This window comes from Aythya marila, assembly GCF_965140915.1.
Source record: "Aythya marila genome assembly, chromosome: 7".
NCBI classification, from domain to species: domain Eukaryota; kingdom Metazoa; phylum Chordata; class Aves; order Anseriformes; family Anatidae; genus Aythya; species Aythya marila.
The window spans coordinates 19,664,748-19,734,312 of NC_139048.1; the positions used below are offsets into that span (position 1 = coordinate 19,664,748).

General features: G+C 46.9%; 4 protein-coding genes across 7 annotated transcripts in view; 2 read left to right on the forward strand and 2 right to left on the reverse strand.

Annotated features, from left to right (window-relative positions):
• Nucleotides 1–7,897, forward strand: part of WNT8B (Wnt family member 8B) — an 11,658-nt gene extending 3,761 nt beyond the window's left edge. The window contains exons 2-6 of the mRNA XM_082764739.1: nt 3,036–3,069; nt 3,977–4,115; nt 5,145–5,270; nt 6,749–6,891; nt 7,317–7,897. Coding sequence (XP_082620865.1) covers nt 3,036–3,069; nt 3,977–4,115; nt 5,145–5,270; nt 6,749–6,891; nt 7,317–7,874 — 1,000 coding nt within the window. The 3' untranslated portion in view covers nt 7,875–7,897. The remainder of the gene's footprint in view (nt 1–3,035; nt 3,070–3,976; nt 4,116–5,144; nt 5,271–6,748; nt 6,892–7,316) is intronic.
• Nucleotides 7,898–12,360: 4,463 nt separating this feature from the next.
• On the reverse strand, nt 12,361–43,518 carry SEC31B (SEC31 homolog B, COPII coat complex component). Of its 4 annotated transcripts, XM_082764737.1 has the most exons (28): nt 43,445–43,471; nt 39,592–39,680; nt 38,924–39,023; nt 37,845–37,968; nt 37,404–37,599; nt 36,520–36,615; nt 35,768–35,908; nt 35,113–35,255; nt 34,762–34,861; nt 32,581–32,742; nt 31,563–31,715; nt 30,570–30,800; nt 29,017–29,091; nt 28,326–28,409; nt 27,272–27,380; nt 26,682–26,860; nt 25,897–26,023; nt 24,630–24,775; nt 23,825–23,998; nt 23,036–23,224; nt 21,984–22,197; nt 21,283–21,609; nt 20,579–20,617; nt 18,648–18,700; nt 17,261–17,407; nt 16,716–16,832; nt 15,311–15,382; nt 12,362–14,553 (listed from the first exon to the last, which is right to left on the reverse strand). In XM_082764737.1, exons 4-28 carry the CDS (start codon nt 37,877–37,879, stop codon nt 14,374–14,376), a joined length of 3,489 nt encoding a protein of 1,162 aa, XP_082620863.1. In that variant the 5' UTR covers nt 37,880–37,968; nt 38,924–39,023; nt 39,592–39,680; nt 43,445–43,471; the 3' UTR covers nt 12,362–14,373. The 4 variants fall into 4 exon arrangements, with proteins under 4 accessions (XP_082620864.1, XP_082620863.1, XP_082620861.1 ...); XM_082764735.1 differs by lacking the exon at nt 38,924–39,023 and having other exon boundaries at nt 43,445–43,518; XM_082764736.1 differs by lacking the exons at nt 20,579–20,617; nt 38,924–39,023 and having other exon boundaries at nt 43,445–43,511.
• An 816-nt stretch (nt 43,519–44,334) lies between these two features.
• NDUFB8 (NADH:ubiquinone oxidoreductase subunit B8) lies at nt 44,335–48,410 on the reverse strand. Its single transcript, XM_082765166.1, has 5 exons — nt 48,146–48,410; nt 47,881–48,007; nt 47,221–47,320; nt 45,221–45,376; nt 44,335–44,557 (listed from the first exon to the last, which is right to left on the reverse strand). The coding sequence occupies exons 1-5, from the start codon at nt 48,393–48,395 to the stop codon at nt 44,465–44,467; spliced, it is 726 nt and encodes a 241-aa protein (XP_082621292.1). The 5' UTR covers nt 48,396–48,410; the 3' UTR covers nt 44,335–44,464.
• Nucleotides 48,411–48,454: 44 nt separating this feature from the next.
• HIF1AN (hypoxia inducible factor 1 subunit alpha inhibitor) lies at nt 48,455–57,515 on the forward strand. The gene is made up of 8 exons (XM_082765167.1): nt 48,455–48,674; nt 49,547–49,797; nt 50,552–50,700; nt 52,414–52,559; nt 53,056–53,162; nt 53,553–53,616; nt 53,842–53,952; nt 55,093–57,515. The coding sequence occupies exons 1-8, from the start codon at nt 48,489–48,491 to the stop codon at nt 55,135–55,137; spliced, it is 1,059 nt and encodes a 352-aa protein (XP_082621293.1). The 5' UTR covers nt 48,455–48,488; the 3' UTR covers nt 55,138–57,515.
• The last annotated feature ends 12,050 nt before the right edge of the window (nt 57,516–69,565 follow it).

Below are 69,565 nucleotides of genomic sequence, written 5' to 3' on the forward strand. Positions count from 1 at the left end.
CAGACCCACTGCTTCAATGCAGCTATGTCAACTGACGCCTGCTAGCAGACTGGTTTTCTGTAAACCCTGAACCCGTGGATTACTGTCCTCCTCCTAAAGCCACCCTTACAACTTCTCAGATGTTCCTAGTCCAAGATGAGGCCCGCAAAGGTTTGAGACAAATGCTTCTTGCACACTGTGAATTTGCCTTTCCCTACCAAAGAAGTAGGAAGCCGTGCAGATGGGATGTCTCTCGTTTCACAAAGGCCAGATAAGAGAGGAATTGTAATTCCCTAGATCTTGCCTACACGAGGGCATTTTAGCAGAATTTTCTCACAGCTGCTACCAGGGGCTCAGATTCATACCAACACCATCATAAGCAAGCTAGTGTGGTCCCTACGGCAAAGCTCTTAAGGAAAAGGCAAAGGACAGGAGGGAAAACAGACGGAAAATAACTTGTTCATGCTGCTACCCAGTTGCGCGAGGATGGGGACCCACAGAGCTTACACAGCCTGAAAAGCCCCAGGTTCATGCCCCTGTGTGATTCAGGTCACCCGATGCTCTAATCACCCGGCTACAGATGCCGTCTCTCCAAGTCCCAGGAAATATTTAATTAGCTGTACAATGCAGAAGCGGCTCCCAGAGGAAAATTCCTCTGCAAAATAGCCATCAGCTTCATGCCGAAGCACCCACCGGGCCTGAAGAACAGCTGGGGCTGAATCCTGGGCCTGAAACAAAGGAAAGGGCCTGCTGCTCTCACACTGTGCCTTGGCCGCGGCCCCCTCCCACCTTGACCCGGGGGAGCCTTTCCCATATCTTCATCCATATGGATACATTTCCAAAAAAAAAAAAAAAAAAGGAAAATAGAAAAGTAGACTTGCCAAACGAAACTTTGCAAGCTAGCTCTTTAAACCCCTGAACTGTGAGTAATAGCAATGATCGGGTTTCTTGTGGTTTTGACTGAGCTAAAGCAGCTAGCCCTCCTTAGCCCTCCTTTTTGTGGTGTACCTCTGAGATCTCCGTCAGGGCAGCTCCAGCTGAGGGGACTGCCACATGGCTGCACTTCTTCCCCCAGCTTGGGGTGGTAGTGTCTGTTTTCGCCTGCACTGCTGGGATGCCCAAGCCAGCCCTGGGGTTCTCAGTGCTAAGGCTCTGTAAGAGCCCAATTTCTCTCAATTTATGCTCCAGCTTTTTGCTCTGTTACTCAATGCAAGGTCTCAATCAGCTCACATCACCTCTCCAGCCTCAGTGTCCTCCCCTGGGGTACAGCATGCACCCATCTCCTCAGAGCCATAGCGTGCCTGCAGGACAGGCTCTCTGCAGTCACCAGAAATAGTCATGAGGGTTATTTTGCAAACCTGAAGATTTGGAATGAGTTGATCGTAGGATAAGCCTCCCTCCTCTTGCTTCATTTCTGGCTAGGGATTGTTGGGGTTGGCTGTTGGTCCTTTCTGCCAGGCATAGCTGAGCTGCATCCTCCAGATCTCTCGTGGTGGTCACAGCACCACACATGCTCTTGATACTGACAGACCACTTGCATCCAAACAGCCTTTCTTGCTAGAGAAAGAGACTATGATGGTTTCAGTGACCATGATTTCCAGCACAGTCCTACAAATCGTTGTGCTGGTGCAGGGAAAGGAGCTCAAGGCTGCAGGGAACAGGGGAGGCCAGCGGGGATTTTTTTCCAGTGGAGAAATACTCAATGAATGCTGGCCTGTGAGCAAGCCTGGCTTAACAAGCCTGCAGCCTGGCAGCGACCTGGCTGAGGAGCTGGTGATCCTACACCAACCTGCTGAAAGCTTTCATTCAGCTTCAGCAGCCCCCAGCTGCCACCCAGCAACACCAGAAGCTCAGGACACTCTCAGTCCCTGCTGAGGACAGTGTCACATCCCACCACTGCCTGAGGAAAGGGGGAAACTGCTCTCAGCTCAGGCTCTGCAGTCACCCTGGCAGGCAGCAGATCTCATGGGGCACGGTGTGGCCTTTTGGGCAGGGCAGTCTCAGGTGGGAGCAATGAGAAGAGATTGCTGTTTTGCTTTTTCCTCCCCTCCCACCTGGAGGCAGGAGGAACCGGTTAAAAATGTTGTGTCACGGCAAGCAAAAACCACATGCCAGAAGAGCGTGAAATTGGTTACAAAAAACTTGTGATTCAAAAAACAAATATGAGAGATGCTTTCCTTTATTTTGCAATATCCTTAGGAAGAGAGCCCACATTTTAATTTTTTTTCCCCTCTGTAAAAGGAGTAGAATTTGCTGATCTACAGAGCAAAGCAGGGGGATCATGAGGCTCACAGAACTGAAGATTTTCGGAGCCCCAAATTTAAGATTACTGAAGCAGACCTCACATATTTTCAGTAGAAAAATTAATTTATATGAATAGTGGCAGTTTTCCATGAACAGTAGCAGAAATAAAATTTTCACAGGAATACTTACAAGAGGGCAGCTCTGGAAACTGTTCATCTCATTTTTTCACATTTCACTTGGAAAACATCAAAGTTTAATTTGGGCTAAGCAAGAGGAGAGCATGGGCTGCCAAAGCTGGCTTCACAGGAATGCAGGAGGCCGTGGGGAATGGCCCATCTCCTGGGGCTGGGCGCACACTACCCTGAGTTAAGCTGAGCAGCGTTTGGTTATGGCAAAAAGCAAGGGCAGGGGAGCAGGGAAGCGCTAAAAAGATGGGGGAATTGGTATGAAGGGCAGCTGTGAGAAGGAGAGCGAAAGGAAGGAGTGGTGATAGAGGACAGGGGACTGCAGCAGTGGGGAGGGAAAGGGGTGCAGACAGCAGGGCTGAAGAGTTGCTCTGGAGAGGAGGACAGAGGAGAGTGCAGCCATGGGGACCAGGGGAAGAGGAGGTCCCTGGGGCTGTGCAGGCAGAGAGGGTCCAACCTGGAGGGGGGAGCAGGCAGGGGGAAGGAGGAGGCACCAAGAGACCAGAGGTGCCTGCAGCCAGGAGCCAGGCAGGCTGCGGGGCTGAGAGGAGAGCCCTGGGATGCCAGGCATTCCCCAGGCCCCTCCGCCGTCACCCCCTCCCTGCTGACACTGTCTCTGTCTTCCAGGTCAGTGAATAATTTCCTGATGACGGGCCCCAAGGTAAGAGAAATCCCTTTGATCTCTGTCCCTGATTCCACTAAACCCAGGGGAGGGGGTGGGGGGTGGCTCCTCCTTCCCACTCCTCTCCATCCAGCCTCAGCCAGAGCTCCCCTCACCCCAGGACTCCAGCAACAAGGCATGGGAGGGCCAGGGATACCCTCCTAAGAGCCGCAGCTCTCAGCAAAGGAGCCTGGGATCCTAAGCTGCTTGGGGTCAGAATTTGGACATAGATCTATTGACATCAGGTGAGGATTTCACCTGCCATCTATTGCTTCCCGCTGATCAAGTCAGCATCAGGACCCATGGTTATCCAGCTGGAAGGACACTTTCTGTGGCCCTACAAAACACGCTTCCCCAATGAGCACTGCTGGAATTGCCAGGAACTTGTTTGGTGTTTTTGACTCCCCTCCTCCTTGGATCCCTCTTTTAGAGTCTTATTTTTCCCTAACCAGGACCAGCTGTAAAATTCACCCCCAGATTTTTGTTCCTCCTGATAAACCCATCTTTAGAAGCCATCTCCTTTCACACTGGAGAGGGAAGGGTTTTCCCATTGCCAGGGCTGGCCAGCACATTGCTCCTAACATGGCTACTAGCCAACAGCTCCATTTGGCCTTCTCCCTGCCAGGAGGCTCAGCCTCTGACCCAGCACAGCAGAAAATGCATTTCCTGCGGCTGCTGGCAACTGCCAGACCCCAGGGGAACCAAACCCAGGACAGCCCTTCAGCTCAGTACATCTTGTCTCAATAAGATGGCACACAGGTCTTTTGCAGTTGAATGCCAGCCTCCTAGGGAGTTTGGTGCTCTGCACCATACATCTCCATCCATCGAGACCCCACAGCAGCAGGACCCACAATATGCAGTGCCAGGGTGATGCCGTCCCCCTCCTGACCTGCTGCTCTGCCCCTAGGCCTATCTCATCTACTCCAGCAGCGTGGCGGCCGGGGCGCAGAGCGGCATCGAGGAGTGCAAGTTCCAGTTCGCCTGGGACCGCTGGAACTGCCCCGAGAGGGCACTGCAGCTCTCCAGCCACGGCGGGCTGCGCAGCGGTAAGGAAAGCATTGGACACCACTACCGGGACCCCCTTGCCACAGGTTAGAGCCCAGCAGCCCCTCCTCTCTTCCCATGTGCCTCCTTTCCTGCTCCATTCCCATCTGGGCTGTCCCTCTCCTGGGAAAGCTCAGGAGGGATCTTCCAGGAGGCCCCTTCACCCATCAGGCATGTGCTGGGACTTAGCTTCAAGGCAAGGCAGCCTTGCAACTCCAGTGCTGCCTCTGGACCAGCCAAGACCCAGATGGTGCAGGAGTGCCCTACCTGTCCCCTGTGTGGGCTGCTGGACACACCATGCCCAAGGGGGGCCTCTTGCCTTCAGGGCTGGGAATCAGCATGGGGCAATGAACAGAGGGATGGGAGTGAAGTGAGCAGACAGAGCTCTGTGGAGGCTGTGTTCTGGCCAAGGAGCAGGAGAAGGAGGAAAATCTCCCCACAGCTTCCAGGAGGCTGTGACGTCAGAGATACCTGGTGCAGAAATCCAGTGTTAGCTGGGATGGGGAGAGGGTCCCAGAACCATTCCTGTCTAGGTTATCTGCTCAGACACAGCCCATGCTGATGTTAAATGAAAGCCAAAGGCCCAGTGACATTAGCTGATGAACACCACACAGATGTTGCTGGGCAGGTATGGGCTCCACACTGAGCCCCTGTCAGTCTGGGCTGGTGTCTAGCAGAAGAAAAGGCTTGAGGGAGAAGGCCCCTTCCTCCCTGGGGTGTATCAGTGAGATGAAGGGGACATTTAGTTGTCTGTGCTGTATACCCTCTGGTGAGCTCCCACGACAGCCAAGTGATGAACTCATCCACAGCCTTGGAAATAGCACAAGTCATTTTGGATTTAGACTGGCAGCTTTCATCTTCATGTGGTTCAAGCCAAGACAAAGCTAATCTAACATATAGGGTATCCTTTCTTCCCTGTTCATTGCAAATCTCACCCAACCCAGTCTCCTGCATGGCAAGAGTCATTTCTAACACTGGTCTTGCCATGAAATCTTTAGCACATTTGCTCTCCTTGTCTTCCCACTTGACAGCAAACCGAGAAACCGCCTTTGTCCATGCCATCAGCTCTGCAGGCGTCATGTACACACTGACCCGGAACTGCAGCCTGGGGGATTTTGACAACTGCGGCTGTGATGACTCCCGCAATGGGCAGCTCGGTAAGGACAGACAAGCTGGGGTCCCCCTGTCATGCCCCAGACTGCAGGAGGAAGCTCTCCTCTCCTCCACAATTCCACCAGAATTACTGTTGGGGAATGCAGGATGGCATTTATAGGCCTCAGGAGCTTTCATCAGTGCGGCAGATACATGAGATCACAGTCAGGAGAAACACTGGCAGTGCCCAGCCTTCATCTCATCCCCATCCCTGCTGTCCCCAGCCTCTAGCTGCTGCACAGCCCTTGGTGTGGAACCCCAGGGCTTCACCACTTTGTCTCTCCCCTCAGCTCTCACACAAAACAGTGAAATTTGGGCATTTTGTTTTGAAAAGAAAAAAGTGAGATTTTTAAATTATCAAGATCTTTTAAAAGCCTTTTTTTTCTTAACTGTACTGGGCAGTTGGTGTGCGTCAGTTTGTGACAAACTCCACTGGAGTGCCCAGTATTGAGTAATTTGCTTTATTGGCTAATACTTTTTAAAACAGTCACCATTTCATAGGTGTCAGAGGCCTGGGATGGCCCATCTCTAGCAGAGCAAGACTTTTGGGCAACGACACAACAAATTTTATCTTCTCTGGAAAATTGAGCTAGTCATGCTACACTTCCTTTCCCCAAAACACGTCTGTTTTTCATGAAATTTTTCCATTGCGAACTTAAAAACTTGGCAGGCAAAGGAAATTTTTGGGTTTGTCCAAAACATTACAGTTCAATTCCACGTGCTGCCACACTGACTCTGGGTTGCTGTTTCTGCGCTGGTTAAATGTTTCCATTCTCCCTTCGGCCCCAGCTCTTGATTTGGACTTCATCATCCACTGCAATCATCCACCTCCCATGAGACACCACCGCCTTTCCCTGCAAGAGGGCACCCAGGCAAGGGCCAGGCCTTTCAGGGACAAGAGGCACAAGGCCATTAAACCACAACGCCCACAATGTACCACTGAGGCACACAAGGGTCAGAATATTCCAGATTTCAAACCTTCCCAGAGAATCTGGTATTTTTCTCTAGGAGGAAAAGAAGAAACCGCACAATGTGTTTCCAGGCAGCTGAGCTAAATTATCAAGCCCACACTAGGTTAGCAAAAGTACCCGCCGCGTCTTGCTGTATGGTTTCAGACTGGTCTGGTTAAAGTCATGTTTAGAGGGAAGGTGATTAAAGACCCAAAGCCTCATCTATTTAAGATTTCTAATATACGATAATTAACAGCTTCTGAATCCTGTTCTATAGAAAGCCTGGAAATCCTTGGGTTTCTCACATGTGCCTTCACTTCCTGCATGAGCCACATACTGCCCAGGTCTCAGCAGAAATGGCAGAAACACAGGGGGAAGGAAACTGGAAATACCACTGGGCAAATGGCTGGCTTTGTCCCCCAGCCTCCATTCCCCATCCCATTGCTTCTGGTGATCGCCCTTTCTCATCCCTGGGGCCACAGCACGGTGAGGGGCTGGTTCCCTGGCAGTGCACATCTCATCTCCTTTCCTAGGTGGGCAAGGCTGGCTGTGGGGAGGCTGCAGTGATAACGTGGGCTTCGGGGAAGCCATCTCCAAGCAGTTTGTGGATGCCCTGGAGACTGGACAAGATGCCAGAGCTGCTATGAACCTGCATAACAATGAGGCGGGTAGAAAGGTGAGCCCCCTCCCTCCCTCCAGACCTGGAAGCACATCCTTGATGTGCTCTGGTCATTCGCTATGGAGACTCACTGTTTGCTGTGGCTAAAAGCCCAGGAGAAATAATTACCTTGCTGAGGAGAGGGGAAGGCGGGGTAGCAGTACTGACATGAGTGTTTGTTCTAACATAGCAAACCTTCCGTGATTACCCTGCTAACTCCTTCTTGCTGTCCTTTCTCACTCTTCAAGTGGTAAAGTACTGTGGAGAAGCAAACCTGAACTTTTAACCAACCATCCCTGGGCAGGGCTATTGTACAAGGAGGGGCCATGGCAGACCTCTCCACAAGCTTGGAGCCAGACCTGTCCATGAGCTGCAGCACAGAAATGACCCCCGTGAGCCCTCTGGGCATTTTCCTGCATCTTCTTTCTCTCCTCATCTTGCAGGCCGTCAAAGGGACCATGAAGCGGACTTGCAAATGCCACGGCGTGTCGGGGAGCTGCACCACCCAGACCTGCTGGCTGCAGCTGCCTGAGTTTCGGGAGGTGGGCACTTACCTCAAGGAGAGGTACCACAAGGCCCTGAAGGTGGACTTGCTGCAGGGGGCAGGGAACAGCGCTGCCAGCCGGGGTGCCATTGCCGAGACCTTCAGCTCCATCTCCAAGAAGGAGCTGGTCCACTTGGAAGACTCCCCTGACTACTGCCTGGAGAACAAGACGCTGGGGCTGCTGGGCACAGAGGGGAGGGAGTGCCTGAAGAGAGGCAAGGCGCTCAGCAAGTGGGAGAAGCGGAGCTGCCGGCGGCTGTGTGGGGACTGTGGGCTAGCAGTGGAGGAGAGGCGGGCTGAGATGGTGTCCAGCTGTAACTGCAAGTTCCACTGGTGCTGTGCTGTGAGATGCGAGCAGTGCCGCAAAAGGGTCACCAAGTACTTCTGCGTCCGCAAGGAGAAGCGGGAGCGGAGCGGGGGTGGTGGGGCCAGCCGCAAGCTCAAGAGAAAGCTCTAACTGCCCCCTGCTCCTCCACGGTCCTCTCTGCCCCTCCTCTCCTTCCCTCCCCACCTCCCCAGCAGCCCCTGGCACCATTTTCTTTGGGGTTAGCTTTGTCTCATTCTCAAGCAAGGCCTGTTCACCCAGCATCACCTTACTGGGGCTTGGACAAAGCAGAAGAGCTCCCCTGGGCCTTGGCCATACAGGGCATTTCCTGCTAGTGCAGGGGCTGATGACCTCTGGGACACTTGTGTTGACAAAACCAGGTGAGATTTGGGCCCTTCAACACAAGTTTACTCTATCCAGTGACTCTTTTTATTGCTGAAAACGCAGCTGGTCTCTGTGGCTCCTGCTCCTTTCAGCTTTTCCGTTCCCCAAGCAAGTACTGCTCACGCTGCTCTGGGCTTTTAAGCAAACAAGATCAATACTCATGAAAACACGAGGAAGCTAAGATGGCACCACTAAACGTGGGCCACTCAGAGTGGTATACCCTAAAACAGAAGAGGCTTATAGTAACAAAAAAAAAAAAAGCCTTAAAATAAAATCGTTACTGCTTTTTATTAAGCCCTGCACTGTGAGGAAAGAGAAAAGGTGTGCAACTCTTTCCTGTAGTGAGCCAGCCTCTGTGAGGCCCACAGCATTACCTCCCATCCCTTCACAGCTCTGCTAAACTCTCCAATGCTTCACTTTGCAACTGAGACAGCAGCAGCAAAATTCAAGCTGCTGCTTGACCTGCCCATTAAACATTTGTCCTAAGAAGGGGTCACATCACTTGCTTTTTTATGTGCTTCCTCTGTATCTTCAAAGCCTCCAGGTCTGGCCTCCCTTTTCACCCCAGCCCTTGACTGGTGCCATAATGATGCCCTCATACTTCTCCAGTCCCTTTTCCCTCCCAAATCTCTCCCAGAGAGGAGCTGCCAGCTGAGCCCCTTCCCCAGTTCCTGGTGTACTTGCTGAGCACTCTTACCCTGCCAGCTAACTAACTAAATACTTCCTCCTAGTCTGAGAAAATGTCAGTTTCTATTTAATGGTGTTGTAAATAGGAAAGTGAAGCACTTTGAAGTTTAATTTATTGCACAGTTACTGTGATGTATACATAACATTTTTTCCTCCACGGCATATTGTATATACTCTATAGGCTAAGCAAGCAGCAGGAAGATTTGCTTGATTCATCTCTGTTCCCTTGCCATGGCTGAGGTAGGCAGGGAAGAGGCTAGAAGAAGCAGGACCTGAGGAGACTTACTGCATCATCACACTGATCTTCCTCAGGCTATGAATTTATACTTGACTTTGCTGTTTGAAGTGTCCTTCAGACAGATGAGAAGCCAGCAGAGCTAAGTTACTGGCCATCAGATCTGTCTTGTAGTCAATATTTGTAAACCAATAGCCAATGCAATAAATCAGTAGCTAAGTGCTTGCAAAATGCTGTTGTGTTGGGTGTTTTGTTTGTCCAATTGCATGTGCAGATGTATGTAGTTAAAGTTCTGGAGACTACAACACAGCCACTTACTCATCTGTTTAGCACAAGGACAGCTCACCAGTTCCCTCCACCTCCACCCCTACCATGATAGGAAAGGGTTTGCTCTTTTGGATGCAGCCTCAGGCGAGCTCAAACTGCAGTGCAGCTGTGAGAAGAAAAGGAGGTGAGAGGGGGCAAATAGAGGCCCAAGTGCCCATTTCAGAGGTGACACACTGAAGACACTCCACAGTCTGTATGTGTGTCTCAGTTATAAAATATCCCCTTCATCTCAGGGCTATTTTGATGGGGCTGGGAATTCAGACCTAGGGCAAGCTGAGGTCCCACCAGAGCAAGAGTATTCACATGAAGCAAGAATCTGGCAGTTCAAAAACTGAAGAAAAAAAAATCTTGGCCTATTCTCAGGGAAAGCTGAAACACTTCTGCTCCAGACACAAGCCACCAGCTGTGTGCACAAAGTTCCTATTAACACAAGGACCTTGCCCCAGGTCTCCCTTGCATCTCTGGCACCACCTCGTTCTGCTCCCCAGGGTGGGGATGCATCCTTAGGCAGGAAAGTAGAGAGCTGTAGAGAGCCTGTCACCTAGCAGAGAAAAGCTTCAGAACAGGCTAGCTCAGGGGCAACCGCAAGGCAGAGAGGACAGCTTCCACCCCTTGTCCCTCTGTGCTCCCCCATTCCACAGCCAGCTTCAAAAAAGAAGAAAAGGGGAAGCCGTGGAAGCTGTTTCCTTCCCCCCCCGCCTGTGCCACTGCCCCACACAAGTGCCCTGTGAAGACTGTGGCACAGGCCAGGATGCGCCCACCGGGCAGGGTGACGCCAGTTGGCGAAGGGGAACAGCGTCCCCATCCCTCCCCAGGCCTGCTGGGGCGAGGGGGCACACAGGGTGCGTTGGGAGCATTGGGAGCAGGGGCCCCACCGCCGCATGCTTCTTTCTCTGGGACAAAATGGCGACACCGCAGCTGCAAAATGTGCTGACCTCAGCAGCGGGTCGGGGCCCGGAGGGGTCCCCCTCCCCAGCAAAAGCAGCCCTAGGCAGTAAAGGCACTGCTGCCATTGTGTGGCAGGATTGGATGCTTCCATGTATTCATTTCGCTTTAATGAAGGCGCATTCCTCAGAGGAGAAATATTTACATTCAGCTTCCCAGGTGGTCACCTTCGCCCAGATGACACACAAACAGGCAGCCCCCCGCTCCCTTTTCCAATCCAAACCTCTTTAGAGGGCTCAAGGAGGAGGGGAGCAAGGGGAGGGGGGCTGCTGGGGGCGCAGAAAAGAGAAGGGAACAAAATGCTAATAAATCAGCCAGCCAGCCCTTTTCCCCTCCCCTCTGTGGAGTCAATGGAAAGTGTCATTTCACATGCTAATCCCCCTCCGCTCTCTTCACAACACCTTTTCCGAAAAGTGTTTGGGAAAAGTCCTTGTGGCCCGTTTACAGCTCCCTGCCGCTTCGGATTCCTTCTTGTCTAAGGCCGCGGCCCCCGTGTGGGTCTCTCCCTCCAGCAGGGCTCCTTACAAAAAAAAATCTCAACAAAGACTTTGGAGTTCATCAGCCTCCCACTGAAATTCACAGCTGCTGAACAAACTAATCCCCTCTCTTGGCCTTTCTTCCTTTCAATGGGTTCTTGGCTTCAAAGACACTTTGGGAAAGGACTTTGTGGGGACTCACACTGCTCCCTCAATAGAAGTTAGTGCAAGCATTATCTTCAGAGCAAGTGGCTTTACAAACAAATACTGCCTAACAATCTCTGCCCCTCCAGTTCCCCCAAACACACACAAGCCTAGCCTACAGACATGATGTTATCTGCAACGGAATTAGAGCTCTGTTCTCCATGCCCAGGGATCCCTTCCTCCTGCCCCTCCAATTCTTTGTCAAACCGGAGGCCTTCTCACCCAACAGAAACAGCAGTGCAGGGACGCTGCGGCAGCATGTGCCCACATGGGAGGCACGGATAGGCTGCTATCTGTAAACCAGAGGCTGCTGGCAGCCAGACAGTGCTGTACCTGGAGCAGTGCTTTCCAACTGCACCTCCGAGGCAGCAAACAGCAGTAGGGGCGCAGACTGAGGCCTGGCCACCAGCCTCTCCGAGCCCCTCGAGTGGGTCCCTTCACTACCACCCACCTGCTTGGTTTCCCTACCAAGAGTTTTAGGGACGGTGCTCACTGCAGTAAACCTGAAACAGAACTGAGCAATGGGGAGACAAAGGAAGGACTAAGAGCAAAAGCAAGGTAAGTAGGCAGTCTCTGCACAAACCCAAGGACAGCAGGTGCAGTACGTGCTGGAGGAAACTGAAGTCAAATGCATCTGAGAAACAGATGGAAAAAAATCTTATTTCTCAGTGGTACAAGTGGCCTGAGTTAAAGCAAATAGGCTGGACTGCACAGGGTACCACAACCAGATCCGGAACAGCAGAATCCAAGGGTCACAACACAAGTGCAGCCCTTGAAAATCAGCTTGCATCTCTCCCGATGAAGGAGAGCTGGGAGGCCAGACTGGTTGCTAACTGCTCCCGCAGCACTGCCAGGCTCCCTTACACCTGGCATTTGCCCCTGCAAGCAGAATTTAAAAAAGGCTGTTTTTCCTTGAATGTGTGTATTGTGTCCCTAATAGCCCAGAACCCTGGTCCCTTCCTAACAGTGGCCAAATCTTCCCCCATCCAAACAGCGTTTCTCAACCTTTATTTCCTCCCAAATCATCCCAACCAGAAGATGAGTAATATAGTCCCTCATACTTCAGTTTCATGTCTTCTGACTGGCTGGCCTGTACAAATAGAATAGCAAGCCAGCTGGCAACAATTTATTTTTTGATTCTTCCTTCTTTATCTCACTACTGTCCCACCTCAGCCTTCATACCTTCTTAAAATCTTAGGTGAAATCAGCCAAGATTCAGAAGTTATTAATTGGTGGCAAGAACTGCCAACTCAATTTCCACAAAGAAGGTCAGATCATACTGCTTGTTTAAGTATCATGGCTTCAGTGGCGTAACAGTGGTTTCTAACAGGAGAGGATCTAATCAAGGGCTTTCTTTACTTACTGATATCATTCCAACTCCTGATTCCAAGTGTAAACTCCTCAATGCCACTGGGATTCCCCAGTGGAACCCCAGCATCACAGGGATCTTCTTGTATCTGATGCAGAAGGACAGTAACAACTGAGGAAGGTATCTTGTAGAACAGTTCTCTGACCCTGCAGCCCTGTGGAGCAGGTAAGACCTGAAGTCTCAAACCAGGATGTTTGCTGCCCACACCCACAGAGCCCATGATCTGGTTTGCCCCACATCATTTTTTGAGCTGAGAACTCAGTAGGAGGCCCTGAAGACTGAGAGAAGTCCCCCCAGACATGACAGGCAACTGCCTTTAGGCCCAAGTCTAAGAAATAAGCTAGAAGCGTCACAAAACACAGCTTTTATTTCACTGTTCTGTAATCTCTCAGTGCATCAAAGTGCAGCAATAGAAATATAACACAGCAGCAACAAGGAGGCACTTTGACCTGGAAAGGAGAGGGTGAGACATACCCTCTCCCTCCCTTCTCTGATTCCCCTCCCTCCGAAGTCCCATGGTAGAGCAGGCTGATCCATGTAAGTCACTGAACCACAGACCCATGATGGCATTACCACTCAAGCAGCAAGCAGAGGGAAGCAGGGGCTGGCTGCAGCCAAACACTGGGAAGAAGCCTCGCTCCCAGCTGGGTCCAATTGCTCTGCCCAGCTAGCATGAAAGATGGTGAGAGAGGAAGACAAGGGAGGAGGAACAGAAGGAAAGACACAAATGTGCCCTAAAATCCCATCTACCTTCCCAGATTTCTTCCACAGGACTTCATGCATTTGCTTCATTCATTTATTTTAGCCCAGAGGAAATGCCACAGTAATTAGAAGCTTCAGTACAGCCAAGTCCTTGGGACTTGACAATGCCACCTCCTGCAGCACATTTCTACCACCATGGTGCCAAGGGGCTTTGAGAACCACCTTTGCACATACACATTGCCATAGGCAGAATGAACACACCACACTTGGAGCAACAAGTTCTCTCCTCCTGCTTGAGTTTGGGTCAGTCTGAGTAGCTCAAGGGGATACTTAAAGGGACCTGTACGACTCCTGCTGCTTCTAAAGCCCTTAGACTGCCCGGAAATCCCTTTAGATACCACCAGCTGGCAACAAGCCAACCGTGCTAGCATAAAGGAAGTGAAAAAGGCCAGCCAGCCAGCGCAGCTTTTAGCCCAGACACACAATGCTACTGGCTCTGGGGAGGAGCACACAGAGCAGCCCAACTTGTCACCATTCCTGAATGGGAGAGTCCCAGGAGCTGGAAGGGTGAAACCAGCCCTGGGTCTGAAACAAAGGCTCAAGCCTACAGCTTATGGGGGAAAAAGGGATACTGGAGGGTGTGGGGGATAGTTGGGTCTCCTGATTACCCTTCTAGGAATAGAGAGGGCTGGGTGAAGGTGAAAGAGGGAACCAAAGCTAGCCCAGAGCAGGCTTGCAGTTAGCCCTAGTTGTAGCAGGTATGAGAACAGAAGGGCAAGAAGTGAGTCAAAGATTAGAATGAAGTTAAAGAAGGAACCAGAGGAGAGATCCTGGCTGCAGCCCAATGGAGCAGGGACACCACAGGTCCCAGGGTCCCATGCTGTCATGAGGCAACAGGGAATAGAGCCCGAGGTGCCAGCCCTGTTTGTCTCTTATTGAAAAGCAGTGTCAGCCTGGGAAGGAGGAAATTCCCCCTTTGTGCTGGGGGAGCAGGGAAGAGGCGGCTACACAGAGCAGTTCTGGGGGGAATCTCTGCGTAACCTGGACAACCTGAAATTGAGAGCCCTGGGTTGGGAAGTAGCTTTGGGGGGATAGCAGGGAGAGAACAGCCTCCAGGAGACCCACAGTCCAGTGGGCTTTCTGGAGAGCAGATGGGGCCAGGAACGCTGGCTCAGCACAGTTCCAGGCGCTGGCACAGACTTATTTCTCCAGAGTCAGAAGGAGAGTCCACAACCTGCAGCACATCGACAGGTGAGGGAGTCCACCAGCTCTCAGCGTGCACTGCACCAGCTGCTCCGCACCTTATACGTTCAGCTTGCCAGCAATGGTCATGAGGACTTTCAGGATGGGCATGAAACCAGACACCTCACTGAAACTGCTGCTGCTGACCACCTGGGTGTGAACCAGGAGACCCTGTTGGTAGTTCCTAGCTTCAATGCAGTGGGCAATCTCATGGAGACCCATAAGGATGGTTGGAGAGAGCTGTAGGAAGGGAGTAGAAATAAATCAGAATGCCCAGCACTGTTACACAGGCCCCCGACTCCCTCCATACCCTTCCCTCCTGATCTCTACCTAATCCTCACGAAACGCAACACCTACACAGCCAAGCACTGGCAGGAGGAATAGCCTGCTCTCTCCCTCAGTTTCCCAGCCCATGACAAATATTAAACCAATACCCAGGCTGGGTTGCAGTGAATGCAGGTCCTAGGTAATGCCATTTCAGCACTAAGTGAATATCTGATGTATTTGTGTAGGTCAAAGGTCCATCTAGCACAGAATCCTGTCTCTGTCCAAGCATAATTTGGACACTCAGGGAAAGAATGTATGTTACAAGGATTCTTCCCTTGATTGATAACCCTCCAGCAATTGGCATCAGCTGTTTCAGTTTTCCAAGCTAGAGCTTACACTAGATTCACACTTAATAACCACCCCGAAAACATTCCTTTACAACTTCCCATTCCCATCTGGAACCTGTCAATATATCAGTATCCTTCCTGGGGGAAAAGTATCCTGCAAATACCTCCCCAGCTTTTCCTTACATTATATCTGGGCCAAGGTTAAGGGAAAAAAATGTATAAGGCAGGCTGGATTCAAGGAACATGATAAGGTTTGGCAATCCCTAGCTTTCTTAAGAGGATATGTGCTGGAAATACTGAGGCAGACACCAAGGCCCACAGCCCAGGACAGAGGTGGGACCAGGAAACCAACTCAATCACAGGGAATGGTGGCACCTACTTACCGCCTGCTCGCGGAGCTTCTCGTACAAGGTCTCCAGCCGCTGCAATGCATCCTCCAGCTTTCTTCGAGTTTTCTAAAGTAAAATAGGCATTGCTAGCTCTGCCAGGGATTAAAGCCCACTGCTTCCAGTATCAGTTTGCTCTTGTTCAACCCTCCCCTCTATTCTTCCCACAGCATCTTGCATTTCAGCGGCATCACAACCTCTGCCAGACAGATTACAACCAGAGACTGTGATACAACCAGCCATGACCTCACTGTGCATGTATTTATGCACGTTCTCTTCCCAAGACAGGAATTTGTTCCCATCTCCCAGCCTAGACATTCCTCCCTTGTAACAGTGTTTGCAGACTACACAACAGAGCAACTACTAGAAAGGAGGGAATATACTTTTTAGTCCAGGCAGCCACCAACAAGAGGATCTGAGTACTGATGAACTGGTGGGACTGACCCTATTGGGGTCCCACCTTGGATAATCCACTCACAGGTACATTATCATTATACTGTGGATAGAAATACCTGTCTCTGGGCAATGCTGGGACAGGCCTGGCACGCTCAGGAGCTCAGGTGCATTGTATTGCTGTACAAATCCAGCCCCACAACTTCCATGTCAGCTTAGAGCTCGAGAACATTAAGCCCAAGCCACAGGTCTTTCCATCCCTAGAGGGAACCTTTAGGTTATCTCCCAGAAATTGCTATACTGCACTCCTGGAATGCACACAGCAAACATGCTGAAACTACTGTTACACATAAGCTGTCTGACCCCAGGACAGTTTGACAGGCAGGGCTCAGTGCTTTTCCCAACACCTACTAAGTAGAAGTCACCTGGAAGGCTTCACGGTAACCCCAAGGTCTGGGAAGACCTTACAGCCTAATATAACATGATGTGTCAAACACTGTTTTGCTTCTGAACACAGCCTGGCCTGATACATTCATGCGATGCAGCACACGTGCCAACAGCTTTCCAGGAGCTGAGGTGGAGAAATTTCAGTGACTCAGACACAAAGATCGTCTGGCTTTCTCTCTCAGCCAGGATATCTCAGCCTTTCCCTTTAAGCTCTGAGGATGGCTGGCAATACCAGCTCTGCAGGAACTATCTGCAGATCAAGCCAGTGAAAAACGAAGCTAAATCAGCTGGGTCATTCTTTCTGCTTTCCTCAGAAAAGAGCCAGTAGGACAGAACCATTGATCCAAATAGGCAATGAGAAGTACTGGGTAAATCCTAGAGAATGCACCTCAGATCCCATGAGACGAACAAGCCTATAGCCTAAATGAAGGAGGGAGATGGAGATTAACCTCGCTATATGGAGACGACTCTCCCTCTCTTACCCTGACCAAAGAAGGAAGTACATAGAAGTCAAGCATCAGTGAGGACAAAAAAGCCAAAGGCCAGAGAAAGGAGGACTTACGGGATCAGTGGCAATAGCAGAGCAGCGCTGCACCAGCCCTTCAAAGGTAGTCTTCAGCCCCTGGTGCTCAGGCGGCAACTCTTTCCTCTCAACTCTCTCTGCAGGTAGCTGGTGATACTGCCAAAGACAGAAGCAGCTGAATGAATACAACAGGAACATGTAAGGCTGGAGCAGACAAATCCCCCTTCTGCAACTATGAGCAGAAAGAACGTCACCCCTTGGAAAATCCAGAGAATACCTGGAAGCACTGAGTTATATTATCATCCTCAGACTGCAGTATAGTTTCAGGCCGCTGTGGATTCCCAACTCTCAGCAGGCCGACAGCCTGTCTGCTCTCCCTCCCTCCCAGACATACCCAGGTGTCATTTTCCACCCTGGCAGCAATTCTAACTATTCCTCTAACACTCAGGTAGAGATATGTTACAAGGACAAAGGAGCAGGCACAAGCCCTGCAGCTGCCAAGCAATAAGAATCTCAAAAGCCAAGTTGTTTTTCTACTTGACAAGGAGCTGGTGGCTGGGGAACACCACACTTTCCCTGGATACCTGCAGGCTGCCTTCCTTGGGTGCTCCTGGGGGTGACTGGCCAGATTCCTGCAACCTGGAGAGCGAAGGATGGATCCCTTGGGGCTCAGTGGGAAGGCTCATTACTGGAGCTGTGATGGGAGCTGGAGGAGTAAATTTCTCAGGCAGCTGTCAGCAAAAAAAAAAAAAGAAAGATTAAAAAAGAAAAAAAAAATCACACACAAAAAAACAAGTCCAAGGAAGAAGGGTTGGTTACACTCCCCACAGTCAAATTCAACATCCTTTCTAACTTGCAGAGAGCCCAGTTCTCAAGATGTGTAACACATCCCCGTTCTTTGAAGCCCCCTGACTCAAGAGCATGGGGCCCTTCCTCTTGCATCCGAGATGAACAGTCAAAGCAACAGCACGAAAACCCCTCTGGAATTGTTCAATCAAAGAGATCCGTTGCCCCTGAAAGCACTGGTCCTCAGAAAGCCGCCTTGGCTCTGCGACGGCACGAGTCCTGAATGTAGAGATTAGCAGCAGTAAAGTGTCCAACAGAGCAAGTGTTGAAGAAAATCCCACGACATGGGGGGAGAATCCTCTTGCAAACACTTCATCGTGCCCCTGCTAAGCCAGAGAGTCAGGATAGATTCACTCTGACAGGGCTAGATCAAAAGGAGATGGCTTTAACAAGAGGCTAATCCTGTTGTAGTGAGCACAGCCTGAAGCAGGTTCCCAGCTATGCTGCCAGAAAAAGGGCGAGAAGTCTCTTCCAAGCTAAAGAAGAGGAGTGGGGGGTGGGAATGGTGCCAAAGAAGCTTCTCATTGCACCTGCCAGCAGGCAGCAGTAATAGAAATGGGGTATTGAGAGCATTTGTTGCAAAATAGCTCAGCTTACAGGTCCTCCAGTGCAATCACTACAAGGTGGAGAGCAGCAAGGCAAATGCAGCACACAGCTCAAAGCTACACCTGTCCCAATTTCTTTCAGAAGGTGCCATCTCAGCGCCTAAGGAAAATCACTGTGGGTCTCACCGTGCTTAGGGGAAATGCTGCCCCCAACAGTCAGGTGCCAATTTAGCATGATCTTTCAAGCTGCATCAAAAAAGGCGCATGGGCAAGGGGATAAGTTTAAATCTGTATTTCTAGCAACAGGTGACTGTAGTCAGCCTGGGAAGTACTGAGAGAAGATACAGCACCACCACCAACATAATCATGGTACAAAACAGCCACCCTGCATAACGGTATGTGAGTTTGGATGGCAAAGAGTCAGGATGATTTAGACTGCAATCCTAGTATTGTATATCATGCAGGATCAACATGGAATGAGAGGTGCTGAGCGTGACGAGGAGCAGTTAGAGGAATGCATCTTTTGCATGCAGCTCCCTGGGTAAAAGGCAACCAACACATATTCTAGTTGAAAGCTTACCTTTTTTTTCTGAAGGCCTCCTCTTACAGATGGATCGGTCCAAGATTCCTGAGCTGTCAAGAGACAGAACAATACACAGATGTCAGACTAGGAGAAGATGGCCACAGCTGCAATTCATGGTTTGGAACTCCCATCAGCAAAGGGCCCATGTCTCTAATTCCCCCATCACTGCACCTTCAGACCATTTCAGCTGAGGAATTTGAGGTTCAGTTCACAGACCCAAGAACTGCTCTTGATTTCCTTTCTCCTAATTACCTTCTCAGCATCTGAATATGTGCACAGGCTTCAAGAGGTGACATCTGATCAGACTGTCCTGGTACCCCCCTAATCCCACACAGAAAGCCTTTTCTTCAACTACCTGAAGCCTTCCACATTCTGCACAGGCTGCAGAAGTCAGCCTCAAGAGTCAGGTCTGGATGTTAGTCAGGACCTGCATGTAGAATCAGGGATTGCCTGGGGTTCCCCAGACAGAGGATCTAGTGCTGTGGTTATGCAGCAAAGGCTACTCTATGGGTGAAAGGGTTTCTCAGGAACACTTACAGGAGTGCCTCACTGTGGAAGTTCACAGCAGTGCAGGTTACTGTGATAGGGGAAGACTTCAGAGGTGGGCTGAAATTTTCCCTTTCCAAAAGGATACTCAGGAACAAAGCTTACTAAAATTTGCTGCCTTCTCAGCTAGAAAGGAACAGACTTGGCCAGCAAAGTTCTTGGGAGCAGAAGGGTGTCTCAGCAGAGAGTCAGTGGTACCTAGCCCTGAACCTCTCACTAGGTAATTAAAAATCCATTAGACCACATGACATCAAAAGACCTTCAACCACACTTCATTTTGCTACAGCCAAATTCCAACTACCTTGACTATGGCTGTCTTGTAAGGGTACCTGGATCTCTAGACAGAACCTCAGTGCTTCTTTTGTCATGACAGTATTAATAACCTCAGGCCCACGAGACGAGCAGGATCTGTGAGAAAGTGGCATAATTCTATGGGGCAATATCAAAATTGCTGGAGCTCAGTGCCACACTTAATGAGCCACTGATCCTCAACTGAGCTTTAAAAATCACAGGGGAAAGATGCAAAAGGTGCTTCATTACTTTAATTACCTTTATTATTAAAACTCTGGCAGCCTCTTTTTGCCCTCCCTTTTCCCATGATTTCAAGACTCACTCTCTGATGAGTTTGGATCAGTAGTTTAATTAAGTTGGCACTTATTTCTAGCTTGGGGATTCTGTGCCCTAGAACTCTGCTGGCCCCCACCGAGCTTGTGGCCTAGCAGTCCCTGGCACTATTCCAGCCCAGTGGCACTTTGAATCCTCACAGGAAACAGCTATTTAAATTGTAGTCTTTAAGCCAGGCACTTAATCATCAGACACGAGACAACAGGAACCTGCTGCATTTTGCTGGGATAAAACCCTGGCTATCTTGCCTCTACTACTTGTGAAAGACAATTTCTCAACAACCCTGAAAAGAACACTCCATAGCAGCAGTCTCCAGCAATGCCTGTCCTAGAAAAAATACAACTGTCACAAGATGAAGTCAGGGATTAACCTAGCCAGACGGGAGATCAGCCAACACGTTACTGTCCTTCACCCTGTCCTTGATGCCCACCGAGAGCATGGGATTTCTACAAGCAAAGATCTCTCTTCACTATGCTAGTGAGAATTTCTCGACGAGCTCATGTTCAGGAGTTTAAAAAGGAAGTAAGTCTGGCTAGATTTAGGGATCCTACAGTCTCTTTCCAGGCTAAAAACAGTACACATCAAAACCTGGGCAACAGCAACCCTGGTTGCACAGCTCTCCAGACATGCAAGGAAACAACAAACAGCAATGAGCAGGCATGCATGCATGCATACTAAACATGCACACACCCCCCACATTTCACTGGAAGCAGCAACATTGCCTCCCCCACAGCTCTGGAGGCTTCTTGGTGTACTACCTGCGTGATCCATGTGGGGATCTAGCCAAGGGAAGAAACCTGAAAATCAAGGTAGGGTGGGAGTCATCATCACCAACAGCTTTTACTCAGCAAGTAATATCCCTGGATACTATCCCTAATAGCTTTTCAGAAGGAACTTGCACAGCCTTAGTACACTGCAGAGAGGAAACCAGAGGAGACTCCATGGCAAACATTTTATGGCAACAGGAAATGATGAGGAGAATTAGAGCACAGCACACAGGAATTTTATCTTGAAGCTAGGCAAGGGGCATCCCACAGACAAGAAAGAACCACCTTGCTACCCCAGCATTTCAAACGTACTTTTCATTTAAGTTACATAAGCAGGGATAAGATCGGAAAGCCTTCCACCAATAATCCCCCAGGAACTAGCATCCTTTCAGTCAGACCAGATGCCTCTGGAGTGAGTGATTACTCAAGGGTGCGCTAAGAACCTGAATAGACAGCATCTTGTAACCACAACCCAGGGGACAGAGAAGCTGAACAGCCTGACTGAAACTGTCATCACTGCTGTATTCCACCACCACAGCAAGCCTCAGCACAACGAACCTGTAAGGTTAGCCTCCAAGAATCCCACATCTAGCCTTTAAGGAAACAGACCAGAGCTCAGAAGGCCCGTGTCCATTATGTACTGCAAACTGCCTCCAGGAGTGCCCAGGCACCCAAGTCACCCAAGCAGTACTTACCTGTGGGAGGAGGAGGAAGGCTGGCTGCTGGCAGGGGCTTAGTAGATGGAGCTCCAGGACCACCCTGAGGGTAACCCATGTTCATAGGGCAGCTGAACGGTGCTGAAGAGAAACCTAGAGGAGACTGGCTGGCCACAGGGAAAGGAGAAGCTGCATGAAGCTGAGACGATGGGAGCGAGGCTGGAGTGAAGAGGGCAGGTCCAGGTGGTAGAACACCAGGAGATGTCATGGGCATGGACTGTCCTGACAGAGAAGGCTGGCTGGGGAAGGAAGCAGGACCACCAGGTCTGGCTGCCGCTGGGCTGAATGGCTGAGACTGTGACAGAGCTACAAATGAGAAAAAGAGTGCATCAGCATCACTTGTTGCGTGTTCAATCTACTCCTGGTGCTCTCCTTCATCCCAGTAACTCTTCCCTTCTCCAAGCCATGCCCTAGTGTGTCCATGTGAAGTGTATCCCCCACAAAGTTATTAGTGGCTCCTCCATCCCTATATATGCTTAACAACAGTAGTAGTGCAGCAACAGTTACTAGAACTAGAAATGTCAGAAGCGCTGAGAAGCTTCTCTGACAGCTGACTTGTTCTTTTTAAGTACAACAGACCTGTGAGAAAGAGGTAAAGCAGCCATCTCTGCTGAAGGTTTTGGTCTGTGGAAGTCTACAGAAGACCTGGAGAACAGACACAACTATCAGGCAGTGCTTACCTGGCCCTGAAGCTGTTGCTGGAACCATGCCCAAGTTGTACTGTGGGTACGGGGGCCCTCTGGAATAGACTCCTGTTTGCAGACCAGCGCTGGCCTGGGGGGCAGCAGCAGCATGATGAGGTGTCATGGACAACGCTGGCACTGGCTGAGGTGTGAAGAGGGAAGGCACTGAAGGCTGAGGGGGTGCCGAAGGGGTAAGTGACTGATAGCTGGGCTGCAATTACAAAACGAAGGACTTTGAAATGGCTAAAGGAGTCATGTAAGACACATACATAAAACAGATGTACTTTCTGTCCCTGTCACTTCTCAGGCAAGAGATGCTGCTGCTTCTGTCAGTGCTCTGGATGGATTGGATCAAAGGCCTGATTGCTACCTGGAGCACAAAGGACCTCCCTCAAACCATCACTGTGTTTGGCGGGAGAAGGCAAAGAGAACAAGCCTGGGTGCTTCCTTCTCTGCTGGCACAAGACTTGATGGCCCTTTCTTTCCCATCACATAGCTTGCTCTAGTGGCTGGGAAACACACTCTTCAGCGTATTCCCAGCCTTTCACAAAGATTTGCCCTCAGGAACCAACTTCTACATAGTCACTTCCTGGAAGCAAAACCAGAGGAAAATAATAAAGAAATAAAGAAGTAAAAGAAACTGGACGCAAAACTTCTTGAACACAGTTTTCTTGAGCCAGGAACTGAGACGAAGCCATACTGCACTAATTTTACTGAGATCCGAGGGTGAGATGGCATAGGAGAGTGAACCACAGACCCCTTTTTGCTCAGTATGTGAGATCTCAGACACTATTAGAAGTGGCAGTGGATCACTGCGCTTGTAGTGGTCTTCCTCAGTGACTAGATGTGGGTCAGGACTTTGTGAAAAGAAGCCGTACAGCCCACTTTTGCATTTTTAAAGAGCTCGTGTTTGCTCCAGCGAAGAATATCACTGATGAGATCCTCAGCACCTGCAGTCTGCACCATCTCACATTACTTCACATGCCTTCCCCAACCCAGCAGCCTTCTTCCCTCTCCCCAAGCCACGAGCACTTGAACTTAAGGCCTACCTTCTCTGGATGTTTGGGACCTGTTTTGCGGGCCGCTCCTTCAGGGGTGGAACCCCTCCTGGCTGCTGGAGATGTCTGTTTAATGACACCTACATTGACACGAGCGTAGGGGAAAGGGGGTGGCTGCTGATCACCCACATTCCCTCCTTGAGCATGGAAGAGACGGTCTCGGAGCTGTTCAATCAGGAGCTGAAACAAACTATGCGTTAGGAGAAGCATCCTTAGGGCCTCAAATGGAGGCTACTGAGGTGATATTCAAAGCAGACTCTGATCCAAAGCACAGCTAGCTTTGCAGCCTTATGCTCCATTTCTACAGTAGCCACCAGGAAAAACAAACCTGTAAGTGACAAATTTTAGGACGTATTCCCTCACAGATGAAGCCTCCCTGATCCTTCTCACAATCTTTATGGTATTCCCTCCCCAACCTCCATTCACATTTGAGCACTGGACACATTTGCTTTGAACTACAAGCTGGCCTCCCCATTCCCTTCTACCAGCTAGGTATCAGAACTAGACATGGCTTCCCTGGAAAGCTACTTCTGAACAGTGCTCTCCAGGGACCCTATTACAAGTTTTTTAGTTTCCTTCTTTTCCCCAAAGGCACTACAAAGAAACAAACAAAAAACAACAAATGCCATGGTCTTAGACAAAAAAGCTCTACTCTCAAGTTACAATAATTAAGGTGAAACCTTAAGTCCTGATGCAAGTCAAACCCCAAAGTTCTCTTGTGGAAATTATCATTTTTCCCCTTTTAGTAACCTTTCCCACAACAACTTGTTTCTCACTCACCTCTTTGGAGCTGTTGGGCAGGTAATCCATTGCAGCTGCCAAGCATCCCTGTGATGCCAGGAGACTGGCATACTGCGTGATTCGCTCTGCCAAGACAGGGCCTGGCGCTGGTCCTGCTGTGCCTCGGAGCATCTCAATGGACCTGCTCAGCACCATCACCTTCTCCACGAGATCCTGAACAGGCAGGGGGAGGGGGAGAAATGTACCGTTCAGAATCTGGTTTGCTTTACTGGCGCATTTCACACTGAGACAATGCCAGATGGCTCTTCCCTTTCAACTAAAATCGGGTCCAACATCAAGAAAAGTTACTCCGTTTGGCACCAGACACTACCACTGATGACCATTTCTTCAGGTGCGCTTTATGGAGAAAAACAGGATCCAGAAAACAAATCCTGACACAGCTACTTTTACAGTAAGGGAAAAAAGAAAATCAGAAACCACAAGGAAGTTCCAATCAGCTGTGATCTTTTTACAAAGAAATTATTTCTGTAACTCAAGGAGTTACAAGATATCATCTTGGAAGAGAAAGGATTAAAACCATACCAGAAGAAATTCACTAGAAAAAATTACTATTGCTGACAAACAGACCAGAAGTTTTTCAGTTATTCAAAGCTGCTCCAACTCCTAGAAATCAAAGTAATGGTTGTATCTGTACAATGATATATGCGTTGTTGGCTGATGACTAGGAGAAGCCAGCTACTTCTTTTGGAAGCCAGCTATTCTGTGCTAGATGTGATGATGCAAACAGATTAGGGTTACCAGACTGGCCTAGAGAGAAGTCAAACCAACATCATAGCACCTGTACCTGCAGGGCAAGGGGTGACGAAGTCTCATGGTTTTTTACCCAGCATTCCACCAACCTCTCCACATTTCCTGACGAGATATAGCAGAGGCAGGCATCGTTGGACAGGGCCGCATCTCCCTCCGACTCTAGGCGGGCACCCAGCATGTCTACAAAGGAAGAAACACAGCCAACATTTAACACTTAGTATTTGAAGAGCTCATAATCACCAAGGCTCCTCTCTTAGCAATCTTACTCTGGCTTGGCATGAAAAGATGTTGCCAACTTTTGATCTGAACCTAATTCTGGGTTAACACAGAAAAATTGGCATCATTAAGGAATACCAAAGTCAGTTTGTTTGGAAAGAGAAGTCATTTCTTTATACATCTATCAATTCTTATTTGTCTAAGCTATAAAAGAAGGAAAAAGCCTTAAAAATAACAGATTAAATTGGCAAAATCTCCAATGCTCTTTTTCCAGTAAGGTGTGGATATCTCCCAGCAACAGTTGTGTCCAGTAACAGAGACCATAAGTAATCTGGTAGTTATCAATGTTCAGCAAAAGCTAGGAGATAAGGGTGACCTGGAGTTATCTCACTATTGCCACTGCCAGGGCAACTTTCCTGCCCTACACTTTGGTCTGTACTAGATGCCCCGTTTTCTTGCATTTCAAGTTACGTCATCTTACTCGTATGAAGTGCTGGCACTTCTCCAACAGAGCTTAGCCATTCCTGTCAGCCAGGTGCTAGCTGCCAGCTAAGTAACATTTCTTCAGATTCAGATAACATTTCTTCAGATTCAGCCCCTTAACTTTACCTTATCAGAACAACCCACTGCTGAGTGCGTTTGGCTTTTAACAGGCTTGAGAAAACTACTGAAGACATCAGTCATTAACCCACCTCTGAGCTTAAAAGAGAAGGGAACCTGCTGGACAGAAAAACCCCTTCCAGATGGAGTGAAGCCACTTGACCTTCTACTGTCAAGGAAATCCCTGTCTCCACAGAATAAAATAATAAATATAACACTTAGTACCTCAGTCTGTTGCCCATTCTGATTTTTTTTCCAAGTTATTGACTGAGGTGACAGGAAATACCAGCACATATTTTAAGTCATGACTGTCAACTAAAGTGTACATAACTCATTCTACTAATTTAACAGTCCACACTTGAGATTTCCAGCTAGCTGTAATAAGAAGTGCTTTCCTTCCTCAACTGTGTCTGCTTCTTAGGGTAAGCAGTCCAGAAATGCCTTTCCCAGGGAATGTCTTATCAAAAGATAGCAACACTGCATACCACAGAGCTGGGTATAGTCCTCATGCTTTGCGTATGTTAACAAGATGGCCAGTGCCTCCTTCCAGCTCTGTAGATCACACGTGCAAACGATATCTTGCCACTTCTGCTGCACAATGGAGGACAGCAGCTGTGAGGAAAAAAAAAGGGCCTGTCAGTGACTGAAGACTAAGATATACTGACTGCTCAGACAAGTGCATTTGCAGGGATAGCTGACTCTCAGACACACTTCCCAGTATGATTCTACTACCTCACTGCACATTAAAGTCCACCAATCTCAGCACTCCAGTGTTAGCAGTAATTGGTGCCTAATGCCTCCAAAGAAAGAGAAAATCCCAAAAAAGCACTGAAGATGAAAGCAGTCACACTAGGCAAGACTAAAGATCAGCATGCCCTGTTTCAGAGCAGATACTATTAATGATTGGGAATACAGTGCTGGGCTTTGGCAACCCTTGTTACCCCTTTTCCAACCTCATTAGGCTATAAATAAGCCAGGACTCTTCTAGCTGAGCTATAAAGGGGCAGTATAGTATGCTCAACAGGTTACAGGCATGGGGAGCTGAGGCAGAAACTGTTAAATGAAAAGAAAGGAACAAAGAACAGACACTCTAGGTGGGTAACAAGACAACGTCATAAAACTGTAAGAACAAATGTCTAGCCAAGAGAAGGTGAATGGATTCTGCTGACATTCTACTTCCTGCCAAAGCATTTCCATATATTCAGACAAACATCTGCCATAGTATCACACACCTTCCCCTGTTCTGTGGGTAAACAAAACAGTCACTAACCAGGGAGAGTTTTGTCTTCCGCTTGGCAAAGTAGCGCTTCTGTGTCTCCTTTAGGAGGTTCTCCCCACCAGCTATAGCTAAGATGATGGCATCAGCAAAGCGCTCTGCCCGCATGCACAGCTCCACTGCACCCTCAAAGTTCCCCAACAAAAGAGCTTGGCTGATGAGTCCATCTGTATCTACAGAGGTGAGAAAGCAGAGTCAACCCACAGGGGCACCATACAGATGCACTGATCAAGCATTTTAAAAAGCAAACAATAAAAGACAAATAAAACATATGGAAGTCCAGCTAAAGGAAGATCTGGAAACACAAATCAGGTTTTGCAGTTAAACAAACAGACCCACTGATTTGACAGTAACTCTTCCATCATCTAGACATTTCTCCTCCACTTTTAACAGGTGTCTTATCTGTGAAGAGTATTTTTTTTGCACAATGCTGAGGCATGATGCATGACAGTAGGGTACATCATGTATTCTAAAGGTATTCATCTGCTGGAGTGGACCAAATTCTTCCTGGTCCCTAGAGAATTTTATGGTTTACCCTCCTCCCGTTATCTAAAGACAGAAGAAAAAACCTTCATATACTATACCTTCTGTGACAGGAATCTCCAATGCACTCATATTCTGTGGGATGAGGTTGTCAAAAAAGGCTGAAGAGGAGGAAACAGCAGCTACATCATCACTGGTATTTATCAAAAGCTGTGCAAAGAGTGCAAGAGGTTACTTTATTCGTTGAACACACAGATTCTGCCCAAAACAGTTTAATGGTTTACAGGGTGTGGTGGGGCTACTCTTCATTTGGTTGAGAATGCTCATATAAATCTGATTTCAACTTGGAAATCCTTCATGCCTCCTGTCAATGCACTACCAACGTGCACAGTTTCACCGAGGTAGCAACAAGAAAAGTGTGACTATTGACAAAGCTTAGGAGACTTGACAGTGTAAGACATGCAATGACATTTTGCTGGACAGCATTCATTTACTCAACTGCCAGCAAGCTGTACAATTTCGCATGGAGCAGGGACAAGCCCAACAAGGAATACCTGTAATTAATAAGCAGGATCACAGACATGCTTGGTGCTTGATGGGAATGCAGGATACAAATGTTACCACTAGAATACCTCAACAAGTGTTTAAGGCTTGTGAAGATCACTAATTTGAGGATAGCAGGTTTAGATTCCTTAGAAGAACAAAATTACAGAAGATGCTGAACCAGGCCTTGGAAGGCATGTGAAGTTGGACATCCCGAAATCATATGAAAATACATTTCAAAGGATAGAGGTGAAAAGGAAAGAAACGCAAAAGAAATACCACAGCAGAAGCTTCACAGAGGAAATCCAGAACTGTAGCATGAAGTTAAGCTGGGCTGAGGCTAAGTCTATCGCTGAAGATATCAGCACTGGTGAAGCAAGCCTTCTTGCAGGGTTAACAGCCGGGAGTCCGTCTTCATCATTCGCTGATTTGTTTTAAAGCCAGAAGGGACCACTATGATCGCTTAGTCTGACCCTGTGAGGGTCAGACAGGCCTGTGAACTGCCCTCTGCGATTCCTGCATCGAGCCCAACAACTTGTGGTTGGAATTAAACCTTCCTGTTCATTCTGCCCTCCGCTGCTCTCCCAGACTGGCAAGATGTACAGGACATACCTGATCTGACTGTGCAGTGTTTGCCTCATTGGCCTCAGGAAGGGGCTGTTTATCTGGGATCCCATTACTCAAACATGAGGCGATCTAAAAAAGTAAGAGACATTCCCTGGGTGAAGCCCCTGTTAAAGTCAAACACATGAGCAGCAAAGCCACCAAGTGACTGACAAGTCCCAGACAACTCCCCTGGCTCTTTCACTTGTTTGAAAAGTTCTACCTCTCCCTGTTCCTGGCTGGCCACCCAGCAGAGGTCATTTATCCTTTTTAGAGCATTGCCCATGGTGCTGAAAGGTGCATGCTGCTCCCCTGAAGTTCCAACAGCGCTGTGCCAGACTGTCTTCATTTGTCATCTTCTTTCTGGCTGAGGAACTCTGAGACACAGAGAGCTGGATGCTAGAAGCAGCTCTCACAACTGTGCTGCTGTTATACGCTCTTCTGAGCAGCAATGACTGGTAGTAAGATAACAGGGCTCAAGATCCCTCTGGTCTGATCCAGTAAAGCTACTGTTATACTCTTACAAGTTCCCACATCCACTTTTTAATGAGGATTTCAGGTGTCCCTCAGCAGAAATTTCATACATTTTGGTTCTGTGTGTGCTGCAAGGGCACTCACTCATTTCCAGCAGTGACCCCATAACCTTCCTGCAGCAGCTTTAGTCCTGTAAAGGTTTCTCTGTATTGAAAGACACCCTTACCTTTTTTTGCAGATCCTCTTTATTGTAGCCCAGCAGCTTGAGGAGTTTAGCCCTGGATTCCTGCTCCAGGTTCACCTGAGTCACAAAGGACAAAGAAAAAGACAAGAAAAATGTGTAAAATCCAAGACACCTACACACTGCCAGTGGCTGGCTACTTCTAGCAGCAGCAAAGTCTACAACTCATCTTATAGATAAAGAACTATTACAAGTACACCCAGTGAATACCGTGAGTAAATCTATAGAACGTAAGGTAACGAAAAGGGTGAAATTCAAGTTCTGTCATATAGCTACAACTAGGTGCAACCTAGAGTCAGAGCTATGCCTTTGTGCATATTTAGTGCACTTGGTCATTAATTCTCTGGATGGTCCAGGATGTGCTAGGCTGATCTCTGTGCAGTGACAATGGACTGATCTGAATCTGGATGAAACAAGGTGGTTGCCTGAACTCCTAGCTGGCTTCACAAAAAAAAATAGTTAACTAATTGTTACAGAAGCTCTCTAGGTGGGGATTTCAGACAGTCCCAGAATTGCCCACAAGCTGTACACAGCCCACTTCATACACGCTACTCGTATGCTTTAATGAGTGATTAATGTCTTGCAAGAAGAACCTGGCTGTTTTATTAAGTCTTCCAGGCTGTTCCTACTATAGAACTGAACAATCTGTACATAGATAAGATATTTGTAAATGGCTGGTAGAAACTGTTCCTGCAGATGCAGAAATGGTCATGCAGGACAGTATTCTGTACAGAATTAAGATGCTTGGTTTTTAGTTTAAGAAAATCAATAGCAGTGGGTCTTGCCTGTCCTGGTTTTTTTTTGTAGGACTACAGGCATTCTGAATTACAAGAATTCAGTAGAATGACATTTTGAGGTATCTCATCCAATGCTGCTGAAGACATTGTTGGAATGACCCTTGTGACAAAGACTCTTGTCACCACCTAGACAGCAACTGGCCCCCCATTCAAGAGACCAGATTCTCCATTCAAATGTTATGCTATGGAAGAGATCTCAATATTTCCACAAAGGCAAGCAGGCTGCCTGTGAGTGTCTATAAAAAACTATCAAGAATAAGTCCAGCCTCTCTAGAAAGATGGTCATTCCTCACTACCAAACTCTTTCATAAGTAAGAAATTGCCAATGAAACCATCATCTTATGTAGTGCTACAGGCAGTTCTCATGCTGCCACAGATCTTGCCTCATTATTGGGGAATATCATTAGCCACTTGGACTTAGTTTTGACAAATTGTAATGGTGAAACCCCATGGGTAGTAGATTTAACTTGGACTTCAGTCAAGATGAGAAAATTCTGTTTAGCACCTGGACAGAAAGACCAAACAAAGACACTGAAAAGACCATTCCTATGGAAAAACAATGCAACCTTCAAGACCTCAACTGTCAAGATTTCTTTTAGACCATTAATTAACTAGCCAATTCAGTTTGATTTTATATCTTAAAGAACAGAAATATAAAAGACTAGAGAGGAGCATAACCAGCACATTTCACCCCAGCAATGTGAAAGAAATGACCTCTGTGCTTCACCATTGCCATCCTACCTTCAAGAAGTTCCATAGGTTCTCATCAAACTGCAACTTGGCTGTCTGGATCTTGCCCTTGCAGTAATCAAGGAGGTTTCCTGACTGCAGAGCCATCTGCAGTTCTCTGGATCGGAGCAGGAATTCAGTTTCAGTAGTGACTTGACTGATGAAAACCTGGTGTGGGTAAGTCTGCTGCATTTGCTGTCCAGGAGCTTTGGTAAGACCAAAGGTAATCAGTTTTCCTCCAAACTGAGAGAGACAGACAAAGTAAACATTTTTTAATAAACAAAAGTAAAAACACCTCTCTTAGCTCTCACTTAGCAAGGCAGACTCAAGCTCCAGCTGTAATCACAAGGAACCCAAAGTTTCACATGTATGGATAGTAGGAACACCGAGGGAGTTCCCATCACAAGCTCTTCCAGCTGAAGAAGCTGCAGTTCCCACTGATAACGAAGACACGTATGTGCTGTCAGGCACAGCCAATTGCAAATGCCAGAAAGGCAGAGAGGAAGAAATACCATTTGGAACTGTTTGTTCTTTTCTGACACAGATAGGCAGGCTGCAATGGTGCCATCATTGCAAAAAAAGACATCATGCAAATAGCAGGTACCAGACAGACAGAAAACAAGTAAAGACAGGCTAAAAGAAAAATCCAGAGTTTTGATTTAAGGAGGAAAGAGGGGAAGAAAATTAAATACTTGGATAGAGAGCAGAAAGACAGGAGAATGGAAATGCATACCACAGCCTACAAGGACAGGATTTATGAGTCTTTCCTAGCTCTGTTAACTCCTCCTTATAACCTCGCATTCTCTGCAACAGGACTCTTTCATGTTGGAAACATACCTGAACACTGAGCAAAAAAGCTTCCCTATATAGGAAACCACACAGTGCCTTAAACAGGCATTAAAACAACTAGCAGCAGGAAGATATTTTCACAGAGAAAGAAAGGGATTGCATTACTAGAAGACACAATCTATTGCATTTTCAGCTAAGGATGCTGTATTCACTTACTGCAAATGAAACGCCCACAGGTCTGCGAATCCACTTTGGTGGCTTTTTTAGTGGTGGAATCAAAGTGGTCTGAGCTACTTGCTCAGGCACCTGCAAAGGAGGAAGGATCTGTCCTGTGCCAAAGGGATCCAGATTGTTGAAGGAGGAAGAGATCTAGAATCAGATGGAGAAAGGGATAAGATACAATTCAATTCTTGTCTGTATGGAACAAGCACAAAAAAATACTACTAATAGTTATGCTCCTTGCTGATGAAGAAAGAGACTATTACAGCATCTCTTCCTGAAATATTACCAAGCCCAATGTAAGACAAACGGAATTTCCAAACAGTCTTAGAAATGATTTCTCAACAAAACTTCACCTTGAGAGACTTTCGAGCAAGTTTCCTTAGCACGACAAAAATTCCCTAACACATACTGCTTGGCTTAGCACTCAGCTCATAAACACAGGAATTACAAAATTACTTGTTTTATGCAAGACAGTGACAAAATATGGTCAAAAGTTGTCAATTTATTTCTTGTATTGCTCATAAAGGAATGCTGACTCCCTATCTGCTGCTTGAATCTTTCAAATTAGTTAAAGACTGTCTCAAGCTTTTATAGGACTTCAGTGAGGCTGGTGAAATAACGTCTCCAGACTTTATTGCCTAGACAAGAGTATGTCAGAAGTAGCCTCTGATCTAGATTTCTGATGTTTAGGGAGTTGGTGAGTATATATACACAATGCTGTTCACAAGCATTCTTTATTTTTAACATTATTGGCATAGATTTGGTGTTAGCCAAGGATAACCCTGTTCAAGCTTGACAGGATCACATGGTGTAGCTCCAAAAGACCTCTGACTGGCATACCTGAAAGGAAGCAACACCAGGCTGGGCTAGCTAAGGTTGCCAAAGGATCCCAGGCAAGACCTACATGTTTTGTCTTTTAAGTCAAAACGTGAAATGCGTGCTTCTAATGCTCTCAGAAGTCAGGAGAGTAACTGCCAATCCCTCAAAACAAAATACATTCACAGGACTTTACCTTGTCAGCCTGTGTCTTCTGCTGAGCTTCCAGGCTCCCACCCATAACAGAATAAATGTTGATCCATCCATCAAAAGTGGCAGCAGAGAAGATTGAAGGATTCCTAGGACACCACTGAACATCAAAGCACCACTGACTCTGAATAGGTAACTCGTAAACCATCTATCACAAAAAGAGAAGACAGAAGCACACAGTATAAGAATAGCCCTCTGCTTTCCCCAAATTACTTGCCCACAATGAGTGTGTTAGACTTATTTACATACCACCATTGTAAACGAGTCTTATATTTTAGCTTGAAGGATGCATTTACAACAGAGTTGTAACACACTGAGCCCAAACAACAGAAAGCCACAAAAAGCTGCTAAACAATAGGATTCTAACGGTAGAGCAAAACTCAATTGTTACTTTGGGATTTCTTTCTGCTTTCTAAGTACTACTGTACCCGAGTACAATAGCATTGTCGCACCTGCTGTTAACCACAAGAGACACACCAGAAAACAACCCAAGAAAACCAGAAGCCAATAGGCAAGGTGTCATGATCAAGAATGTGTAAACAGAAAGGATAGTCTAGAAGAAAACATTTGACAGGGAAAATAAAAGCCTACAAAAAACAAGTAGAACAAGAAAAGAGGGCTGTAATAGCTGTAGAGAAACTATGAAGGATATTGTAGACAACAAGTCAAGCACTCAAAAATCTGAAGTTCAATTCACGACCAGTCACAGACTTTTTGTCTGATTTGGGGCAACGTACTAACACAACTTGACTTTGAGCCTCCAGTTTGTAAAACAAAGAGATTTGCTTTATGCCTCACAGGCACAATGCTTTCCAGCATACCAAATCACTGCTTCATTCTATGCGAAAACATGATCTTTGCTCTCTGTTCCTAGGTATAAAACTTTGCATTCACTTCTAATAAAATATATGTATTTATTTTTAAGCAGTTTAACAAATAATCCTTCCCCAAAAGAAAATCTCCTCCAAACCAAACCAACCATTCCTCCCAAATTACCAGATCAGCATTGTAAATGCCCTTTTGTTACTATTGAAAACTCTCCTACGTCTTGTATCACTTGAAAATTTTCTAATAATTGGCACTAAGTCAAGAAAACCTCCTAAAAATACTATGTACATAGATGCCCAACTTGAATTTGAACTCTACAAATCTACATCAGCATGAATAAAGATAAACTAGCTGCAGTAAATTTGGCTTTTAACTTCTTCCTTTAAAATATAGTGAAAAGGCTTTAGTAAAAATCAAGACATCAGGAACATTTCAGAGTCTGATTCTCTTCTAACCACTACACATCTGTACACAGTGAGCTTCATATCCCCTGAAACCATAACAACAGCATTTCATGTCTTTTATAAAAATAGTTTAATTTATTTTCTTTTTTTTTGTCTCCAAGGCAAAGGTGGTCAGCTAAGAAAATTGCCCCAGTAAAATGAATCCAGCCTGGGACTCACAGCTGGACTTTGCTCATTATGGTAAGAGTACTTTCCCTGTGCTATCATCAAGATCAACACAGTGAATTTTGTTCAAAGTTCAAAATTCAGTTTTATGCAGAAACTCGTAATTGAATGAGTAGGTGTGCAGAGAAATTTTTACATAGTCCAATTTAAAATGTTTAAAACAATTGTGATATTTAAGTATTCAGAGATAATAACTTTGAGATACATGACTAAGTAAGCAACTATATGTGAAAATGCTGTACTACAAATGAAGTTTGCAGGCATATTATATTGTTCCCCTCTCAATAACTCTAACAAATGATCCTCGTTCTCCTTAAAGCTTTCCCCCTCTTTTTTTGCTTTTTTTTTTTTATTTTTTAAGTACTCTAAGAAAAGGAAGAAGAAGCAGCAAAAACATAGAGAACACTATATGAGTGAACACAGAGGGAGTAATTATAATTAGTTGAAACTAAGTTTATAGTTAAAGCTTTCTTCCTTGTACAACTTCTGCACACAGGTATGTCGGAGGAAACCTCTGCTCATACCTGTTGTTTTTAGTCTTATTTAGTCTCTCACAACATTCTCATTTGCTCCAGAAAGAAAGAATGCAGAAGACATACTACAGAAATGATATTGACACTCCACATGGATAAAAAAAGGGACACACATGTAGCATAGCACACAGCTCTGTATAAAGCAGATAATGTGTACTTATAGCTGCTGTTATGTACCTCCCCTGTACTGGGGTTCCAGCACAAGATCCGGTTGTCTTTGGCACTGCTCAACAGCAATTCAGGGTCAGCCTGGCACCAAGAGACGGACAGAACTCCCCTAAAACAGATAGGAAAGAAAACAGACTTCATACCCAGCCCTCTCTCCTATCCTATCAACAAGAAGTGCTGGTACACGTCCTTTTAAGTTCAGAACACTGGTTTTCATCCCAGCTAAAACCAGAGTCAACCGTGAAACAAAACAGCCTAAAACAAATAAATAATTGTAGTTCTCCACAGTCCAGTCTCCCAGATGTTGGCCTTTTAAAAATGGAGATCCTTGAAAAGGCAACATGACATGTGGGTCCTCACCTAGCATGCCCTTCCAGCTGGCTCAGAGGTGAGGTAGCAAAACGTAAGTCCCATATTTGGATCACTGGCAAGCGGTCATCCTCAGAGGAAAGGACTAGCTGGGTTGCGACTTCTGGGTGCCAGGCCATTCCTGAGCAATGCATCTAGAGACAAAAATAGCACAGAATGAAAATTCAGCAATGCAACCTTGCAATGATGCAAATGGCACAGAGCCACATTGTTCTGTAATTAACTTGCTTAGAATACTTGACATAAAGCAAGCATAGCAATGTCTTGCTGTGGAAAGCAAGTATTTCTACCTTCTCTACATAGCCAAAAAACTCTAAGCATACAGAAGTTGAAGGAGTCGTTCAAAGTTGATCTAGGAAGACAGTTAGGGTTAAAACAGAGGAGGCCTCTCATAAATGAGCTGCGAAGACAGAAATGTAAAACAAGGATGCGCTGTACTTATGGTTAGGGTACTGTTTTTGCAGTTCATTAAGGAAAAAAAAAAAAAAAAAAAAAAAAAGAGAGATGCTTTGATGCTGTAGTTCCAAGAAAACCAGTCACAACAGCTCCCACACTACGAGCACTTGATCCCAAGAGCCTGTGCCACTGCTTTGCAGTTATGGTGGTGGCATGTTGTAAGCACGTCAGAATGACAGTCTTCACTCACTCTGTTGCTGTGGTCACTGACTTTGATGATAGGCTCATTCTTCCTGAGGTCCCAAACCACGGCCTTGCCACTGGGGTGAGCAGAGGACAGGATATGCTGTACTTGCCGATTCCAGGACACGACACTGATGTCTTCATGAGGCTGCCAAGATAGGAAAGGCCATAGTTCCATTATCCCTGCATTGAGGAAACACCGATCACGGGATTCTGACATTAGCTTGACATCAAGCAACTGCAAATAATAGCAGCACTGTCCAGAATCACTAGGGAGCAGGCAAAGTTCTTTCCACAGAGAGTACAGTGGACAACCAAACTCTGTGGGGGAATGTCACTCGGAAAAGCACCTTTGCATTTTGGGAGCAGGTACTGGATTCTGCATTGACCAAGTGTATCATAAATCATGGGTCCAATAAAGGTCCAATAAGCATTCTTAATCCATCACACATGCCACAGCTGGATCATGAGACAAACTGGTCAGGTGTATGATTCAAACCCACAAAGATCTTACCCATCCACACAAAGTGCATTCTATCGCAACTTGCCAGCCTATCTTCCCTCCCCTTACAACTCTCTTTCCATATCCCAGAATGAAACCCTTAATTCAGTTATGATTCATCTTTCTCCTGACAAAAGTCAAGATCATTCTCTCTTCAGAGAGTTTAGACCAGGACGACTCCACACACTCATACCTTTTACCTTGCCTACTGATATATAAAACTGCATGGGTATTGCCCAGAGGAAAACTCAGTTTACCTGTGATTTAGCCCCTGGAGTCATAGGCACGCTGAAGTTATTCAAGTCCCAGATGAAAATTTCAGAATCATTGGCTCCAGAAGCCAAGAGGTTACACTGCAGAAAAAAAAAACAGAAGCTCAGCTGAAATTCCTTCTTACTGGGAAAGAGGACAGATTTCTTAAAAATAAATTTAAGTAAAAAAACCCTTAAGCTTCCAAAGTCAGATAAGACCTGCATTTCACAGTCAATGCTAAGAAGATACTAACAGGATTATAAACCAAGTACGTTTCTGGCCTCCCATGTCGTCAGCCATGCCATGGTAGAAACCTGTTTAAAATTTGTCTAGCAAGCTAGATTTGTTGTCAGCTAGTGTTGCTCATCATGGAACTCTACCACAGGTCTGAAAGCCAGCCTCTGGGTATTTGAGCCTTTGACCTGCAACCTGGCATCAAAAACATTCCTTTTGAGAAGGTACAGGCTTCCCAAAAGGGTCCGTGGACAAATTCCAATTTGCCTTTGTGTTACCATAGGAAATTGTGTTCTGTTCATTTCTTGGTTATTTTGTAGTCCCTTCAAGTGTGATCAGAACCCACTGAACTGGACACCAACTAAAGAAATAAACAAAGATGTTCTGACTTCAAACAGTTAACGGTCTAATGTATAACAGCAGTACAAGTCATGTTTTATGGTGAAATAAGATGACTTGATCCAGGTCACTGAGGAATTCAGTGGCAAAGTTGTCAACAGAGCCTGAATCAGAGTTCTAAATCACTCTTGTGTCACAGCCACCATGCCTCTTTCAGGTTAAAAGCTGCTTCTTCAGTTAATAAATCTCTATACACAAGGGGAATAGCTCATGGGGTTAACTTTCATTTGTTTATAAGTATCTTTATGTTACATACCTGGAAAGGGTTAAAGTCAAGAGCTCGAACAGGCCCTGAATGCTTCTCTGTCTGCCCAATTACAGGCTCGCTCTTTGAAGCCAAGATCCGATGCGCACTGTACATTGTCAGTACCCCATTATCACCTCCGCCAACGATCACTCCAGAGGACTCCGGGGACCCATTTCCAAAGTTACCCCAGATCAGCTTATGGAACCTGAAGAAGAAGAAAATAAAGCTGACATAGGCCACAATATTTGGTGGAAGACTAGACATTCTGCATTACCAAACACCAAGCATGATTTATGTAAAGCCAAATATATTCAGTCCTCACAGACAGAGATAAACTGATTCAAAAGATCACTTTATACCCTGGAAACACTCTCTCTCCCTCTCTTTTCTTGCACAAGGAAAGCCCTTTTCAGTTCCACTAATCGGTATGTTAGTATGAGACACTAATACCTGTTTGAGGCAGGAAGTGTTCCTTTCTGCTTCATGTCCAGGGAGGGATCCCTGAAGTCCACCTCAAATATTTCCAAGGTGGCATTTGTACTGAAGGATGCATCCAGTTGCTGGGCAGATGTTCCTAGCAAAAGTACAAGAGTAATACTTAGAACTGGATACGGTTTTCAAGAGCACAAGATATAAATAAAGCAAGGAACTGGTAACCAATCTACCCTTGAGAGTCAACACAACATTGATACTGTGCCCATTCAGAGACAGTACATGGATGAATATCTCAGAATCAACTACTATTACAAAGGCTTTGAAAGAAATTAGAACTTCAAGAAATTCTGGGCACCCGGGTGACTGCTGTGCAAACACCTTCCCCTCTTGGGATAGATATAATTCCTATATCCAAACAGCCCAATCTTCTGATATTAAGGCTTTACCTAAATTACAAATAGAGTTGCATCATGAAACCCAGATACAATTATGATCCCAAATACCCCTCTACACTGTTCCTCAACCTTGACCCGAGGTCACGATCATAACTTCTAAACTTAGTCTACGCCGGAAGTTCTTCAACCTTAGCCAACCAAACATTCCTTGATGACCCACATAGATCTGGCAGCCAAATAGTGATGGCTTCCTTCCTTCTCCCTAGCTTACAGAATAAAAGCTAAAAATAGGCTTAACATTGCCTAATGGGACACTGCCACGCAAACAGTCACCCATCTGCCAGATGGATGCTTTGCAACTGGCTATGGCGGGGGAAGCACCCAAGAGACTATAAAAAAGCAGTACAAATAATGAAACAATGCAACCTCTGATCAAAATCAGATCGAAGCCAAGTCATTTGGTCCAACCAAAACTGTGGCCTTATTAGAGAAACACAAAATAGCCTATCTACCCCAAAAGTGGTAATGTTTTTAAGGCCACGGCTGAACTTTAGTCACTTTTTTGACAGTCACTCCCCCCAAAAAAAAAAACAGAACAATATGGCAGCCCTGCACAACCCAGACAAGAGACAGGCCTAATTACCTCTTGTGCTGGGTGGACAACCCAAGCTGACAGTTCCACATGAACACTATATTCACCTATGTACTGGGTCTGGCTGGGATGTTAACTTTCCCTGCAGCAGCCAACTGCCTACTGCCATCTCAGTGAACAGGCTGACTTCATGTTTCAGGAAATAATCTGATTATAAAAGCAGCGAATAATGATTAATATAAGAAATGGAAATTCAAGGTTTTGAAAATGTTGAAAATTGAATGTAAATGAAAACAGGCAATATTACAAAGAAGAAAATTTTATTCTTTGGCTGCCAAGCTACATGATGATTAATGAAAACCATCAAAGTGAAAGTAAGCTGAAATGAACATGATAAGAGTGAACTTTGTGACATCCCAAGTAAATAACCTTATTTTGTTTTATTTTTTTTTATAGCAAGCAGGTACTGGAGGTCATACAAGCTTAAATAGAAATTAAATTAAAAAAAAAAAAAAGTGTTTTCACCCTTTGAAAAATTACAGCCCTTTAAGTGGTCAAATTAAGCCATGAATGTAATCCTCTGGAGGTCACAAAACAAACAAACAAACAAACAAAAAAAAAAACAGAAAACACTGTAATGTTTTCAGCATGCTGCTTCTAAGCTTTCCAGAGGTTTTTAAAGTGGGAATTGTTGAAAGTTAAAGCCAATACAGCTGTACATAACAGTCTCTCTGTGACTCGTACTTCGATTTTATTGAATTGTGAAAAACTTTACCTGTTGCTAGATAAATGGGGTGGTTGTTTGCTGGACTCCATGCCTGGACAGCTGTTCGCTCAATCTCCTTTAGCTTCATTTTCTAGGCTCTAGAAGTAATTTCACATAGCAGTTAGAGTAGCCAGACAAAGCCAACATGAAAATAATCATACCAGTAACAAAATAGCCCCTTTACTATAGTACTAAGAGAACAAATTGTTCTCAGAGATGTTACTTACTACATCCTGAGTTGGTGAATACAGTTTTACAGGGATGAATGTGGGTATTTCAGAAATCATGAAAAAAATAAATAATAATAATTAAAAAGAAAAAACAAACACAAAAACCACACAATAATCCCAGCTGTCTGATTCTTGATTTTCTTTCCTACATAGCTCTTTTTCCATGTACCCCAGTTATGTGCAAGTTTCAGTTAAAGGAAGGTGATCTAAATTAAACAACATACTCAAGTCTTCAGTCCAGCCTGGTTTAAGTCAGCTGTGGAAATTCACTTAAATGTATTTGCAAAGCACTAGTTGCTCCCTCTGAACAAGCCGATGTCAGTGTACGTATATGGAAGCCAAACAGAGCCAAAGGAATCTCAGGACAGGCTAAATTCCAAGCAGCAGAGTGATGTGGCAACAGAAAACAAAGTGCAACGCTATCATGTGCCAGTTCAGTTAACGTACTTTGTTCTCGCTCCTCTGAGATGCCAAAGGATAAAATCATTTGCCTTTCTGCTTCACTTTGTAAATGGCAGGTGAAGGTGAGAGGAAGCGATCCATAAGTTAACCATTGGGTTTCAAGCCCAGCTCTGACAATAATTCTTTTTATCGACTCTGGATAGATCAACAAATACCTGTAAAATGGCAACACAACTTCCCCACATCACCAAAGAGAGACTGGTTGGGCAATAATTTGGCAGGATAACTGAAAGCCAAACATAAACAGTACACAGCCAGGAGGCTGCAACACTCTGAATATAAATACAAACAAATTGTTGTTCCATGTAGAATCCCGTTTTACATGAAAAGAAAGCCCCCAGCACCTCTCAGTCCCAGGCTATGTCTGTCCCAGGCCTTTTAAGCATGTCAGTGACATAAATAATGAGTGGAGATATTCACAAGCTAGCAGCATCACTCTCGTGAGCAGTTCCTAAACCTTCTGAGCTTAGCTGCAGTGCAAGTTTTAATTCTACCTAAGCAAAGCTGCTAACTATGCCCTCAGATAATATCATGCTGAATAATGTACGACTGGAAGCAGGCAGCACAGCGAAACACTCCGCATCTCACCAGCTTGCTGGGATTAACCTCTCCTGGCTACTTGATGCTGTTTGCGTTAGCCAGGCTGGCAGTTAAGCCACAACCTGTGTTCACAAGCTCCCTCTGTCCAGATGCAGGCTACAACCGTCAGTGATCGAGAGTTTGGCCTTACTTAGACCAAAACACGGCTGTTTTTTCCTAGCCAAGTTCACAGAAGTAGCTTGCTGCAGCCAGCATGCTGCCTGGCCAAACCATATTAAAAAACAGTTTTGAAAAAGTCTTCCATCATCCTGTGGCTTGTATGAAGCTGCAGTCTCCAATTGCCAGCGGCCCACACACGGGGAAATCCAGTCAGCATCGCTTCTTGGACTTGGACCTCCTGCCTAGTAACTCCACACCCTATTTAGGGTTTCTTCTCTACTACCGATCAGAAGATAAGGGCACACTCTCTCTCTCCCATGTACTGTTAGGACATGCTGTTTAATTAGAATTTGATATTTTCTAGCATTAGCCTGCAGCAGTATCTCCCAAAGCTCAACGTACCTGCTGTTCTCACATTAAACTTACCCCAACTTAGCTGAGGCCCAGATGAAGCTGAACAGAACTCTTGCACAACAAAACAAGTGCAACTATTTCCTCTTGCAGCCCAGGAACAAAGGTGGAAAGCCACATCCTCCTCATCATGATAATAGACCACTAAAGCTTATTTTCCTATCTTCCAGCACACACTTTACCTAGTACTCCTTTGGGCTCCATCACACCCCTTCTGCCAAGTTCCAGCTCCCACTTGTCTGTGTCCCACACTAGCACAGAAACATTGTCCCGGTCAGCAACCTTTATCAGCAGTGGGGAATGAAAATATCCCCAGAAGAAGTCACAGGCCTACTGCACAAAGCGCTGCCTGACTCCGCTCATGTGGGGGAGCAGGACAGCTGGTACGTTCCCTACCTTCCCTTTCCTGCTTTTTCCTCCTCCACTTTCAATCACGTTGTAGGAGCTGGCTGTACATTCAGGCCTCACTGCCGCTTGACTTTTGAGAGGAGAGCTCCGCTATTAGCCCATCAGCATTATTAGAGAATGGCCAAGAGACCTCCTCCCTCTGGTACGGGAGGGATGAAGCCTGCAGCCACCACTAGCTGGTGGAAGGTACAAGCTCCCAGCTCTTACCCTCCCTGCTGCTAACAGCCCAGATCCATCGCAGCTGAGGCTCTGCATGAGTGCAGCAGCACCTCTTTAAATCACTAGGCTGAGTTTGGAAGGAAAAAACGCCTGAGCCTTAAGAATAGAGAAGAGCCTCACTCTTCTATATAGTGAATATGTCGATATGGCAACCTCTTGTGGCTGCCTGGGAGAAATGCACGATGTGGGATTCTCCCATAAGATGTTTGGGGACAGATCGCCACCTGCTGTCACCTCTCCAAAATAGCACCTAAGCCTTCCGAGAAAGCTCATGCTCTTCTCAGGAGCTCTAATTAATTAATCATGACAACTCCTCCTCCTCCTCCTCCCCCAAACATCCGATCGCGGATCTAACGTCTTAGCGACTCGCAGCCGCGGTGGGAGCCCCAGGCGGGGAGCAGCGATCCCCCAAAGCCTCCCCCAGCCGTGTTTTCCTGCACAGTGCCCTTACAAGGCAGCAGTGCTCAGCAGCAGCCGGCCGTGCCAGCGCTCCCCGCGCCGGGCAGCTCGCAGCAAGCAGCGACAAGTGCGGGCACCGGCTCTGCAACCACCACGGGGTAAGCTGACAGAGGCAGGGCTCCTCACCTACACCACCTTCAAGCACTTGTGGCTTGGAGTACATTGTAAAAGACCTGCTGTGACAATCAACTCTGGTGTCACTCTAGTAAGGCCTTCTCTCTCTTACCACCATCCAAATGTTGTCGATACAGCCCTAAGTTTTCCAGTCCTCCCCCAGCTGGGCAGCCAACCCCTGCAGGGTTCCTGCTGCCCCAGCCAAGGACCTGATCTGATCCCCTCGGCTAAGGGTGAAGCGTGGGCAGCGGAACAGAAGGCACTTGTCCAAGGTCACCCAGGAGGCGAGCAGCCACCCTAAGGGCTGAGAAGGGCTGAGAAGGGCTGAGAAGGGCTGTTCAGCCACGACACCAGGGTTAAGGTGCAGACTGCCCCATGCTCCCCACACCCCAGCATCGATCAAAACCTTTGCGCTGCCCCTTCCTTTCGCAACCACCTGGCACCCTCCTGCCCCAACCCTCCAGCTCCCCAGCACCCCGGCCGGCCCCCTGAGCAGCCGCTAGGAGCCCGGTGGCAGGAGGCACAGCGCTAATCCCAGCTGGCGACACGAGGCGGGGCTGCGCGGGGCAGAGCTCAGCACATTCCTCCCTGACAGCCGCCGGGGCACGGCACCAAGCTCCTCGCACCCCAACCCCTCGAGCACGACGTGTGTGGGACAGACGGCTCCGCACCGAGCCCAGAAACCGGGGCGGGGACACGGGGACGGGGACACGGGACCGGGACGGAGCCGGGACCGGGGCAGGGCAGGGCAAGGCAGCGGGACCGGGGGCGCTGGGGCCGGGGGCAGCCGCTCGGTCTCGGTCTCGGCCCAAGCGGGGTGGAGCAGGGGGGGGTCAGGGAGGGGCGGCCGCGGCCCTTACCGGCTCCGGGCCCTCCCCGGCTCCCGGCCGTCCCCGCCGAGCTGAGCCCTCGCTCCGGTGGCCGCCGGGAGCCCGACAGGCACCGCCCCCCCCCGCCCCGCCGCCTGCCGGAGCGCGCCGCGCCCCGCCCGCCCCGCCGCGCCTGCGCGGCCCCTGCCCGCCCCCTTTTACTTTTTTTGCTTTAAATAATGTAATTCCCTTTAAATAATGTAATTCCCTTAAAGCACCGAACTGAGTCACGGCAGGGTGGTGATAGCAAAGCACGGCGTGGGGTTTATAGGAAGCACTCCAGGCCCTTAGCCTGCTGTGATTGCCTGCTCCCTATGTAGCCAAAGAGGCACAGCAACAGGGGAACTGAATTTTCACCATAAATCGGTTCTGAAGGTATCGCCCCTTCAGCAACAGAAGGGGAAAGCTTATGGAAAAGGAAGGGTGGCACAAAATAATATAGGAGCTTGATCAAATGTAACTATACATAGCTTTCGCAACCAAGCTGCAGATAAAGCCGTGGGAGGCTGTGGTCTGCAGCCAGAGAGGCGCGCCCCGTGGGTCAGGCTAACCCTAAACCTGGTGGCAGAGCTCAGGTCACGTAGCAGCCAACTGCGGCATCGGTGCTCGTGGACCTCTGTCACTTCACGTGACGTGATTGCGCCGTAGTTCAATTCCGAGCTGCACCTGCAGTAACCCACTTCGTAACAGGCAATGCCTCCTGCATAAACAGGCTTAGCAAAGGGTGATTTTTGCATGAGGTAAGTAAATGTGGCAGCAGTCCTAGGACTGCTCCCAGAACTTAGCCCCATGTAACAGCCTGTCTAGAAAAATGACAGGCATCATTTAATTTTATCGGTCATCGCTCAACCTACTCAAATTAATAAAAGACAACTAGCACAACAGGTATTATTGATATATTTCACTGCAGTTAGTGGTCAAACATTGAACAACCATTACTGTATGTTACAGTGAACACTAAAGATGCCACGCCCTGCAGAGCTGATGCAGGAGAAACACTTCCAGCAGCTTTCAGATTTCATAGTGCGTCACCACCGGTGCCTCTTTATTGGGGTCTCCTCCTCTCTCCAGATACAGGTCATTGAAGGGATACTGCTTCGGTCCCTATAAAAGCAGAAACATAGCAGCAAATATATGACATTCAAACAAGCAACTAAAGGGGTAAGGAGAAAACATCTCATCCAGTTCCCACCACTCTCCCCTACTTCCTCCCTTACCTCCCCCCAAAAAGGCTTGTCAGTTACAACTTAAAATTCATATTTAAGTGCTTCGGTAGGAACATTCCAGACTTTCCTTGTACTCTAATATTCAGACTTTTTTTCTGTATAAATCCATGTCCTTTATCAGAAACACCAAACATTTGATCAACCAACAGCTCATCTCCATATGTTCAGACTTATTTATCGAAAGTATTCCGAGTGATGCAGATCATGATATAACTTGAAACATAGAGCAAAAGAAGAGGAAAAAACATTCCATGCGTGCGCGCGAGCACACACACATACACAGAGCAGAATGCCCAGACCAAAGGAAGGATCCTGTAAGAAAATTAAGAAATAGTTCCCCAAGAATGGGAACTGCTCACTGAGACAATCTGTGAGCTGAGCCAAGCCAGCTAACGGAATAATTCAGATTGAAAGAGGCCTCCCTGGCTGACAGCAGGGTTTCACACTCACACTCACTCAGCTTCAGCAAAAACACCTTTCTGCCATCAACACTGACAAGCAAGAGCTACTGTTCCGCCCTTTACCCAAGGGTGTAACTCACCACAGGCCTGTAAGATGGGTAGAACTGTCCAATGCCAAACATGATCAGCATGGTACTCAAAAACACGAGGAAGTGTTTGCGCATAGTATGCCATGGAATTTGAGTGGGGGATGTATCAAAACGGTTCCGAATATACATGTCAAAGTCCCAGTGCATCTAAAGAACAAAGGAAAAAAGACTACACATTTACCAGCAGTACTCAAACTGCTCTTACCTAGGAGAGAAGCATTTACAGCATTCTCATGCACAAAACTGCCAGAAGCTATGCTTCATGTTTCACAGAGGCAATAAGTCACCTATAGTCACGGCAAGTTGTTGATTACAGTAAAAGTCAAGACTCCAAATACCTTGTTTATACCTATATGTTTATACCAGGCAAGCATGCTTAATTATAACATACCAGCAGCTTTTATTTATCTGCATAATCACTCCACCTTAGATTTGCTCCCCAGCGCTTCTGAGAAGGCATGGCAGAAATTGGCCACGTCCATCTGTTTATGGAAGATCAGTCACACACCTCAGCAGAAGTAGCACTTATTTCAAACAAAGAAGCAACTACCTGCCATTTGGAAGCTGGCTTCTCAAAACAGGCAGAGCACCTGCTGCTGCTGCTCCATGACAAGAGCAGGGGCAGTAGCAAGCTGATGCCCTTCTTGACTGAAACAGAAGGGCATTCAAGCTTCTGCCTCAAACCATACATAGGAAAGTCCTAAGCACGTTCTGTCTTGTCTCCTTATTATGGGAATTTATTTATTTTTGGAAGCAGAGAATTCATTAATTTGCAGCTCAGGTACCTCTAAATTCCCCACTTTTAAATTTTCATACACAGCCATTTTGCTGTGTATCAACCCCAGAGAGCCAGACTGAACAGAGTTCAGCTGCCTAAACAGAAGCATCTGCCAACACCTACAATGCGCCAGTATATTCCACTACGCCCCCAGCTGCTGACCCCACATGGAAATTTCAGACCCCCTCAGATATGCAAAAGGCACTAAAACCTGAGATTAAGCAACTGAATCTGAGCATTATGGTGCCATCCCTAAAATGCAATGAGGTATTAAGGACAATGTATGGGCAGGAGGCCTTGTTTTCAAGCACTTGTTCAAACCTAAATTAAAGCTATGAATTATAAGCAAGAGTCAGTTCTTACAAGTAAAGATCTTATCCCACCTCAAGGGCCCAAGTAACTATACAAGCATTCCTGTACCAAGCAATGCAGAATCACTGCAAGGTCTTTCATGTAATTGCTTCTGCAGTCATTGCAACATAGACTTTAAATTTTACTGTGGTGCACACGAAAGGGTGCTCTTGCATGCTTATACTATGACACATGACAGACACGTGCTTACATAATCTCTAATTCTAACGAAAAGCATTCAAATTAATTACCAAGTTCAGTAATCACTGCTAGATCTCAGTCCTTCACAGAAAGACCACGTATTAACTGAAAGTTACTCCTGACATGGATCTTGAAGAATTTAGATTTTGCAAGTTGATGTAGATGCTCTGTCTGTCCATTTCTTTTAAAGCTGTCTTGCACACTTTCTTCAGAGAAAGCCTCCTTATTTCTATTCTATCCCAGAAGAATTCCAGAGTAATAAAACAGCAATACCTGCTCCCATTGGACTAGAAGGACTTTTACACAAATGAGGGCTTCCTAGCTAGATGAACCTGAACTAAGTTCTGATACCGAGACAGATCAGGCAAAGAAAATGGAGAAGCCTTTCCCATTGCTGCAACAAAACTTTAGTTTGTAAAGTTATTCTTACAGGTAATGAGATGTTAACATTCCTCAGCAGTTCCATAGCAATTGTTTAGTCTGATGACCACAGCCTAAACTTACTTCTAATTGACTGTCCCTGTGTTGTGCATAGGCAACACACCCCTGCAATCGAGGATGCAACTGGACAAAAAATTACAAATAAAGCACTAAGGAGACGTGTGTCAGTATTTAGTGATAGTAGCATTAACGGAATGAAAACTGCTGCTGGCATTCTTACCGGCTCTCCCCAGTTATGCCTCATATCTGGCTGGTCCCACTGGTACCAGGGGTCTCTCTCATGAGCAGAGCGTTTAGGGAGCATGGGATAGTCACCATACCTGTGACAAACAGGTACACAGGAAACAATCAGCTAAGAGAACTGCATTAAGTTTTGATATACATTGTATAAGATGCTATAAAATAGATAAGAACACTTTCTACGGATCCTGAAGTATGCATAAACTTTTTTTTTTTTTTAAGTACTCACATGCAACTTGCACAATCATCACCTTGATAGGAGTTACTGTAACAAATAGCATACCTCAAGGTGTGCTTGTCAGGTAATGATACAGGGGAAAAAACTATAAACTTCACTGAAATACAGAATCCTTCTTGCTTACTATTTTACTAGTCTGAATACTTCCCAGAATTTAAGCTTCTGAAATATTTATTCCATAAACTGAATTTACAGAGTTTATCCCTCTGATTACAACAGCATATAAAGTCTCTCAGGGGTATCACATTTACACAGACCTCCCATTCATTCTGTTTGCTTCTGTTTGGAGCATTTATGTGTTCCTTCTGAGCCATAAGCTCACAGCACGCCATCCATCAGTACACAACAGCGCAGACTTTGAGGCTGCTGCAGCCCCAGGGGCACAAAACCCCCCAAGCTCACCCTAAGCCGTCGTCGGGGTAGGGCTGGTAGTCCTCCACCCTCATGTTGTACTTCTTGGCAGCGGCTGCCCGCTCCTCCGGCGTCCGCGGGTAGGGCCCAGGCAGCATCTCCGAGGACAGACCCGAGGCTGCGGGACAGCACCGAGGCAGGGTGGGTGCAAGCCGAGCTGTGGGGCCGCGCTGCCCTCCCAGCCCCACGCCCCCACCCCGCAGCCCTCAGGGACCCCTCCCGCCTCACCGCGGCTCCCCCCCGAGCTCCCCCATACCCGCCCGGGCTCCCAGCGGCGCTGCCACCCGCAGCGCCCGCAGCCGAGCGGCCGCCCGCTGCCAGAGGACACCGCCGAGCCCGGCCGCCGCCATCGCCCCTCCTCCCAGCGCGCAGGCGCCAACGACGGCGGCCGGCGGGGACAGAAAGGCTCGGGGCAGCGGTAGCGCCAGCCCGGCCCGGCCCGGCCCGGCCCTGCCCGCCTGGGGTCGCTGCCCGCCGCCGCCGCCGCTCCCTCCGCCCGTCTCCATGGTGCCCCTGCTCTCGCTTCCGGCGTTGCTAGGGGCGGGCGACTTCCGCTTCCGGCGGCCGTCCACTTCCGGGTTTCCCGGTGGGAGGCGGCGATGGCGGCGGCCTCCTCCTCCTCCTCCTCGTCGGCGGCGGCGGCGGCGGCGGCGGGGTGCCGGGAGGGCTCGGCCGCGGGGCCCGGCTGGAGCGAGGCCCAGCTCCGCCGCTACTCCTTCGAGACGCGGCCCATCCCGCGCCTCAGCCACAGCGACCCCCGCGCCGAGGAGCTCATCGAGAACGAGGTGCGGCGGGGCCCGTCCCTTTCCCGTCCCGTTCCCCCCAGCTGTAGCGAGCGTTCGCCGCCGCTTCGGGTCGTGAGAGCTGCGGGAAGCGTGCGCGTCGCGTTCTTTTCTCTCCGGGTGGGAGTCGCGGAGACGTCTGCGCTTTTTGAAATGAGAGCGGCCACAGATGTGGAGTTTGTGTTGCTGCGCTTCTGGTGGGGTTCTGGAGGACGAGCGCACACTAGTTTTGGTAAAATTACCAGGTTTTGGGGAGACAAACCTGCAAGAAGGGAGGTTGCGTGTGCGTAGCCTGGGAGCAGAGCAGCTGTTGTTCTTATTTACGTCTCTGTGTTTACACACGAGGAGGCAGGTGGCTACCTTTGTATAAAAAAAAGTGGTTCCTTTTTAGCGTAAGAGGGATGAGATAATTTTAGCTTTTGGATGGCTGTGGGTTATCTGTGATTCTGTAGGAACACAGATGGGTGCCGTCTCCTTTTCCATCCTCAAAAACATCTTTTTGCCAACATTTACCACTTAATAGCTGGAAGCGACCGAGGAGAATTTACTATGTCTCCTCGCTACATGGCAGGACCAAGCAGCCCTAAAACGGTTCCCAGCTGCTGTTTACCTAACCTTGCGTGTCAGAGATCAGCCAAGTAGGTAGCGGAACCTATCCCATTGCTACTAGGAGCCTGCTGCAGGAGCAGGCCACCACTCTCTTAAAACTTCGTATCATATTTTGCATTTGTCTGTATGGATCAAGGATCTTATCACAATAAACACCTCTTCCAGTTGCCCATGTACAAAGGGAATTTGTGGGGTTGCCGTAACAAATGCGATCATTCTTGAGTTCAAAAGGTCCTTGAATCAATAAACTTCCTGTTTTTCTCCAGGAGCCAGTGGTGCTGACAGATACAAATCTGGTTTATCCTGCTCTCAAATGGGACCTGGACTACCTCCAGGAAAACATTGGCAATGGGGACTTCTCAGTGTACAGTGCCAGCACACACAAGTTTTTGTACTATGATGAGAAGAAGATGGCCAATTTTAAGAATTTCAAACCCAAGTCGAGCAGGGAAGAGATGAAGTTTGCAGAGTTTGTGGACAGACTCCAGGAAATACAACAAAAAGGGAGTGCTGAGAGGTAAGTGGTATGTGGAAGTCTCTCCGTTTCTGCAGGTCTATGTACTGGGTATGTTTCTCTTCAGTGAGTGTTGATGATTAAAACCTCTCAAACTTTTCATTTCTATAGGCTTTTCCTGCATAGCTGCTACAGCTGTGTTACCTGATTAAAGAAAGCCATGCACTTAAACCATCAAACTGTTCAAACTGTATGTCTACAGAGATTCTTTCTTCTCTGTTCATGGCAGGGTTTGGATAGAGAAGGCACTACACCTCACTTGGTTTGGGCAGACTGTGCTATTGGTAGAGGAGCTTAGTTGCAGATAGGAAGGCTGGATGGAAACATGCTCTTTTTCCTCTCGGCCCTCACAAGCTTGTAGTAGATGAGGTAACTCATTGCAGGTGACTAGAAGTGGTGACATTTATATGGAGATCATTTGTGAGTGTTTTTGATACTTGATAGTGGCCAATCTGGTAAGGGCTTCCTCCTCTTGCATGGTGAGGTGTTGTTCTTGATCTAAAATTATTTTTTTCCCCAGTGATTGTTCATGCAGAGTTGTGTTCTATTCCATTTTGTACCAGAGAATCACTTGGCAAAGAGTGTGGACTTCTGGAAGCTCTTCCCTTCCACAACTGTTTATGGTGCTGATAGAACAGAATCTCTGGAAGTTCTCTCTCTCTGTTTTTAAAGTCTTCCTGAAGAGATGCAGAGATGCATCTTTATGTTCATTACAATGCTTAACATTTGATTCTTGCCTTCCCCTGGGGAAATACAGGCTATATCTGCAGCAAACCCTGAATGACACAGTTGGAAGGAAGATTGTAGTGGACTTCCTTGGCTTCAACTGGAACTGGATTAACAAACAGCAAGGGAAACGTGGCTGGGGTCAACTGACTTCTAACTTGCTTTTGATTGGCATGGAAGGTAAGTGGCTTCCTGTGACTGGAGAAGGGGAGAAAGTTTGTCTTTCAAATTGATTTTGCACTAGTTTCTAAATGTTCCTTCGAACCAAGCAGTTTAAAGCTTTTGGCTGGAAGGGGACTGTTGTCATGACTCAACACGTGTTATAGAGAAGAAAAACCCCAAAGGAATAGTGTGCTTGCTGAGAATGCCTGGAGGTCATCTGCTCCTGGAAAGGCTCTGTGTGATGCTCTCAGGGCTGGGTTTTCAGTGATTGCTGATCACACTTTGAGACCTCTTTGTTGGTTGGACACTTCAGATAAGGTAGATTTGAAATGCCTGGAATCAGAGTTTACAAGTTGAGCAAAGTTAGCCTTCTGGGCCTTTCTTAGGAGTGACCAGTCCACCCCAAAGAGATTTTCTCCACATGAAGAAACATTGATTCTTCTACGAGGTATTTGTTCTAATTTGAGTTGACGCACCATGGTAAAAAGGAATTCTATTTCAATTAAGAACCGAATAGAGGGCACTGGAGAACTTGAAGATGGATAAACCCTAATATAACTAGATAAAGTTCCAAATCCGCGTGGAGACTCACTCATAGGCAGGTGCATTGGGAGATGGAGGTACTCCTTGTCAAGTGCAGTAGAGCATTCCAGTAGAAAGTCATCTCAACCATTGGGCCAGGAATGCACACAGTTCTGTGGAGTGGACTGGCCTGGAATCAATGTGGTTATCACATTTGTATGTCCAATTATAATTACTCTGCAATTCATGGCTGTTCAGTTCTGACTGCAGGTATTTTTTTCCCCTCTGCATTCAGTCATATTCAGCTTACAGCAGTTTGTCTTTGCTATGTGCTTTTCTAGCTGAGAAGAGAGAGCGTCATATGAAAGAACTGCATCAACACTTCCATGTAGGTCATAATATGATCAACAAAAATCCTATTATCAGCAGGTTCTGCACAAAACAAGGGATTGATGTGAACCAGTGTGTACTAGTAAAAAGGAATGTCTTCATGGGAGCATGTGATTGTGTGATCTACTTAATGACCCTATGGGGTTAACTGTTATCTTAATTCTAAAACATATCTTAATTTGAAAACACTAAAAAAAAAAAAGTCAAAAGAGCAGTATCTGAATTGGCAAACAGCCTGAAAACAAGAGAGGGGTGTGAAATGACTCGCTGTATTTTAAGATTTGATTAAACTTAACGTCTAGTGGTGATAGTCAAGCTTCATAATCAGTGCCTTAGGCTGAGCAGGGGCAGTTGTGTTATGAAGCTGCAATGACTAGGAGATTTGTTTACTCATTTTTTTGCAAAGCTACTAGGACATTTTTCAAAATCAGACTATTAGACTCCTCTAGACTAATAATAATTTTATAAAGTCCATTCCACAGCTTGTCAGCTAAACATTGTTTTATGAAAAAACTTCCCGTCAACATTTGCCATCTGCTGTTCGTGGAGACAAGCTGGAAATCCTAGTCCTGCAGAGCACAAGTTGCTGAATATGGATTTAGAATGGCAATTGTTAAGTGGGGTAGCAAATGCTCAATAAAGGCTGACTGATGCCATGTTCAGATTGTGACATTTCTGGGGTCATTTTCATTGCTTAGTTTTCTTGATATATGGAAGTGTATTTACTGTCTTCACTCTAGCAAGGAATATAACTTGCTTCAGTCTCTTATAACTGCTTGAGCGTCTTGTTTTGATTATCCTCTGCCCTTTTATGTGTAGGGAACGTGACGCCAGCTCATTATGACGAGCAGCAGAACTTCTTCGCTCAGATTAAGGGTTACAAGAGGTGTATCCTTTTCCCTCCTGATCAGTTTGAATGCCTCTACCCTTATCCTGTGCACCATCCATGTGACAGACAGAGCCAGGTGAGAGTAGCAGATTTATTCTCTGCTTCATTGGGGAAACAAGGGCATTTATGAAGATGCTAGGTGGGGAAGAAGCTATACTAGAATTAAAGCTGCATACCACTTCTGAACTTTGGCAACACCTGAGTTCAAATCTGTTAACATTGAGAATAGATGGAAGAACTGGAGGAGTTCCTGTTTGTGTCAGTTCCTAACTTGCGAGCATTAGGATTATAAACGTCTCCCACTGATAACAAAACTGGTCTGCAGCTGCTGCTTCCTTTGTTCTGGTTCATTTATCGTTTGGTCAGACAGATTTGCTTGTAGACAAATTTCAGGACTCTTTTTGAGGTGGTGGCATTTCTAGAATACTGCAGGAGCTTGCTATGGAATTAAGACAAATGGGGATGTAAAAACCATAAAGGAAAGATCTGGAGGATTTCATACTGAGACCTAATAAGGAGAACTTTCACTGCAGGAAGTTTTTCCTGAGTTTCTTACTATTCTCTCGTGTTAGGTGGACTTTGACAATCCCGACTATGAGAAGTTTCCAAATTTCCGAAGCGTGGTTGGCTATGAGACAGTGGTGGGTCCAGGGGATGTGCTATACATACCTATGTACTGGTAAGAATGATGACGGGAACTGTGCTGTGACCAGCAAACAGAGGTTTAACAGAGGTTCTTCTCTTTAAACTCTTGCTATGTCTCTTAAGAAAATTTTGTTTTGCTGTTCCAGCAAGTATGATGTTTTCTGTGATAACTTGGGCCAATGTGCTTCAAACTTTAGGATGGGAATGGTAACTCTCCCTGATACATTGTTGTGTGTGTTCTCTACTAACATATGCAAGAAAAAGGTCTGTATTTAAATAAGGAGACTTCATCATCTGTGGTCTTTGTGGTGGATGTATAGGGCCAGGGTTGTCCAATGCAGTTTGAACACACAATGTTTGCCAAATACTTGCCTATAATCTGTAGCAATAGTTTCTGATTCTTTTTCCTGCTGTCCCTGTGCAGGTGGCACCACATTGAGTCTCTCCTGAATGGCGGGATTACCATCACTGTGAACTTCTGGTACAAGGTGAGTGCAAGCTTGGGTAGATCTGTTCCAGTGGACTTCTTAAAATAGAGCTGCATTGGCGTGTGTTGTCATTGCAGTAACTTAACTGTGCCAAATCCTGTGCTTTTGAAAGTTTAAAACTACTTTTTGTATTTCCTGTGGTGTGCAAAGAGCTGGGTGTCTGGGAGAAGGTAGAATAGCCTGTCAATTCAGTAGGCATGTAATGAGTTGCTTTTGGTATTTCAGGGTGCCCCAACCCCAAAGAGAATTGAATATCCATTAAAGGCTCATCAGAAAGTGGCGATAATGAGGAACATTGAGAAGATGTTGGGAGAAGCCTTAGGAAATCCACAAGAGGTACAAAAGAACTAAATAGTTGTTGCTGTTGAAATGGTTGTAGGTTCATGCAAAACTCGACGTCTGCTTATTTGGCTCTGCAGACATTGTCACAGCATGGGTAGGAGAAAGCAGCATTCATCTTTTGCTGTGACTGGTTCTTCATGCTGTATTCAGAAGGTCCTTTGGCTAGAAAAAAAGCAAGCTCCTTAACTTACACTTCCAGAGAGGAAAACTACAGGCGATGGAATAACTGTTCTCGTATATGGGGGAAGGTGTATTTTGGCTTTGGGCATTGCCAGGGAAGCGTTGCTCTCAAACTGTCTTAAGTCTTCTATGCGGCAACAGTACCCAGTATTTGCCAAAAATTAAAACCATTTTACCTGTTGAATCTAAATCAGTTAAACTGGAAACAGCTTTTCAATAAAGTCATATACTTCCCTTGTAACACATCCCAGTCATCTCTGCATTTTTTGCAATTTTAACCAACTGGTATTTCAAAAAACAGTACATTAAAGTACTAATACATGCTTTTGAAGTTCTCGTGTTATGCTGAAAGTGGAAATATTGGATGTGAATGGAAATACTTTTGTGGTTTGTATCCCTTACCACTGTGCAGGAACTATTCTTTAGTTCAATAGCATGAGGGTCATGGCTTTCCTCTGTGGTTATCTTACCACCATAGCATGTTGAAGTTTTTCCCTTCGGGCAATGCTGAGAAATAGGAGTGGTCTTGGCTAGAAACAAAACCTTACAAAACTGCCAGTACTAACCTTCATTCCAGGTGACCTCAAAGACCGGAGAGGGTTCAGTGGGTAAGAGTATTCCTTCTCTGACCCGCAAAAAGCAACTGATGTCTTTTAATAGCGTCTACTGAGAAATAAATCTACGGTGGGAAGTGAAAACACTTCAAACCAATGCTACACGTGCGATGTTTGCTGTCAACTAAAATTGAGTGTTGACTGAGAACTCTGGATGCCCCAGGGTGTTACCTAGAAGATACCTAGAAACCGATTCAGTGTACCTTAGGATCAATTTGCATGCTGACATCCTCTGCCCTGGGCTATTCAGCTCGTAAGCTGTCTTGATGTGGGAGAAGCAGGCTGTGGCAATTGCCACTTGTAACTGTTCTGGCTAACTGTATGTTTTTGCTTTGAACAGGTGGGTCCCTTGTTGAATATGATGATTAAAGGACGGTATGACTAATGCCTGGCTGCCCCGGGTGACTGATGTTGGAGCTGCTTTGTTCACAAGCAACGGAAGATTCTGAGCGCTAGTATTGCACGCAGCACTTAACAGACTGATGGGTTTCCTGGCCCATCCCTGTCCCTGCCCCACTACAACAAAGGGGGCTACTGGAACTGCAAAACCATTAGTACCCCATTCATCCTTCACTGTCATCTAACAACCTCCCAAGAACGAGTCTGCACTTATTGGAAGCTGGATTCATGCTCACTAACTTGTTTTTTTCCCCTTCCTCTGCCCTGTTTGCCACAACAAGGAGCACGGCTTCTGGCACTCGGGTGTGTTGCTTCAGGATTTTCAGGCATTTGAAGAAGAGCTTGGAGGGGAACTGGGATTGATCTTGTTTCCTCAGCCTCATGAGGTTTGGGCCTCCTGGCTGCGTTTATGTGTTGGTGCCTGCAGTGGATATAAGATGGGAAGTTATAGGTTTCACAGTTCTCTGTTATTAGAGGACCTAGCCATGCTCAACTCTGGCACCTTTTTCTATAGTGGAAATGAAACTGTGAGCTGGCCTGTGCATGATGAGCAACTGGACAAATGATTTGATTTCTTCAACGCAAGACTTTCACGCTTGGGACTTTGCACAGGGTAGAGAGAGAGAAGTGAATTCATCTAGTATGTGAGCACCAGATCCCGTGCTCTCCAAATGTCTGTGTTGTAGGAGTCTAGATAAACCTCCTTCATTCTGACAGCAGTTTTGGGGAGTGAAGGCTTCTCTCCTATTCTTGTGGAGCTGTAGTGTGGTTAAAAGGGGATGAAGCATTATGAAGGGAGATGTATAAATGCCAGGCCAAATTTCAAGTCTTCAATGATTAAGCCACATCTTTTAAAAAAAAAATAAAAAATTAAATAAAGCTCTAGGGGCACAGAGAGAGACTGTCAACACAACGTCAGACAGGTACAGAGCCTCCCTTTTTCCCACCAGGGGTGCTGGCTCCTCAGACTAACGTGGGAAGTGCCCTTTTTACTGAAACTGCAAGAACTCGAGTGTGTGTGGCTGCGCACACGTGCGCATGTTTGTGTGATGTTGTGTGACTCCTGTCCATCAGTTTAATCCATGACAGTGTGTGGTTCCTTTCCTTGTACAGTCACTTGAAAGAGGTCAGGGCTTTCCGTTTTAATGTGGTTAAGTTTATCTTGATCCTTCTTGTGTTCTGGGGCTTGACGTGGCAGGCTGGGAAGTGGCAAGACCAGGGCACAGGAACAAGAGGAGCTTCTGGTTGAGTCCTTGGCAATCATCCTAAAAAATTATTTTGCTTTCTTCCACCTCTGCCACTAAAAGCCTTAGGCTCATATGGAGGCTGGCTTTTTATTCCCATGGTCCACTGCACTGCTTTTCCTGGTTTGGGGCAGAGCAGTGGACTTGTATATTGGATGCAGTTGTAATGGGTCCCAAGAGCTAGAGGTGGGAGAAGGTGTTGTATTTTATTGCAAAGAATAGCAAATGTTCTATTGAGACTTCCCATTATTTTCCTTTTTTTTCTGACATAGTATTCTGATAAGTGTTGAGAAGATGGTGCTCAAGAAGTGCTTTGCCTTTGGCTTCAGGCTCCATCTTTTTCTGGGACAGCTCATGTGCCTCTTGCTGTGAGCTTCTCTTGCGCAAAGGTGAAGGACTTCTTGAACAGGAAGTCCTGGGGGATAGTTTTATGGCTGCTTACAGGTCAGAACAAATTAAGTGTAATTGGCAGCTACAGGGCCCTTGATTAAGAAATATGTCCATGTCACCGAGTAGTCTGACTGCCGTGTTATTTGTTGCAGAGTATCCAGAGCTGTGGTTAGATCCAAACGAAGGGCACTCAGCTGGATGCTTATCAACACTCAGCCTTTGGGCATGGGGAAGAAAGTTAGGCTGCTGACTGGCCAAAAGCAAGACCTTCCCAGGAATCCTGGGCATATGTGCGGTCTCTGGCCTTGGTTGAAAGAAGCTCAAATGAAATCCCATCTCTGTGCTATTTATTCAGCACAGTAGTCTCCAGTGCTACTTGTTAGGCACCATCAACTCTTGAAGCTCAGGGTGGGAGTTCACGTCCCATGTGGAGAGAGAATGGTACTTACAGAACTTTAGGATCCTTTTTATCTTTATTTGCCAAAGGTCTAACTTTTTAAGTGAACAGTTTTTGCTGCACTTGACTTCGTGAAAGCTCATTTACAATGCACTGATGGACTGACTCTCCCCTTCCGTTTTCACCTTGTGCTTTCAATGCCCCTTGCCATGGTATTGGGAAGCTGTGTGTGTTCTCTGCTAGGGGTGTGTGTGTGCAGGGGGTGGGGTGTGACAAACACACGGTACCTTCTGAAGTGTAGTTCTTAAATACAACCAATGTTGAACAACAGAACTGTGTGGCTTCTGTTTTGTGAGTGGCTGTATAGGAGAGCTGTATAAGGAGATGTGTGTATGGAGATACTTCTCAGCCTAACTTCACTTTGTTATTCGCTGTTGAAGGCTGCTGGTCTCCAAAGCTGTCTTCAAAACAGCAATACCAACTGCTTTACTGTGTCCTTGAGATTTTTTTTTCCCCGTACTACTCCCATCATCCTGAAAAGAAAGCTGGGAATAAAATGAACATCTTTGAACTCTTTAAATGACAAATGTTAGGGGAAGGAACAAATTCCCCTCCCTGCTGATTTGAATGCTGTCACTATGCTCTGGTCTCTGATGAAACCAATGGAGCAATCTACATCATCAGGTCTATTGAGTTCAATCAGTTTTTACTCCTCTGGAACATCTTGTCCTCTGTTTGATCCTTTATCTAATTCATGCTTTAGTCAAGGTGATTTTGGTGGGAGGCTTCCTGTTTGTGTACCTCTGCTCCCTGTTAGCAGCCTTGGGTGTGGAGTCCTCTCTACCAACCAAAGGCATAGATTATGTTATGCTGGTGATAACTACAGCAATTCTAGCATCTAACCATCAGTGAAACATCGTTGGCAAAATCAGCACAAATTTCTAATGTGCAGTAAAATGGGGAGAAGTTGAACAGAGGATAGGGATGTTGGGGGTGGTGGTGAGACAGAGACAGCTGTCTGACCATGGGGTACCATGATTGGCAGTCTCCTCACATCCTGAAGGGATAGTTTGAATGTGGAGGGAGGAGGAAAGACAAGTGGTAAGTCTTCTGTGGCCATGGGCACTCGCCCTTCCGTGCTGTGCCTGCTGGGATCATCAGCTCTTTGACACACTCAGAATAACTCTGTTATTCAGAATAACTCTGTTATTCTGAGTTTAGTTGCCAGAATATGTCAGATTCTGTAGTCTTTTTTTGTGCATGTCTGTCTTGAGTAGTATGCACAGCTGGTACCACAAAACTCAGCAGTGTCTCAGGTTGTGCAGAGAAACCAGGAAACAGGTATGCAGACTGTGTCATTTGGTGGATCCAGGTGAAGTTTCAGCAGGATCAGTGTTGGAAATAAGAAGGAATGGGACCAGGTGTAGAAATAGTTATGATGCTGGAGCAGTGTAACACATGTGGGGGTGAGGGGTGAGACCTTCAGCTTTAAAGCAGCTCTTGAGGGAAATAAATAATGGCAGACCTTGAGCAAAGCTACTGCTGCTTTTCTTTAGGGCAGTTCTTAGCAAGGAGCAAGCTGACCTTGAACACAGCCAGCTGCTCAGCTCTAAAGCCCTAGAATGGGGACAGTGCACTCCAGCCTTGGCACTCTCTCCTGCCGCATGTGCACAAGGGGTTTCCTTGCACTATGTTTATTTTATGGTCCTCATCTTCCCATCCTGGTTGGGAGACAGCACCTCTGCTGTCAGTGTCCCAGGAAGTTCTGAAGGCACCAGCTTCCCTGGGGGATTTTCCATATTGGTGCTGTGAAGGAGTTCCTGTTTAAGGAAAGGAAAAGACGCCATTACTGTGACAAACACATGCAAAGTAAGTTCTAATTACTGCCTTGCAAAGTCAAATATTTGTTGCAAGCAGAGGACTAATTGTGGGGGGAGGGAGCGGAAGTAGAGGCTCGTGGAGTGTAAGTGGAACAGATGCCCGGACGCCTTGGGGAAACGCAGCTTTCCTCTACAAATCAGAGCTTTAAATTACAAGGCTTTTACCAAAGAGAACAGTTGTGAGAAGTCGTCTGCTCTCATTTGCGTAATGGCTTCTGTCACTGGTGATTAGACACAGGATGAAGGAAAAGAAATTTGACAATTAGGAATGAGCGATCATTAATCAGAATCTTTGTTAGAAGGAGGGAAGGGGGGGAGAATATCCCTCAAACAATGGAGGCAGCCACAAGAGCCACAGTGAAGTCCATGAGATGCATAACTGAGTGCTACCGTTGCTCTGCAGAGCCCCCTCCGCCTAGATGTGGAGCAGCAGCAAGGGTCTCAGCTCTGCTGAAAGGCTTGTGGAGGAAGGCAGCTGGGCAAAATCTTCCCCATGCTGCTCAGTGTCAGCTGTCTGTTTAGTAAGGGAGATGTTGTACCTTGGAGCCCTCTCCTTGCCTGATCAACACCTTGTATTCCTTCTCAGTGCCCAGCCACACGCTGCCAGCAGGAGGCACAGAATCAACTTGTTAAACTTTTCAGACTCTTTTCCCCCAGTCTTACATCAGCTTTGCAGTTTCTGGTGTAGAGCAGAGCTGGAATGGGCCTTGACTGGCATGTGGAAAGTGTAGGATGAGCAACATGAGAGAGCTTTTTTTTATCTGGCTCTTCTGATAATGTCATTGCCCACAGGAGCAAGGAGGAACTTGATAGGCTGTGTGGCAGACGACAAAGAGACATCTCATGTACTTTTATTTATTTGTTGGCTTAGCTCATCAGACAGCACAATCCAGTGTATGTATTTGGTTTTTGCCTATATGTTGCCTGTTCTCCTACAGCCGTTGTATTTGAAGGCGTCATGTGTGACTGCTACTGCAGGGAGGCACAAGCAGAGGTATAGTGAACAGAACACCACCTACCTCACACTGAGCAGATGCCTCAGTGAGCAGATGCCTACCCCTCAGATGAAGGTTATAGTCTTGTCCAAGCAAGGTGTGACTAAATGGACAGGTGAGGTGCAGTGCTCACACTGAACAGATCTATAAGGGATACAGCACCTTTGTAAAACCCTGTGCTTTCACTAGAACAGCACTTAGACCCCAAAACATGCTCAGCATGTAGTGCTCTTTCTTTATTGAATATAAAGCTATGTCTCCGTAGTAGTCACTATGTATTTAATTTTTGGCAGGCTAGATTTTACAAGCAGGATGCAATCAGTTTAATGCACAACTTGGTCAGTAAGCCAGTGGCCAGCAAGGCACAGAGGGATGTTCAACCCAGAAGCTAGTTTGCCTTCAGAATTATAGCCCAGGCTGTTCCATCAACTGTCACAATAGCTTGCACCTGTTTGAAACTTCCAATCTACTGGGAAATATATGGAGAAAAGGGAAAACTGGGTAAGGTATTTGAGTTCTCAAAAGAGAAATAGTTATACATTTACATATATAAATATTATTTTTATTTATATATATATATATATATACACACACACACATACTTGTTCAACTGGGACTAACTAAGTGTCTTTACTGGGTTCCACTGGGACTAAGTGTGTTTACTGAGTGTGACTGCAAGGAAAAATCACCACTCATCAGCTGGAAAAGGCAGTGGCTAGCTGATTGTATACCTACATGCACACAGTGTTTGCCCAGGCAAACAGCAGGGTGAAGGTCAAGCACAGGAAGGGTATTTAGGAGTGAGTGTCTGTCTGGCTAGCTAAAATCAAAGGACATGAGGATATCATGGTGTTACAGCAGATGTTGGGAGCTTTAGGCATATTGCGGTAGGGGTAGGGTTCATGTGAGCTGAAGTGGGTATTATTGCAAAGCTGCAGTTCACATTCTCAGTTCTGACAATTGACATGTTGTATATGTATTTCAAAGCCTTGTCAGATATTTTATTGTGGTTTGTAGGAAGAGGCGCTGCCTCTGATTAGATCAACAAATACAACTTGCAAGGGAGGATGACATACCATTTGTGGGGCAAACAAGGTTGCTTGGTGTATCTTACCAAGACTGGAGCTTACTGGATTCATTGATTTCAGTGACAGCTTTTGTCTTTGCAAGGCTGGGTCATTCACTTGAGGCAGAGGTCTCCATCAGGGTGATTATTCTTTCTGTGACTGGAAATCAAAGCAGATATTTCCAAAGGGGAGAGCTGAATCTATTTCACCCCATTCCTAGCTGACTCCAAGTTCAGACAAATGATAGCACTTGGATTTTAAACCTCTTCCTTTCAACCTCACGTTTTTTGCACAAGGCAGCTTGTGGTGATGTGGGACTGCTGTCGGAATACCTCACAAACATGCAGTAAGCCCTGAGAACGCCCAGGCTTTGACATGACAAGGTATTGTCCTTGCTGTAAGAGGTGTCACTGAGCTGGGCGGCCAGAGCTTTAGGTGTGATTTTCACCTCAGAGTCTCAGCTGTATTTTTTCCTGAACAGTCAGCACTGGCCATTGAATGCCTTGACAAAGAGGACCTTTGGGTTTGACTTCGTAACCCTTTGGAGAGCCAGGAAAGAGGGAATGTTCTCCTGTGCTGAGGTAAGCTGTGTTGTGAGATCTGCTGCACACTCTAGGCTGCTGAAGCACCCCTGGCCTCACTCAGGGAGCCGTGTGAGGGCTCTAGCTAAGCTGAAAGCAGCTGGAGGAGTGAGGTCAAATTGTTGATTTGCATTGACAGTCCTGGTGCCCACAGGGAGGGCACGTGGGGTGGGTAGCAGCATCCAAGGGGTGGATGCTGTGGGAGGGCTTAGTGCCAGGGGCACTGCACTGATTGTCCCAAGATTGTTGAACATTCTCTTCAAGGACCCATGTCTTTGGCAGTCTCTCAGAAGTTACTCTTACCCATCTCTTTCACTGGGGTAAAATGCTTCTGGCAGTAAACAACTAGTGGCACTGGTGGGTGGTTAGGTCAACTGCCATCCACTATTAGATGTGGAGCTGGGGAGTTGCAGAGATGCGTCACTTGGTCTGTTGGGTCTGACATTGCTCTGGCAGGGCAACCCATTGGGGCTATATATGGGGTGATGCAAGTCTGCAGGGTGAGCAGGGCCACTATGCTACCAAGCTACCCCAAGCACAGCCCTTGCTTCTTTCTACCTCTTTCCCAGCACAGAGGCAATCCTGTGTCTCCTGCTTTTGCTGTTTGTTTATAGCTCTCCCCATCCCATCTGTCTTTCTCTCCTCCTTCCTCCCCTTCCTTCTCCCTCCCTCTCCCTCCTCCCCCTCATTCCCTGTAAGCGATTAATCATTTTGACAGGCTCAGCGATGGCCTTTATTTCCTTGAGGCAGCCAAGAAATGTCTGTGAGCACCTTCCCTGACACCCCTCGTGTTCTCTCGCCAATCAGATCAGCCACTTCTCCTGGAGTGACACCACCAGAAATGTGGGGAGGAGACAGGGGAGGGAGCAAACTCCAGCAGATCCAGCTGGGAAAGTGGGCAGTGGGGCAGGATCCAGTTGGGGTGCCATGTGGGCTCCCGTTAGCTGTGATGGATATGTCATTTCACTATAGCTTGAACGTCTCATACTTCGCTCCCTCCCTCTCCCCAGGCTCCCCTTCAAATCCTGGTTTCATTGCAAAGGCAGTTGGGAAGAAATCAGGCTGTTCAGAAAAATATCACCCTCCAACAGAGAGGCTGGAGGGAAAAGCTGTTGGAGGAGAAAGATGAGTAGGCTGGGATTATCAAGGGAAAATAAATGGGAATGATTTTGTAGAGGGCCTTCCCGGGAAACTTGCCTCTGTCTGGTGCAGGAAGTGGCTTCTGTATCTCTGCCTTGGTTCACCTGGACCCATGTCATGAGGGGAAGGTCTTAGGCCACTCTACATGCTATTGCAAATGTTCTGTCACCTACCTAGAATTAAGAAGGAGTGGATGAGGCTCCCTAACAGATTTTTTAATCTACTATAATGAAGCTTTACAGCATCCTCCATCCTCTCAGCATGGAACCGAGGAATGCCATATTTCTAGAGTTATTTTTTCTCCTCTTAGCATGAAAGTAAAAACACTCCACAGCAGGAAGGAGCAGCCCACAAATGACCACTCTGCCCAGGATTTCTGGGGAGGCCTAAAGACCCTTTGTGCAAAGCACTGAAATGAGCTTTTACAGGAGCACAGGAGGTAGTGAAGGAGAAAAACTAGTAATCAGATGAAATGTGATGTAAAGTTCTTGCGTAAGGCAGGAGACTAGATATAGTGACCTAAGGGATCCTCTCTAGTCTCATGATCCTGTTAGACAAGTAATAAGGCCTGAGAAGAGCCCAGAAGACTGTGAACAGACTCCTAGTGGATGAAAGGTCCTAGACTAAGACTGTCCCAACTCTTCAAGAAGGTTAACCAACTCTTCAAGACGAGTAAAGAGCAGGACAGATAGAAGCTACCACCTCTTGCTCAAAACCACCCCTAGCTTGATGCAGCTATGCCTCTGGGAGGAGTAGTCAGGCAAATTATAGCTCCCCAGAGTCAAATGGAAGCTCACACCCCCTTATGAAGCATTGATACCCACTGTTCACATGAGCTTGGTCTTTGTCATACATGATAGGCATGTCAGCAGGGCACACTAGTATCAGGTTGGATAGGTTTAGAGAAGTTGCTGAGGGAAAACCACAACCTCACTCCAACACCTCCCTGTTATTTGGTTCCTCCTTATAAAAAGCTTGCCCTTGAGGGGTACAGGCCTAAGAGCTGATACAGCCCAAGTCTGAAAGGAATGCAGTGAACTCACCTGGAATAAAATGTCTTTGCTGACAAAGTGACTGACTGCGGGCTGACTGCATCAGATCTCTGGAAGGTAAGAAGACTGGAGCAGGAGAGGAGTTAACAGGCGCTTTCCAGCAGACGAAAAGGCAGTGAGCACTCCACTTGACAGACGTGCTGCCCCATGTCTTGGGAGTGACCTCTGCCAAAGCCACTGCTGAGTTTCTCCAAACCAGCATTCTTCTCAAGGAAATATTGATTTTGTGCTGGTGATGCTAAGCAGTGTTGTTGAGCAAAAGGCTATAAATGCTTAGCAGAGCAGTGGTGGCCAGGCCAGTTGATCTGGCTTTCTTTCCACTGGTTTGTGCTCATGTATCCATGGTGAGGGACACTGGCTTTGTGATCCCAGGCTAGTTACCACTGATGGCTTCAGTGCCTCTTCTCTGGTGCAGGGTATTTATGTGTGTTCCTTTATTTTGTAGGAGGGCTTTATTTTTCCAGCAGAAAATAGCCAGGACTGTTTATATCTGTTAATAGGAAGTAATGTTTATTTATTGAATGTAGCATAAGAAGGAAACATGGTGAAGGTCTTAAACAGTTTATCTCAGTTGGAGTTATCTCAGTTGGAGTTTTCAGAGCGAATGCAGATTAGCAGAAATGAAGTCTAATCCATGTAGCTAATGCTGGTTATTCTAGAAAGACTGTTTAAAATCATGAACAACCCAGATAATATCTAGGTCTTTCAGGGGTTCCTGCCTGTTGCATGCACTCAAGATTTAGAATCACATTGCACTACAGTGACAAAACTCGTGTCTTTGCCCTCTCACGCCATGAGCAGCAAAACACAATACTGTGTCTCTTGGCAGAGTTCACCAGTAGGGCAGGCTCAGGTGGGTGATATTTGCTTGAGAGCTTTTAATCATCACATGGTAGATTCTTGTCAGTTCCCCCACTGAGTGTCCGTACCATGCACCAGAGAGGATGGGATGAGGTAGGGTGAAGGCAGAGCTGTTCGCAGACCTGAAGCAGCACTGCCACATCAGCACGATGCTGATGTCTAAATCAGTACCATAAAGGGCTGAGCCAGTTCAATAAATGAGCTTGTATGGGGATATCAGTGCTGCTGTGTAGATGAATCCATTGCTTGTTCTCTCCTTGAAGGCTGTGGCCTGGCACTGCCACGGCCCTAAGCCAACTGGAGTGAATTGTACCCTGTCCTCAGGCAGGGGCTGACCTTCCTGCCAGGGTGCTGTGTGCTGCAGTGGGGTGGCAAAGTGACCTTCCAGCTGCAGATGGGAAGGTGTTGCAGCTGGAAGCTGTGATCCACACTGTGGACAAGCTGGGCAGTGCCTAGGTAGCTGGAGGCTGAGGGACACATTGCCCCTGCCTTCAGAGGTGAAGAATCCAACTTCAAAACATGTCCATGCTGCAGGGAGGGGAGAATGATCAAAATCCCTTTGCATGCTGCACTGTTGCCATCTCTATGGATTTCTGCAGGTTCACATGCTAAACATCCTTATAGTGGCCTGTGCCATCCCGTGTCTCCTGGAAAATCTGAGATATCCTCAGTTATTGGCAACCATCTCCATGTTGTGCAGCTGTTCCAGCCATCTGAGCAGTACCCGATGCTTGATGAGAAAGCTGGAGCTTGAGGCCAACTTGGCATGCTCCTTTTAGGTGGCAGAGGTACTTGTGCCCTTGGGGTCTTTGCAACTGGATGTTGGGTCAGCTGCACCTGGGAATCTAAAATTTTGAGGTGCCACAGCCAGTGTGGAGACGTTCATGTTTGGGCTCTGTCTATCTGGGCTGCTCTGAATGTTATGGATGTGTTGCTGCTGTCTTTGCGGAGTGGATGAAAGTGTTTGTGGTAAAATGTAATCAAGTGGAAAATTGCAGTGCATATAAACACATATGGCACTCAATGACTGGGCATTAGGCACAGTGACTGCAGGCAAAAAAAATTATCTGTAAACGTTTCGCAGCAAGTTTCGAAATCTTAAAGAACAATAAGATATTAGCAATTTAATGGGGTGATTCAGCGAGGCAGCGATCCTTGGGTTGGGAGAACGAGGATGCATGCAGCTGCAGTGACGGGAGCGGCTGGGATTACTCAGCCAAGCTCAACAAGCCCTGTCTGTCAGCACAAGACAGCTGCCAAAGGTTTCCTTCACATGGCAAGGTGGCTGTGCTTGGAGAGGAGAGAGCCAGGAGGTGGCCTGTGAACCTTACCAGTGCCACCTTCCAGCCTCCTCCAAGAGCCTGCTGTTTACAGCAGCGCTTGGAAGAGGCTGTGTGCGGTCGATGAGGCAGAACTGATGGGCGAGGTGGATCAGGCCTGGCTCAGGTTGGGAGCTGCAGAGTCGCTGCAGGTTAACGGCTGGCTTGGCCTCCCTGAAAGGGAGCACCAGGTCCTGTTCACTTTCTGTGCTTCCAGGCTCCGTCTGCTTGTGCTGCCTGGGGTATCACGTTCTCAGCCACTGCAGAGCCTGCAGCAGTTCATATCCTTCCTGGGAGCAAGCATTTTTCACCCTGCCAAGGAGCCGTGTCATCTACTGGAACTGAACTTGGGTCTTTCGCACATAACGCCGTGGGATCCATCCTGGATCTGGTGGCCAGGTTTGCTCAGCAGTTAATGAGGGAACAGCTTTGGAAGGAGGGAGGGTGCCAAAAATGGAAATCCCAAGGGTATTAGCAGCCTGGTTGATTCCAGCCCTGTCTGGTGTGAAGCCTTCCTGTATTAACCTAAATGAAATAAAGTACTCTGGATAGAATTGGTGAGAATAATGATGGGAGAAGCTTTTAATGAATTGCTGTTAAATGATGTTTATTTTCATTATATCTTTTTAGCCATTTAAGAAATTTCTACTTTTAATCTTATCTCTTTAAACTTGGTATAGTGGAAAGAAAGAATATATTTAATACCTTGTGTTGCTTGCTGATTTAGGCACTCATAGTACTTATGTCTATAAGAATGCTAGCTCTTGCTGCCAAGTACCATGGAGAAATTGTCCTACAAGCAAATCAAGCTGAGGCATTCCTACCTCTAATGAGTACAGACACATTTTCCTACAGAATTCCTCTCTCACTTTAACCTTCAAACAAAGGCAGCCCTCAAAGTACACCCCCCTAAACAAACAAACAAAAACCAGAACATTCTGCTATGGTCAACTTAACATTTGAAGTTCTTCTCAAGACCTGTCTCTTACAAAGGGCCCCATATTTGCTTAAACTAGATTCCTCCTTACATCGTTCTCTGCTTTACTTTCCATGATCTGTTTTTTTTTGTTTGTTTGTTTTCATCTTTTCTTTCAATATTTAGCATGCTACTGCAGCAGTAAATCCAGGTGGTTTGAGTCTCAATTCCCTACATTAAGAAAGGGGGTGAATGGGGCTCTTTGCTTGCTCGATCCCACCTGCACTCTTCTCTGTCCATTCTATAACTCCTCTTGTGAGCCTACATAAAAATCCATACTCAGGACCTTCTTCAGACTTTCCACTGTGATGTACATTTGCTCCAGGTGTCATGGATTTTGAATACATCAGAGGAGAGTGACTCCCCTCACTCTGCCCTATAGCTGGAGTGGCTCACTGTTTGGCAAGAAGCCTCTGTGTCAAGAGAGCGGAGCTGTGGTTTGGTTTTGAAGGGCTTCAGGTGGAAGTAAACATGTGAGGGCTGGATTGTCTTGGAGGTGTGTTTGTCTGAGGCATGTGTTGGCCTAGCTAAAGGTCTGGAGTATCTGGGGTCCTCGCATAATTCTGTGTGAGCTCTCAGTTACGGCATGAGTGGATGGACAGGAAGGGCCTCTGGAGGATGATGTGTTTTCCTTCTGGCTTATGACCAGGTTAAGAATAGAAATATATTCCTCTTGCTTATGATAGCAGGTGGATTGACCCTAAGGCAAACTGGAAATGGTGGGGCTGATGAAATGCATGTGCTGCTTGTTCCTGCAAAAGAATATGAAGCCACCTGAGTCCCTGTCCCACTGTCCCCACCCACATGGAGGCTATGATACTGGAGGCAGGTCTGCCTGTCACACCTGAAAGAGCTGTACAGCTCAAGCACAGCCAGGGAGAGATTTTAAGTCAAGAAGCAGCTGTTCAGTCACTCGGTGTAAGCTCGTGGGTAACTAGGGGAATTCTCCTGGTTTCTTTTGTCTAAACCCTCCTTCCCAAAGGGCCTCCTGTCACAGTTTGAAAGCACTGGGACAGAAAATCCACCACTGCTCTGAGGAGTTTGCTCTAGAGGTGAAAGGCCCCCATTGCTTTGTGTAAAGCCCATCACGGGATCTCATTTTTGCCTGGTCTGCTTTTACTGTTTCTGCAGGTTCTTCCCCTTCTCTGTTAGCATCAAGAACCTGTTTAGAAATGGGCGTGCTCCCCTGCCCCCCAGCAATCAAGCTGATGTTGAATTCTGTATTCACTTGGCCTGCAGCTGCACCTGCTGAAGAAGAGCCAGACCTTACTGGTCAGCATGGCCCCATGTGAGGATTTGCCATCAGGCTGGAGCTGCGGGTGATGACCCACCTTTCCCAAAGTGGCTCTTCATTTCTGTGACAGTCCCTCTGCCCCTCAGGAGCAGCTGTGATGAGATGTTCCCCACGGTGTGGCTGGCCAAAAACTTGCTGTCACCTCTGGCAGCTGCTGTGCAGTTGTCAGACCCTCATTCCTTCTGGAGCACAGCTGCTGATGCTGGAATTGCCTTGTGCACTCATGAGGCTGGACTGTTGTCACTGGTGTATTACATGCTGCCCTTCTAAAGCACCTTGCTGCCACCTCCCAGTGGTCTTGCATGCTGGGCACAATGAGAGACTCTGTGTCAGGCAGTTTTGAGGCACTGGGGCAAATGCATCCATGAGGTGGATAATGCTGGATGTGTTCGCGAGTAGCTACACACGCTGGGGCAGCAAAAGAGCAGGGGTGGGTGAGCAAATTCACGTGGTAATCCCTGGCCTAAGGTTATGGTCCTGTATAAGGGTTACAATTAAAGGTGTTGGCCATGGAATTTGATTTTAAATGCATTTTTAAAAGCAATTTAAAATGCTTAAGGATATTCTGGTAGTTGGGTTAAAATTTGGGGCTTCAGTAAGCAAAAGGGGAGCTATTGTGTGGGCCCAGGAGAGGAGAGCTCAGGCCAAAGGGAGTGAATTTTGAAGTGTCTGAGTTGTGATGTTGTTTGGGGATGCCACAGTTGACAAAGGAGGAGGTGCCCGAATGGAGGAGGAGAGCAATGAAAAAACTCTCCGAAGAGGAAGGTAGGGGCAGAAGCGTCTTCCTTTATAAAAAAGCAACCGAGAAAAGGAGGTGCGCGGGGGGGGCGGGGGGGGTCCCGGCGTGGAGGGGGCTGGCAGGGGCCTGTCCCGTCCCGCAGCCGCCTGTGCTGCTTCTCTCTGGCCACGGCGTGGAGCCCACGCTCCGTGCCCAGCTCCGCGGGGCGCCCACGGGGGGCAGCGGGCAGGGCTGCCACGGGGACGGGCGCTCCCGGCGCCTCCACACCCCGCTCCCCTGGCACAGAGTCTTGGTGTACTGAAGGCGCTGGGCATGGGCTCCAACGCGGCTTCAGCCTCAGCTTTGGGAATCCAGGCTGGGTTTGCTTCTCCTGGCACACACACGTGTGCTGGGGACGTACAATAAAACAGGGACCTACACCTCCAGGCTGGCGTTGCAAGATGGGTGCCCTTGGGCTAGGTGCTATTCTACTCCAAGCA

Coding starts and splice junctions, on each gene's coding strand:
- SEC31B (XM_082764735.1), bottom strand. CDS start 39,670: ATGAAGCTAAAGGAGATTGAGCGAACAGCTGTCCAGGCATGGAGTCCA. Junction 26,861..27,271: donor GGAGATTCCTGTCACAGAAG/GTATAGTATATG, acceptor TCACCTCTGTAG/ATACAGATGGACTCATCAGC. Junction 26,024..26,681: donor GGAAGACAAAACTCTCCCTG/GTTAGTGACTGT, acceptor TTTTCCTCACAG/CTGCTGTCCTCCATTGTGCA.
- NDUFB8 (XM_082765166.1), bottom strand. CDS start 48,395: ATGGAGACGGGCGGAGGGAGCGGCGGCGGCGGCGGGCAGCGACCCCAG. Junction 47,321..47,880: donor TACCCCGACGACGGCTTAGG/GTGAGCTTGGGG, acceptor TGTTTGTCACAG/GTATGGTGACTATCCCATGC. Junction 44,558..45,220: donor ACCCATCTTACAGGCCTGTG/GTGAGTTACACC, acceptor CTGCTTTTATAG/GGACCGAAGCAGTATCCCTT.
- HIF1AN (XM_082765167.1), top strand. CDS start 48,489: ATGGCGGCGGCCTCCTCCTCCTCCTCCTCGTCGGCGGCGGCGGCGGCG. Junction 50,701..52,413: donor GCTTTTGATTGGCATGGAAG/GTAAGTGGCTTC, acceptor TTTTATGTGTAG/GGAACGTGACGCCAGCTCAT. Junction 53,617..53,841: donor CTGTGAACTTCTGGTACAAG/GTGAGTGCAAGC, acceptor TTGGTATTTCAG/GGTGCCCCAACCCCAAAGAG.